Here is a 72,089-nt window from a genome sequence, read left to right on the forward strand (position 1 = left end):
CAGTGGCTGCACTAATCACATTCTCACCAACAGTGTAAAAAATTCCCCTCTGTCTAAGCTACAATTAAGTTTTCTGATTGAGAGGCATATAGAACCTGACAGAAGGGGCCTGGTAATAATCTGGTGGGCTTTAGGCCTTGTAAGTCTTTTATGACCTTTTCTAAATATGATCAGAGTCTGCGAACTTGGAAGGCTTCCATAACCTTGGCAACTCATGATGAGAGCCTAGGGTGGTTACTGGCGCCATAAACTAGAGTGTCAATTTGTTGGGTCAACAACAGGAGTCACTGTGCACTTGCTCCTCATGTGGGATCTCTGTCCTTAATGTGCTGTCCATTGTGATTTAATGCTATAACTAGTACTCAAACAGTATGTTTCATTTGGTGTTTCTATGTGGGTGCAAACTGTTGAAATCTTTACTTAATATATACTCAATTTATCTTCTGTATATAAAGAGAATTGAAAATGAATCTTGATGTGAATGGAAGGGGAGAGGGAAGGGGAGAGGGGAGGGTTGCGGGTGGGAGGGAAGTTATGGGGGGAAGCCATTGTAATCCAAAAGCTGTATATTGGAAATTTATATTCATTAAATAAAAGTTAAAAAAATTCCCCTCTGTCAACATCACCAACATTGTTGTTTTCTTTCTTTTGGATAACAACCATTATGAAAGAGCTGAGGTGATGTCTCCTTGTGGTGCTGAGCATTTCCCTAATGGTTAGTAATGTTGAGCATTTTTTCATTTATTTGTTGGCCATTTGTACTTTTTTGAAAACTGTTTATTCAAATCCTCTGCCCATTTCTTCAATGAATTGATTGTTTTCTTATTGTTGAGTTTTTAGAGTTGCTGATCTATTTTAGATACTAGCCTTGTTGGATAAGTAGCTTAGAAATATTTCCTCCCAGTCTTTTGGATGTCTCTTCATTCTGTTGTTTCCTTTGCTGGGCAGAAGCTTCTGAGTTTGATATAAGCCCATTTTGTTTACTTTTGATTTTGTTGCCTGCATTTCAGGTCTTACTCAAGAAGTTGTCACCTACTCCATTACCTTGAAGTGTTTCCCTTGTTTTCTTGTAACAATTTCATAGTCTTAGGTCTTAAATTTAAGTCTTCAATCCAACTGAGTTGAGTTCTGTATCTGGCAATAGACAAGAACCTAACTTCATTCTATATCCAATTTTGCCATTACCATTTATTGAAAAGACTATCCTTTCTCTAATGTTATGTTCTGGTGTGGGCATTTTTGTCAAAAATCAGCTGGCTGTATTCATGGGGATTAAATTCTGGTCTCTCTATTATGTTTCAGTGATCTATGTGCCTGTTTTTATGCCAATAGCATGCTGCTTTTATTACTGTAGCTTTGTAGTATGCTTTGAAGTGAGACACTGTGATGCCTGCAACTTAATTTTTTCCCCACAATTGATTTGTCTATTCTGGGACTTTTGTAAAATTCCAAGTGAATTTTTAAGATTTTTTCTTTAAATGATGTCATTGGTATTTTGATAGGAATTGTGTTCAATCTGTAGATTGCTTTGAGTAGTACAGATATCTTAATAAGATTCTTTCTATCCATGAGCAAGGAACTTTTGTGTGTGTGTGTGTGTGTTCATGATTTCTTTCATTTTATAATGTTCATGGTAGAGATTTTTCACTTCTTCGGTAAATTTACACCTAAATATTTGATTTTTTGATGTGTATTGTGAATGGGACTTTTTCTTGATTCCTCTTGCCCAGTTCATTACTGATGTACAAAAGTTTACTTTTTTTATATTGGTTTTCTAATCTTAGACTGTATTCATTTATCAGTTCAAATGCTTTTTGCTAGAGTGTTTAGGCTCTCCAGTACAACAACATGTCATCCATGTCAACATGGTTGTTTTGACTTCCTCCTTTGCAATTTCAAAGTTCAATTTATCTTCCCAAATTATGCCTCAAACTTCCAACACTATATTAAATAAGAGTGATGAAGGTGGGCATCAAAGCAACTTAAGTATGCCACACTAGTTTTCTTGGTGGAAATACACTACTATTTTCAGGAAGGGCCATGGGTGCTGAAATTGCAGTAATGCAAGAACTTTAAAAAAAATGTGGGGAAGGAAAATCCAACTTTTAGGAATTTTTTCAAAAGACTTATTTATTTATTTTTGACAGCAGAGTTAGACAGTGAGAAAGAGAGATACAGAGAGAAAGGTCTTCCTTTTTCCATTGGTTCATCCCCCAAGTGGCTGCTATGGCTGGTGTGTTGCAGCTGGCACACTGCGCCTATCCAAAGCCAGGAGCCAGGTGCTTCCTCCTGGTCTCCCATGCAGGTGCAGGGCCCAAGGACCTGGGCCATCCTCCACTGCACTCCCGGGCCACAGCAGAGAGCTGGACTGGAAGAGGAGCAACTCGGACAGAATCTGGCACCTAAACAGGGACTAGAACCCCAAGGTGCCAGCGCCGCAGGCACAGGATTAGCCTAGTGAGCCATCGCCCCAGCAAAGACTTTTATTTATTTGAGAGGCAGTTACAGACAGAGGGAGAGACAGACAAAGAGAGCTCCAATCCTCTGGTTCACCCCCCAAATGGCCGCAATAGCCAGAGCTGAACAGGTCTAAAGCCAGGAGTGAGGAGCTTCTTTGAGGTCTCCCATGTGGGTGCAGGGCTCTAAGCACTTGGGCCATCTTCTACTGGTTTCCCAGGGAGCTGGATTGAAAGTGGGGCAGCCAGGAATTGAACTGGTACCCATATGGGATACCAGCACTGCAGGCTGAGGCTTAACCTTCTATGCCACCATGCCAGCCCCAAGAATTATGATTTTGAAATAGATTATAGCTGTGGTTTCTCTTCCCCAACCCTCTGAGATTCATAAAAATTCTGACAGTTATGAGTTGCCACACTAGTCTGGGTTTGCTCATGTAGAGCACACCTGTTTAGATCTCTCGGGATACTGTGTTCACATGGCCCAAAGTGAACAATTCTTTGAGCAACATGAGAAACTTCTGTGATACTAGTTTTCTTAAACAGAATCTATTAATTTGGAATAGGATTATCCAAAAGTTAATAGCAAGCAATTTAACCATTTTAGAGACATGGAGAGAGAGATGTGGAGAGTAATTCTACTGGGGCAAGATTCTTAACTGCAGTGTACACACAGACACATGTGTTTGTCACCTATGGTGAGATTACTTTACATGAAGAATTCTTGCATTAAGTGAAATGCTTCTTGCAATAAAACTACCACCCAGAAACATTACTGTACATCACTCTTGACTATTCCTGACTGTTGGTTCTCAGTATGGATACAAAGCACACATAAACAAACATCACCTTAGACTCAAGTAGAAGGTAAATAATTTAAGGATGGAACACTCAAAATTTTTAAAAACACATTTCTTTAAACACAATATTTTTCTTTGGAGTACAGATCTAAAATGGTATAAATTGAACCATGAATTTAAAAATAGAATGAAAAAAATCCTCCTGACTGAGATCTCCAGGCCTTCCTCCCACTGCCTCAGACTGTTTCTGTTGAGGATATTTAGGTAAGCCTTGAATAGATAGACAATTTGCAAAGACCCCAAACCTAAAGGGCTGCTCTGCTGAGCTCCTGGGATGGAAGATGCTACAACAATTCACTTCCTGCAGGAAAGCAGCCCCTTCTGCTGTTTTGTTTCTATCCAGGCCCATTCATGGGAAGAACTACTAGGTAGCTACTGATCAGTAAAGTATGGAGAGAAAAGTCAAGTCAAAAATTTGTTTTCTCTTAAAAACAAAACAGAAAGCAACTTCCAGGCCCAAGCCTGGCCCAAGTGTCAGCCCCTTCTTGCTTTAGTACCAGGGCTAAGAGTTGCCACTGAGGCCTCAGGGAGAGCAAAAAGCTTAGGGAAACCAGAGGTTTCACATAATGTTTCCATTCTGCCAGGAATAGGAGAAACAGGCAAGGACTGTTACTTCTATGTTGTCCTCTGGCTCCCAGCTTCCCAGGATGCCTAACAATACTTTTTATTGAGAGAGCCTGCTGCTCTTGGAGCAGCAGAGGATGCTGAAGCACACTCCAGTGGTGACAAGAATGATCTCCTACTCCACATGGCCAAAGAGCAGCTGCCCATCAGCAAGCCTGTGGCGATCAGACTAACGGGCTTGAGTGGTGGTTTTGGTTGATATAACCATATATTTGGCAGGTTCAATAAGGTGCTTCTATGTCCTATTGCTTTATAAAGTCACACCCCACATATAGTCATCATTAAATGAGGACTCTTACCAAAAGTAGGCAGCTCTTCACTGGGGACATGTGCCAGGGAGTTTCGGACCCAGAGCTAAGTTGCAGGTGGGTCTGCCTATGGTGCAGAAGCCTGTGGTTCTTTCTAGTTTTGACAAGGGAGGAGATCATCCTCCAGTTCTGCCCCTCAGTCACCACCCAGTAAACAAAGACTTCTCTTGGTTTTGGCACTCTTTTCCCTGGAAGGGTTTCCCATCAGTGGAGACAGAGAGGACAGTGGGTGTTTCAGAGTGGATCAACCATCCCAGACAGGACAATAGGACAGCATGGACGCTACCCAAACCAGGCCCCAGAGGCAGTAGCTAATAGCTATGCCAGCCGCATGGGTCTTCTCCAAAGCACAGCAGGTCACTCCTACCCCAGCCCACTACCACTCCAACCTCCAGCTGGGGGAAGCTCTTTGGGAGAAGGGAATTTGATGAAGGCCACACTGCTTCCCAAAGGCCCTATCTTCCAGGCCACCTGCTGCAATACAGTCAGAGTATGGGCTGTGGTCCCATATAGAAAATACATGGCACTATGGTAGAAGGAGAGCATCTTGGAAAATCCAGGATGACTACTCGGAAACTTTAGCAAGAATGTGGAAACCACACCAGGGTACAGGTTATGCTCTTAGTAATCTACATGGATGTTTTAGTTGTTAACATACCATATGAAAACTTTTGAATAACTTTAACCACTTAGTATAGTATGCAGGTTAGGCAGGCTTTAAAAAGAGACTCTGTATCTAAAATAGGTTGAGCAATTATTTATAATCATGTTTATGAAAAATAGTCACTTCTGGGTTTTTCTGTTGATAATTGAGATTTAACATTAAACCACACTGTTTCCATTCACTCAATCCCACCCAAACTGCATGTAATGCATCCAGGCTAATGCAACTTCCCTGACAGAACTACATTCAACCTTTGAGGTTGGGAGCAAAGAGCCACTTGTACTCATACATGCTACCAAGGGCAAGAGCACCAGCTTTTCAATTTCAATACAAATTCTAGATAGAAATTATAGGATGTAAAAATAGAGGTTCTTCCATAAAGTTTCAGACTTAGGGCAGAAGAAAGGAAGACAAAAACAGAATTCCCAAGAAATCAGACTCATTCCACATCAATCTCATCCTCTGTGAAACCCTGAGATGAACTGCAATCCTCAATTTCCTGTGTTTGGATCCAGACCCACCAAGACACTTCAGTATGCTTCGAACTGGCTCATCAACTTCCTGCTGTACTCGTAGGCCAAAAATAGTGCCCCATTGTCAGGAAATGCTTGAATCATAGTAGGTTTCAGTTCAGAATATAAGGCTGCTATTCCTAGAAGACAAAATGGCAGTCAAAGACGCTGACAATTCCCTCTGTGGGGATACCCCACACAGTTCAACAGCCAGGGAGCTTTATACTTAGCAATATAGAAAACAGCACTGAAAACCAACACGTGATGGAAGATTTTCCTAAACAGACTAACAGAAACAAGCAAGTATTGGGTCATGTGGCACAGCTGAGTGATAACGTTTGTGTTACATGAGCCAGGAGGTGCTGACTTCAAAGCATCATCCCATTTTGACAAAATCCACACCTAAAAACTGTATCCAGGTTACTTAGGCCAAAGAATTGTGTCAGGTCCCTGACCCAGGCACATTATTCTCAAGAACAATGAAAATAAGCTAAAAAAAATGGGGAGGGGGCGGTTTGGAAACAAAGACATAAACCCATAAACATGGATGCACACACAGGGCCAGAGAGGGGATGAGGCATGGAGAAAAGAACACATGTGAGCCAACCTCAGCAGGACTAGCAGAGGTGTGGCTGTCACCCTACACACTGCTCTATTTCTGCCATTAGCAGACCCACCTTTATTCCTCACAACACTTAGCAAAGTCCCTGTAAATCCCGCTTGTTTGCCAGATATGGACAGAACTTGAATTCTGGATTTAATGCAATCCACTGGGTATACAGTAAGCCAGAGGCAAATCCCACCAACTCCACCACTTAATATCAAAGGGACAGAACCTAGAGAAGAAACACAGCAAATGGTATTTTGTCTCAAGAACAGATGATGGGACATTTCCAGAGGTCAATGGCATAGTGGCTACAGACAGGTGAAGCTAAAATTCCTACCACTGCAAGCACAATATGAGGACACTGTGGGAGCTGGGTAGTAGGATTTACACAGGGGCTGCCTGGGTCAGGAAGCCCTTGTGAGGGTTGTATTTCAGGTGCTCACTTAGGTGCTGTGGCCCCTAAACCATCCTTGGGAGCCGGGCTAGAAGCAACCACAAGCCCCAGCGGCATGGCAGTGCTTTCTCATGGTAGGTGAGAACTGAGGTCACCAAAACACACACTTTCTCAACTGAAGAGTTTTAATAGTTCAACACCCAAGAGCCCTGATTCTTCCTTTACAGAAGAACAAAAAAAAAAAAAAAAAAAAAAAAACCCAAAAAACAAAAAAACAAAAAAACCAAGTCTGAAAACTTACCTAACCCCAGACAGACCCAACACACTGAAAGGAGACACTGAAGACAAACTCACTCACATGTGCCTCACACAGTGGTGCCAAGTGGCTGAACAGAAGCTAAAAAAGAACCATGCAGTTCAGTACTCGGCAACACAATCAAGATGTATGACCCAGTCTTTTAAGCTTATTATAAGATTCCTTCTAGGGGATCTCCCCATGGGGAGAGGAATCTCTGCTATTTCTTCTCCCCCTAAAATGGATCCAGAGCAATTAACCAATGTTACCACAGTGAAGTTTGGACCCTGCTGCTTCAGCCCCTGTCCTGAGGAGGGTGCTAGTGAGCACCTGCCACAGGGCTGCCTTTCTCCATCCAGAAACTTCCCAGGGCCACATGGACCCCTCTCACAAGAGGACACAGGGAGCAGAGACTCCACCAGGAAGTAGACACCATCCTATCCCACTGCTGTTGATGTAATCACATTTATCTAGTTTATTCTTTGATCTCCCTGATACAAAGAATGATCGGCTCAGTTCATAGCCACCGAAGAAGAAGAAATAGCCTGGTACTTCTTGAAGTAAAGTGCTTGAGAATCTGTGGTAGAAGCCCAAGGGGCCATCCTTCCTAAGGACTTGATTCACGGCATACCAAACCATGCTGGGAGGAGACAGAGTGAGAGACACAGTTACAGGGGGTGGGGAAGCCAGCAATGCACCCAAATCCAACCAGCAGCCCTGGGTACAGGCTGGAGGGAAGTAGCTGATTTTGCAAAGGGCAGACCAGGAATTCTGAGAACAAAGGCATCCACCTCGGAAGGAGCTATCTTGGAGAGGCACAGATAGTTATTATACATGAGTTCTATCACCTAAACTGTTCTTGGTAAAGAACTTTTATCAAAATGGATGCAGGTGCTGGTGCTGTGGCATAGTGGGTAAAGCCACTGCCTTCAGTGCCAACATCCCATATGGGCACTGGTTCGAGTCCCAGCTGCTCCACTTCTGATCAAGCTCTCTGCTATGGCCTGAGAAAGCAGTAGAAGATGGCCCAAGTCCTTGGGCCCCTGCACCCATGTGGGAAACCCAGAAGAACTGGACAGTGCCCTGTGACCAGAGCAGATCAGAGGCCTGCTTCTACTGCAGTCAGAACACAGGACACCTCATGCTCTCATTCTTCCCCCTCCTGCAGCAGGCACTGTGGCAGGTTTCATCCTGACTAGGAACAGGGTGAGGAATTGCACATTCCAGGTGACTCTGTTCTCAGCAGAGCCTCTGCTTGGGGACACACAGAAACAAGCAGCACAAGCGTTTGAAGATCTTTCTCCTTCTGAGTGCTCCAGTGGGCCCCATCAGGCCTCCCCCACTGGTCGGGCCTTTTCTGCGCCTCTTCCCCCTACTCTAAACCCAAACGTGACTGAGTCACCCAGTGCAACACAGGGAAATGGCCTTCCCATCCAAGTTGTAGCCTGAACCACAAGTGCTCTTCAGGGTCTCTGTTGTGCCAGCCAATGCTCTCTTTTCCTTGAAGGGTGGCTGTGTCCTTCTGGTATACCTCTCAGTCAGCTCCCATACCTGTGTGTGTTCAACCACTCAGGACAGAAAATATTCTGAAAAAGCATTCTCTGTCCTGAACACATACAGACTCTTGGTCTCATCATTCCTCCCTAAACAAGATCGTGAAATGGCAAGGTATGGAGCATTGCCATAGTGTTAGGTATTGTGCCACCCAGAGGTGATTTAGAGCAACCGAGAGGGTACGTGTAGGCACTATGCAAACACTCTGCCATGTATAAAAGGGCTCGGGAGCACCCACGAATTTTGGTGTCATGAGGTGGTCCTGGATCCACTTCCCCACAGATACCTAGGGCTGACTGCACCATCTGCAAATAACTGCCATGGAACCTGAGAGCAGGACCCGCGTGCTGTTAATGTGCTCTCTCTTATTCTGTGCACCAGTTACAAGTCACATTGCTAGCACTGCACCCTGCGACGGCTGTCCATGACACTGTGCGCATGTTGTACTGCACTGTTTAAAAGACTTCCACTCTTGAGCTTCCAAGCAATGATAGGCAGATTCAAACAGGATGTAATGAATGTCAAGGGTGCAGAAAACAGGGCACCGCAACAAACCCCATTCTCGCTGGGCAAAGACTGTTGGCTGTCAGTCTGTCATTCTGTCTACTGCTTTTCCCCAGTAGGCTTCGAGTTAACCACAGCAATGTCCTCGACCAGAACTTTGGCTAGCCGGATGTCAAGATTCTGATTAGGAATGATAATAACAACTTTCCAGTTCAGATGTCCCGCAGAATGTGGTTGCACGCACCCTCGCAGGTGTTGAGGGCCTACTCTCAATACTTGAGTTGGGCAGCAATCTGAACACTGGTGAGCTGCTAGACTTTCAAGGTTTTGCTGTTTTCAGAGCTCGGACCCTTTGCAGGTAGGCCGCATCTAGAGACAGAGCAGATCAATCTGCTTCCGCATGTGTGATTTCATTTCAGCACAATACAGTGAAAACCACACTGGCTACCCCAAGGCAACAGAGCCGGAGCTGGTTCCTGGGAGCAGCACTTACTTCTGGCTGTTGACAATCTTCCCCGAAGTCTCCATCTCCTGCGTGGCCTGGAGGCGGCACTTCTCCAGCTCTGTAGGGCAGAGCAGCAGCGCGGCAAAGGCAGAGGCGAAAGATTCAGCGGCCGCGTTCTGCAGGTCGCTGCAAGCGCAAGCGCAGGAGGCCTGTTACCCATTACCCACCCCTGAAGCAGGAATGCACGCCCGGGACCGCTGGCGTGCTTCCCGATCCCCACCTGGGGACATGGTGAATGATAGGTGCAGCATTTAAAGTTCCACAGCTACCACGAGGTGGCGCTTGCATCCCAACAGGAGTCCGCCCAACACCAAGTTCAGACTTGGAGTTCAACACAGTATAATGGACCTTACCTCCTTGTTCCCCCAGCACACGAAGTGCTGCGAGAAGATTCCAGCTTCAGGCCAAAGCTGGGCGCCCTTAGCCCGAAGCTGCGATGCAAACCAGTTTGGCCGCTACGGAGCCCAGCGAGGCGCGTGTCCTATGAGGACTGGCGAGGAATAGGTCGAGGAGGCGGCTTCCAGGTCGTACTGCCCGGCAGCCCACTCCGCAGGCGAGACTCTCCATTCAGAAGCGCCGCGGGGCACCCCAGCTGCACCTCCTGGGGACAGAGGAGGACGCTCCCCAGCCAGTTGGCCGCTGAGGGAAGAGCGCCAGGAGCCCGGCGCCTCCGCCGAGTCCGACCGCCAGCGCACGGGTCCCGCGGCACGTGTGCAGAGGGCTGGCCGCCTCCCTGCCGCCCAGGAAGGTCACGGCGCCCCGCACCCTCCTCATAGCGGACTCCCCGCAGCCGCGCCTTCTTGGCCCATCCTGTTCGGGCTCCAGCGCCAGCGCTAGGCTTCCCCTCCGCAGTCGGGACGGTCGCTTACACTCGCGTTCTTTGCTGCCGGCCCTCCCTCACGCCCTGCCGCACAGTCCGCGCCAGGGCCAGGGCCCCTGCAGCCACCGCCGCAGCCGCCTGGGCCGCCAGCCCGCGCGCGCCCCGCCATGCCCGCGCGCGCCAGGAAAGTGGATGTCGGCGCGGGGCCACTGTGCGCTCTATGGACCCTGGGCTCTGCTCCCTGGGAGCTGGGCAGTTAGAAGGCCTGGCAGTGGCCTGGGACTGGTTGCCCTTCCTCTGGGTTCCCTGAGGGCCCCTCTGAGGGCAGGCTTTGGGTAACCTCCAGGGCTTGTGGCAGGGCTGGAAGTGTCACTCAAGACTTTGATCTGATTATTCTTGCTGGTCCGCTAAGGCTTTAATTTTAAATTATGGGTATAATTGAATACCAAAGCACTGCAGTGATAGTGATGAAAACAAATAAAATCCAAGGGCCAGCGTTGTGGCGTAGAGGGTAAAGCCGCCGCCTGCAGTGCCCGCATCCCATATGGATGCCAGTTCAAGTCCTGGTTGCTCCACTTGCAATCCAACTCTCTACTATGGCCTGGGAAAGTTGTAGAAGATGGCCCAAGTCCTTGGTCCCCTGCACCCACCTGGGAGACCCAGAGGAAGCTCCTGGCTTCTGGATTCGGGTCGTTGCAGCTCCAGCCATTGCAGCCATCTGTGGTGTGAACAAGCAGGTGGAAGGTCAGCTCTCTGCCTCTGCCTCTGTAATTCTGCCTTTCAAATAAATAAATCTTAAAAAAAAAAAAGAAATCCACTTATTGCAGCAATTAATAGTAGCTCCCAATTTCCCTCCCCAAAGGAAATCTTGACACACCATTGACATTCCAGAAAGTATTCTGTTGAAAACTTTTAACTGCAAGTCAGCTTTAGTTACTGATTTTTAAAAAGATTTATTTATTTATTTAAAAGGCAGAGTGAAAGAGAGATATTCAATCTACTGGTTCACTCCCCAAATGGTTAGGAAGCCAGGAGCCTCTTCTGGATCCCCTGCATGGCTACAGGGACCCAAGCACTTGGGCCATTCTCCAGTGCTTTCCCAGGCACATTATCAGGGTGCTGGATCAGAACTGGAGCATCTGGGACTCAAACCCATGTCCATATGGGATGCCTGTGTCACAGGCAGGGGCTTGACTCACTGTGTCATAACGCTGGCCCCTCACCATGAATTCTACAGGTGGTAGCTACAATTCTTTGCTATTTTATTAAATAACTGAAAATATTCAAGTACGCTATTATACACCAGGAATAAACTAATTTTCTTCAGTGCCCTAAGACAAAGTTAAGATTGGCTAGTCTACTTGAGAGGGCTGCTCAATGCACATTCATACTCAGGCTTCCGATTGCTTTGCTTAGGCCTTTGTGTTTTAAATTATTATTTTTTTTAATTTTTGTAAGATTTATTTATTTTACTTGAAAGGCAGAGTTACAGAGAGGGAGAGGGAGAGAGAGAAATCATTCATCCTCTGGTTCACTACCCCAGTGGCTGTGACAGCTGAAGCTGGCCAGTCTGAAGCCAGGAGCCAGGTGCATCCTCTGGGTCTCTCACATGGGTTCAGGAGCCCAAAGACTTGGGCCATCCCCTGCTTTCCCAGGCACATTAGCAGGGAGCCAGATCAGAAGTGTGGCAGCCAGGACTCAAACCTGAGCCCATATGGCAGCAGCTTAACCCACTACACTGTAGTGCCAGCCCTGTTTATATCTTATTCTACAAACTGTTTTCTTTCTTAAAACCTGGTGTCATTTTCTTATACAACTTTCGGCCTTGTTTGCATATAGTGTTGTGTTGATGCCAATGTAATTTAAGTGATATGGACCCAGATTGATGACTTAAATATTAGACTTGTGTTATTGCACAACTGAAAAGACCTAGTCCAAAGTGATACTATGGCTCTGGCCTCAGAACCAACTCTTAAGGCATTTGGATCTGGCTGAAGAGCCCATGAGAGTATTTTAGGCATGGAAAGCCAAGACACTCTGGAAACAAACAAACAAACAAACAAACAAAAATACAAAACAAACTTAAATGAAAGATCTCTGCAAGTGAGATCCCAGTGGAAGGAACGGGCCATCAGAAAAAAAAGGTACCTTTCTCTGAAGGGAGGAGAGAACTTCCACTTTGACTATGACCTTGTCCAAATAAGAACAGAGTTGGCGAACTCAAAAGGCTTCCATAGCCTTGGCAATTCATGACAAGAGCCTAGGGTGATTACTGATGCCATAAACAAGAGTGTCAATTTGTTAAGTCAACAACAGGAGTCACTGTGCACTTACTCCCCATGTAGGATCTCTGTCCTTAATGTGTTGTACAATGTGAATTAATGCTATAACTAGTACTCAAACAGTACTTTACACTTTGTGTTTCTGTGTGGGTGCAAAGTGTTGAAATCTTTACTTAATATATACTAAATTGAACTTCTGTATATAAAGATAATTGAAAATGAATCTTGATGTGAATGGAATGGGAGAGGAAGTGGGAGATGGGAGGGTTGCGGGTGGGAGGGGAGCTATGGGGGGGAAGCCACTGTAATCCAAAAGCTGTACTTTGGAAATTTATATTTATTAAATAAAAGTTAAAAATAGAAAAAAAAAAACCCAAGTGATGCTATGAAGGTGTCAGGGCCTGATAATGAGGCCCTTATCAGAACCAGTGCTTCAGAACACAAGCTTCTAGACAGTGGTTGAATTACAGAAATAAGCCAGGGATTTTAGATGCCTTGCCCAGAGTGACATGTGACAAACTTAAGAGACAGGGAAGAGGTCTTGCAGCAGAACCTGCAGTTAATAGCAACCTGGAGGGCTGAGGGCCTGACCCTGTGCCCTGGGGCTGTGGCTTTTGCAGGCTAGGAAAAATAAGACTCAAAATATAACTGAGGATGGCCCCAGTTCTCCTGCTATAGATTAGAACACAAGCCCAGATGCTTGTGTAAAAGTCCCTGTGACCTTTAGTGAATCCCTTAACCTTTTGTACATCCCCATCATAGAATAACAACATCAGGGACTCCTCTGAATGACTTCACTCTGCAAGGCTGCTGGAGCAGCATCTACAACACCAGCATTCCATAGTGGAGCCTCAGTTTGAGGGTTGGCTGCTCTGCTTATGAGCCAGCTCCTTGCTAATGCACCTAGGAAGGCAGCTGGAGATGGTCCAAGTACTTGAACGCTTTCTCCCATGTGAGAAACTCAGATGGAGTTCTGAGCTCCTGGCTTCAGCCAGGAGTTTGAGGCCTTTTAATGGCTGATTCAGCAGATGAAAGATCTCTTTCTCTGTGTCTCTTACTTTCTGTCTGTAAAATTAACCAATAAAAAATAAAACAAAGGAGACAGGAGGCTGATGTTGTGGCATAGTAAGTAAAATATACAGCACCAGCATCCCATGGGGATGCCAGTTTGAGTCCTGGCTGTTCCACTTCTGATTCAGCTCCCTGCTAACTGCTAACATGCCTCAGAAAGCAGCGGAGAATAACCCAGGTACTTGGATCCCTGCACCAATATGGGGGACCTGGAGGAATCTCCTAGTTCCTGGCTTCCATTTGGCTTATCCTCAGCCACAGTGTGGCTATTTGGGGAGTGAAACAGTGGATGGAAGATCTCTCTGTCTCTGTCTCTGTCTCTGTCTCTCTCTCTGTAATTATGCCTTTAAAATAAATAAATAAATCTTTAAAAATAAAAAAGAGGGGCCAGCTCTGTGGCACAGCAGGTAAAGCCACCACTGCAGTGCTATAATTCCATATGGGCACCAGTTCTACTCCAGGCTGCTCCACTTCCAATCCAGCTCCCTGATAATGTGCCTGGTAAAGCAGAGGAAGATGGACCAGCTCCTTGGACCCCTGCACCGATGTGAGAGACCTGGAAGAAGCTCCAGGCTCCTGGGTTTGGATCAGCTCTGCTGTGGTCATTGTGGCCATTTGAGGAGTGAACAGCAGATGGAAGACCTCTCTGTATCTCTGCCTCTCTGTATCTCTGCTATTCAAATAAATCTTTAAAAACAATAAAAATAAAGAATAAAGGGGTTGGTGCTGTGGCGCAGTGGGTTAATGCTCTGGCCTGAAGCAACCCATATGGGAACCAGTTCAAGACCCAGCTGCTCCACTTCCAATCCAGCTCTCTGCTATGGCCAGGGAAAGCAGTAGAAGAGGGCCCAAGTCCTTGGCCCCCTGCACCCATGTGGGAGACCCAGAAGAAGCTCCTGGCTCCTGGCTTCAGATCAGTGCAGCTCTGGCTGTTGTGGCCAGTTGGGGAATGAACCATCAGATGGAATACCTTTCTCTCTCTCTCTCTCTCTCTCTCTCTCTCTCTCTCCCTCTCCCTCTCCCTCTCCCTCTCCCTCTCTGTGTAACTCTGCCTTTCAAATAAATAAATCTTTAAAAAAATAAAGAATAAAGAAAGAAAGTGTCCACACAACCTTTGTCCTGGAGAAATTATCTAGGAATCTTTGGCCTCTTGAGAACAGCATTTTAGAGACAAATCACTGCTGTTTGTAGAGGTAGGTCAGACCAATAGTATTTCAGTCTTGGGTTGAAAGCAGCAAACAATGCAAGACACTGGCATCTCTGCTCCAGGTAGCTGCTTGCTGCACTTGGATTGCACAAGCTAGGGACATCTATGCAACTGGCTCTGTAGTGAGTGGTGACAGAGGTCAGAGGTGAGGGAACAGACAGATTTACATGGAAAAGTGAGGCTTTGTTTGTTATCACAACAGAATTTCACAATGCTGGTTACTGACATTGAAAGGAGAAATAATTTCACAACCATTCCCTGATTCTAATATCATGTAGGTATGCTTCAACAAAGCATATTTATTGGAATTAAAATTAAGGCAAAACCATAGAACATCTCTGATTCAAATGTACTTTTAGTTAAGGAAAAAGAAGAAAAAATGGCTGTTGGCTAAAAACTTTGACTTCTATTAGTGATCTTGGCTGATAACATCTGTTTTGTTGAAAATTTGCAAAACTCCTTTTTGGAATCAGGTAGAATTTGTATTTGAAATAAATATAGGTTCTGATTTCTGCCTGTGTGGAATAAAATAGGTGATATACAACTGATGAAAGAGTGATTCAAATGACATTTTATTTTATTTTTTAAAGATTTATTTTATTTATTTGGAAGAGTTACAGAGAGAGAGAGAGAGAGAGAGAGAGAGAGAGAGAGAGAGAGAGAGAGAGAGAGGTCTTCCATCCACTGGTTCACTCCCCAGATGGCTGCAATGGCCAGAGCTGCACCAATCCAAAACCAGGAGCCAGGAGCTTCATCTGGGTCCCCCATGTGGGTGCAGGGGCCCATGGACTTGGGCCATCTACTACTGCTTTCCCAGGCCATAGCTGTGAGCTGGATCAGAAGAGGAGCAGCCAGGACTAGAACCAGCGCCCACATGGGATGCCGGCACCTCAGGCCAGGGCTTTAACCCACTGTGCCACAGCACTGGCCCCTCAAACAGCATTTTAAAAAGAGGTAACTTTCCTTGGTAGTTTTTGAACAGTATGAGGAGAGAAAGAAAACGCTTGCTGTGGGGATAGAGAGCCCTTGCCGCCCTTGGAGAAATCCCCAACAAGGCTTAGTTCAAGTTCTTGTTTTCCTGAATATAGGAATACAACCAGGAGATGTAGGTAGAGCTTAGCAGAAAAGCAGGATTTATTGAAAGCAAAGGGATAGTACACACTCAGACAGGAGTGCAGGGAACTGCAAGAGAGAGAATTTCCCCCAATATAAATATAGTCCAAACTATAAATCCCAAAGGAAGGGCCCAGGGGTTGAAGTTGACATAACGTCTCCCTAAGGGGGTGGTAAGTGGAGGCTGCAGGCAGCTTTAGAGGGGTAGTAAATGATTTTTAGAGAAACAAATCAGCCAGAAGAACCCACATGACCTGGAATAAAGTTCACTTGGGCACTGGGTGTGGTGTTTGCTGTTTGGTGTCTTTTCGGTGATATGTGCTTAATCATGCTTGGTTAAGGACATCTGCATAAGAAGATTGGCAGGTGATTTCCCGCCTGTTCAGCAGAACTGGTCTTTAGAAACATGTCCAGAACTTGTTGCTCCCTGGGTGCTCTTGGTGTGAAGTCTTGATGTAATATTTTCTTTTTCTTCTTGAATTGGAGGGCAAGTGAGTGTACTTGCAAAATTTTTCTTAGATTTTTTAAAGTGCTGATTAACCTGTAATACTTGCACATTTTTAAGGAGTATGATGCTCCATTTCAACACCTATACACAGCTTAAACCAGCTACATCAGGCAAACAATCTTTGCATTTCCTTATCTTTTCTTTGTGTTCGGAGCCTGAAGTATCAATTTATGAGCCCAATATCATATTGGGCAGGATGATCACTATCATTTCTGCCTGATAAAATCCCTGCCATCCACCAAGACATAGCCACCTCATAACAGCCTTTCCCATCCCCACTCCTCCATACAAGTCATTATTCTATAATAACAAAGTTTCCTTTAGTGCCTACCATGTGGGAGACACTGTGTCAACCTAAACTAAGTCCTTGACATTTACAAGTGAGAGAAACCACCACCAACCACAGGGAAATCTCAGTCCAAGCAGAGGAGGAAGAAACCTTTTCTCTTGTTCCTTGATGTCTGTGGGGGTTTGGCTCCAAAACCTACCCCTGGCAGATGCTCCAATTCCTTCTACATAATACCGTATTACTTGCACACCCTCCTGTATGATTTAGTTCACCTCTAGATGATTTATAGTACCTAATACAATACAAATGCTATCTAAGTCCACAGCTGAGGAACCTGCTGAAATGGTGGGCAGACTGTGATGATAATTCAGGGGATTCGGCATGGAACAAGAAGGGTATGGGAAGGGCAGCCATCTAGAAGGATATGAACGATGGTTTCAGAGGAGGCCCGCTGAGGACATCTCTCAATCAGGTGTCAAACACTATTGCCTTCATAGCCCCCACCCCCAGGGCCACCTGAAAGACCAGTTCCAGGAATTCACCTCTGCTGCCCCCTATCCCCACCCTCATCCCAAGCCCTCCTAAAATATAAAAGGCCCAGCCCTTGGGAGTCAGAACCTTCTGACATGTGTTCCATCAATGTGCACACAGGCAGTTGGCCACCCACCTCTGCAAATTTATTAAAGATGTATTTATTTAATATTTCTGGAAGTCCAATATGGTGGAATAGAGAAGGAACTTACTGATCTAGTCCAGGAGAAGATAGTATAATAAATGTGGAGATAGTGTAGTCTAAGGGAAGAATTAGGGAAAAAGACTGCAGAGGAAACTCTTCCATAATTAGAGGGACACGGTGGACCTGCGTGGAGGGCATGGACGCTCACAGCTTGGGACTCCAGCAGCTGAGAGCCCTGCACCAGTGCTGGAAAGTGAGGTGAGATGAGACCTCAGTAGCCCAAGACACTGGCAGAAAAATAGCAAAAAAAGCCTAGATGGAATGAGGCTTGAAGCCCAATGGGGAAAAGTACACTAGCCTAACTAGAGGAGAGTATGGATACAATCCTCTCTCTCCAATTACCTTACAAAGGCATACGAGCCAATAGAGCCGGAGCCATTTTGGACACACATAACAGCTGTGCCGGCTTGCGTCTGCCTGGCAATCAGCAGAGCACAGCAACCTGAGTCTTGTGGGGAATAATAACAGGAGACTAAAATGTAGTGACTATGTGGAACTTCTGAACCAAGACTGTTAAAAAAAGAGGGGGTGTGGGAGAACTCATGGTGTGCCTGAGACTTTGAGTAGTCTTGGTGGAAGACAGCACAAGCTCAAGTGGTCCTGGCTACCTGGTGGGAGACATTGCAGGGGAATCTGAACTTACACTAAAAACTGCACAGATCCTCTATGTGGTCTTTGGGACAGAGTAGACAAATATTATACCCACTGGGGCTAGTGCTCAGGCACTGATTGCCATTGAGGAGAAAAGCTCAAATGAGTGGAATAACTTCCCTTCTGATTAAAAAAGAGAAAGAGAGAGAGAGAGAGAGAGAGAGATTGATTTACCATGCCAAACCTGGGTGTGTCACCTTAGGCATGCCCTTAACCCTGAAGAACTGAACAATCTCTAGGCACACCCACCATAGGCCTCTAGAGATTCACTGAAAGCAGACAGTCCACTTCTCTACAGAGTCATAGTACAATGAAAAAAGCCATCGAAGTGGAAAAAAAAAAAGAATCCACAAATGCTGAACAACAAATGGAATAATCAAAGAAACAAGAATAAGGAAGACACCCTGATGCTCCCAAAAGTACATGACACTTAAATACTAGATTATGAAGATGATGAGACAGAAGAAATGCAAAAAAGTAACTTAAAAATTGATCATAAGATTCATCCTACAGTTGAAGAATACACATGCTTTTTAAAAAAGATTTATTTATTTGAAAGAATTACACAGAGAGAGGAGAGGCATAGAGAGAGAGAGGTCTTCCATCTGAAGGTTCACTCCCTCATTGGCTGCAATGGCCAGAGCTGTGCCAATCTAAGCCAGGAGCCAGGAGCTTCTTCCAGGTTTCCCACGCAGGTGCAGGGACCCAAGAACTTGGGCCATCTTCTACTGCTTTCCTAGGACATAGCTGAGAGTTGGATCAGAAGAGGAGCAGCCAAGACTAGAACCACTGCCCATGTGGGATGCTGGCATTTCAGACAAGGGTATTAACTCACTGCGCCACAGCACAGACCCCAAGAATACACATTCTTCTCAGCAGTGCATGGAACTTTCTCAAGGGCTGACCACATACTAGGCCACAAAGTAAGTCTCAGCAAATTCAAAAGAATCAAAATCATACCATGCATCTTATCAGACCACTATAGAATGAAGCTGGAAATTACCAACCCAGGAATCCCTAGAGCATATGCAACTACATGCAGACTAAGCAACATGCTCTTGAATGAACAGTGGTTCATAGAAGAAATTGAAAGAGAAATCAAATCTTTCTGGAACAAATGAAGATAACAATACAACATATCAAAACATGGGATACAGCAAAACAGTGTGAACATGAAAGTTTATATCAATGGGTGCCTACATCAAGAAATTGGAAAGGCACCAAATAAGTGAGTTATAAATGCATCTCAAGGAGCTAGAAAAACTACAGGAAACCAAACCCAAAACTAGTATTAGAAGAGAAATAATTAAAATTAGGGAAGAAATCAACAGAATTGAATAAAAAAAATTACAAAAGATCAGGAAAACGAAGAACTGGATTTTGGTAAAAAAATAAATAAAATTGATACACCATTGGCCCAGCTAACCAAAAAAAGAGAGAAGACCAAAATCAGTATAATTGGAGATGAAAAAGGGAATGTAACAATGGACACCACAGTAATAAAAACAGTCATCAGAAATTACTGTGAAGAGATGCATGCCAACAAACTAAGAAATCTATCAGAAATGGATAGATTCCTGGACACATAAAACCTACCTAAATTGAACTATGAAGAGAAAACCTAAACAGACCCAAACTGAGTCAGAAATTGAATCAGTAATAAAGGCCCTCCCAACAAAGAAAAACCCAGGGCCAGATGGATTCACTGCTGAATTCTACCAGACATTTAAAGAAGAAATAACTCCAATTCTTCTCAAACTATTCAAAAAAATTGAAAGAGAGGGAATCCTCTCAAATTCTTTATACAAAGCCAGCATCACTTTAATCCCTAAACCTGAAAAAGATGCATTATTGAAAGAGAATTACAGACTAATTTCCCTGATGAACATAGATGCAAAAATCCTCAATAAAATTCTGGCCAATAAAATTCAACAGCACATCAAAATGATCATCCACCCAGACCACGTGGGATTATTCCCTGGTATGCAGGGATGGTTCACAAATCAATCAGTGTGATACACCACATTAAGAAACTGTGAAGAAAACCCATATGATTATCTCAATAGATGCAGAGAAAGCACTTGATAAAATACAACACCCTTTCATGATGAAAACTTGAAGCAAATTGGGTATAGAAGTAACATTCCTCAACACAGTCAAGGCAATTTATGAAAAACCCATTTCCAGCATCCTGTTGAGTGGGGGAATGTTGGAAGCATTCCCTCTGGGATCTGGAACCAAACAAGGACCAAACACTCACAGAATTGCTTTTCAATAGAGTCTTGGAAGTTTTAGAGCCATTAGAAAAGAAAAAGAAATAAAAGGGATACCAATCAGGAAGGAGTAAGTCAAATTATCCCTATTTGCAGATGACATGACCCTATATCTAAGCAATCTAAGACTCCACTAAGAGACTATTAGAACTGATAGAATGGTTTGGAAAAGTAGCAAGGTATAAAATCAACACACAAATATCAACAGCCTTTGTACACACAGCCTTTGCCACAGCTGAGAAAAAGCTTCTAAGATCAATCCCATTCACAATAGCTAACAAGCAAATCAAAACCTTGGAATAAATTTAACCACTGATGTCAAACTACTGTACCATGAGAATTGCAACACATTATAGGAAAAATAGAAGAAGAAACAAAAAAATGGAAAAAGCTTATATGTTCACGGAGTGGACAAATCAGTATCATCAAAATGTTCATCATACTTAAATCAATTTACAGATTCCATGTGATACCATCAAAATAGCAGACATTCTTCTTAGATCTGGAAAAATTATGTTGAAATTCATATGGAAACAAAGGAAATACCAAATAGCTAAAGCAATCATATATAACAAAAGCATTCCCGGAGGCTTCATGATGCCAGATTTCTTTTTTTAATTTTTATTTTTAAATTTTTTTTAATTTTTGACAGGCAGAGTGGACAGTGAGAGAGAGAGAAATAGAGAGAAAGGTCTTCCTTTGCCGTTGGTTTACTCTCCAATGGTCGCCGCGGCCAGCACGCTGCGGCCGGTGCACCGTGCTGATCCGAAGGCAGGAGCCAGGTGCTTATCCTGGTCTCCCATGGGGTGCAGGGCCCAAGCACTTGGGCCATCCTCCACTGCATTCCTGGGCCATAGCAGAGAGCTGGCCTGGAAGAGGGGCAACCGGGATAGAATCTGGTGCCCCGATGTGCCGGCGCCACAGGCAGAGGATTAGCCTGTTGAGCCACGGTGCCGGCCCCATGATACCAGATTTCAAGACATACTACTGGGAGGTTATAATCATAATGGTCTGGTACTGGTACAAAAACAGATGGATAGAACAATGGAATAGAATAGAAACTCCAGAAATCAATCTAAGCATCTACAGCCATTTATCTTTGACAAAGCACCTAAAATCAATCCTGTAGCAAGGACAGACTCTTCAACAAATGGTTCTGGGGAAACTGGATTGCCACATGCAGATGCGTGATGTGAGACATCTACCTTACACCTTAAACAAAAATTGACTCAAATGGATTAAAGAATTAAATCCATGACCAGACACCATTAAATTATTTGATACATTGGGAAACCTTACCAGAAATCAGCATAGACAAAGAGTTGTTGGAAAGACCCCAGAGGCAAAGGCAATCAAAGTCAAAATTGCCAAATGGGATTAATCAAATTGAAAAGCTCTGGGCCAGTGCTGTGGCACAGTGGGTTAAAGCCCTGGCCTGAAGCACCAGCATCCCAAATGGGCACCGGTTCTAGTCCCGGATGCTTCTCTTCTGATCCAGCTCTCTGTTGTGGCCTGAGATAGCAGTGGAGGATGGCCCAAGTCTTTTGGCCCCTGCACCCATGTGGGAGACCCGGAAAAAGCTCCTGGCTCCTGGCTTTGGATTGGCGCAGTTCCAGCCATTGCGGTCATCTGGGAACTGAACCAGCAGATGGAAGACCCCTCTCTCTGTCTCTACTTCTCTCTGTAACTCTTTCAAATAAAAAAAGCTTTAAAAAAAGAAAAGCTTTTATACTGCACAAAAAACAATTAGCAAAGTGAAGAAGCAACTGACAGAATGGGAAAAACATATTTGCAAGCTATACAACTGATAAAGGATTAATAACCAGAATATATAAAGAGATCAAGAAATATAACACCAAGAAAACAAGCCAGTGAAGAAATGGGCAATGGACTTAGACATTTTTCATGAAAGGAAATTCAAATGACCAACAGACACATGAAAATATGCTCAGGATTGCTAACTGTCAAAGAAATGCAAATCAAAACTACAATTAAGTTTCACCTCACCCCAGTTAGAATTGCTTTCATACAGAATTGAACAACCAACAAATACTGGTGAGGATATGGGAGAAAGGGTATCCTAATCCACTGTTGGTGGGAATGTAAATTGATAAAGCCACTAGGAAATCAGTATGGAGATACCTCAGAAATCTGAATATAGATATACTATATGACTCAGTCATTCCACTCCTGGAATTCTACCCAAGGGAGATGAAAACAGCATATGAAAGAGCAATCTGCACCTCCATGTTTATCACTTCTCAATTCCCAATAGAAAAGACATGGAATCAATACAAATGCCTGTCAACTGAAGACTTGATAAAGAAATTATGGGATATGTACATCACAGAATACTACACAGGAATAAAAAACATAAATCAGGTCTTTTGAAACAAAATGAATGAATTTGAAAACATCATACTTAGAGAAATAAGCCAATCTCATAGGCACAAAATGTTTATGTTCACCCTGACCTGCAATAATTAATAGAGAACATAAAATGCAATCTGTAGAAATGAAATTCATACTTTAAAAGCAATTACATTGAACAGCCTTTCTCTTTTAATTTTTTGTTTTTGTTTTTATTTTCTTTTATCCTATTGTCATCACAATTTTTTATTTCATACTAATCATTGAGCACTTTACTAAACATAGAATTAATCATATGTGTATAAAGTCAATTGAAAATAGATCTTAGTAAAAACAAGAGTGAGACTAAGAAAGGGAGAGGAAGAAAGGGTGGGAGTGTGGGTGGGAGTGCAGGCACAATGCGAAGAATTACCAAGATACTGAAGTTGTAAATGTGAAATATATGAAGTTTGTAATTGCAAAGAGTATAGTTCTCCATACATTCCTATGGACTTACTTCTAAGGGTAAAGTTTAAAACTTGGCACAGAGCCCCAAATACCCTTAAGCTCACTGTTAAAATTGCAGCTTAAGTGTTACAGAGATCAAATGAATAAGTTTAAGCTGCAAAGTGACCATATAGATACGAAAAAGCATTGAAGTGATCATATAAATAGGACTACGTGTCTGGAAATAATAGAATTAAAAAGGAATGAAGGATGCAACATGGGAAGCAGTCCATACAGCAGACTCATAGAATGACAATTGATTTAAGTAGTACTCTGACCTCAGAATCAGCCCTTAAGGCAATCTGACCTGGACAAAAAGCCCAGGTCAGCATTACAGGCATGGAAAGCCAAGACACTGTGGCAAAAATGTTCTACATAAAAGGCCTATGTGGGTGAGACCCCAGTGGAAAGAAGCAGCCACAAAAGAAGGATGTATTTTTCTCTGAAAGGAGGAGAGAACTTCCACATTGCTTATGGCCTTGTCAAGTTAGTGATCTAAAAGTCTTCCATAGCCCAGGCAGCTCATCTCAAGAGACTCAGGTGATCACTGATAGGAAGGAAGGAAGAGAAAAAAGGAAGAAAAGAAAAGCAAAATCACCTTGGAGATGCAATAATTTTGAACAGCACTTGTCTGGACTGTAAAGGAACAGAGTTTTTTTTCATCTTCCTTTTTCTTTTTCTTTATCATACTAAGCACTGAAGTCTTTACTAAGCATAGTGTTAGCCCTCTGTATATAGAGTTATATAAAAATAGATCTAAGGGCAGGGAACAGGAGAGGGAAAAGCAAGAGGAGTGAGAGAGTGGGTGGGAAGGTGAGTACGCTGGGAAGAATAATTATGTTCCTATTGTAGATATAAGATGCAAGTGAATTAATTAATAATAATACAGATATTCTAAGACAAAAAGAAGAAATTTGTCTATATCAGATCAGCTTTATAAAGTGCTTAGAGTTCTATAGACAGAAACAAAAATAACTATCATCATGGAAATATATGAAATTATTGAATTTCTCAAATTGAATGAGACAAATCTGTAAAAAGAGACAAAGAAGGATACTATATAATGATAAAGATACCAATTCAATAAGATGTGATGTTAGTAAATGCATATGTTACCCACTGTCAAAGCATAACTACTCACTATGAACTTCCCATATCACTCAATCCCCTCTTGCTCTGCTCTCTTGTGTATATGTGTGGGCACAAGTGTTCATGTATGCTCATTGTATACAAATGCATATATAATTAGTGTGAATATAAATATCCATCCATGTAACTTTATCTGTATATCTTTATTTTTTAAGATTTATCTATTTGAAAAGCAGTGTTGAGGAAAGAGAGAGAGAGAGATCTTCCATCTGCTGGTTTCTTCCCCAAATGGATGCAATAGTTGGAGCTGGACCAAGATGAACCCAGAAGTCAGTAAGTCCATCTTGGTCTCCCACAAGGGTGACAAGACTCTAGCACTTGAGCTGTCATCTGTTGGTTACCAGGAGTATTAGAGGGAGCTAGATTGAAAGCAGAGTAGCCATGACTTGAACTAGCACCTCAATATGGGTTGTGGGTGTCCCAAGCAGTAGCCTAGTCTGCTGTACAACATTTGCCCCCATCTATGGGTATATTTATATCTGACCCGTCAATGGTAGTTTCTTCCTAGGCTGTTGATGTGAATTCGTATGGGACATTGATAAAAAGTTAAAAATGACAATACTCAGATACCAATGTGATTTCCTAGACTTCATTCTTAGTTAAAATTCCTCTACAGTTAGTTGTATACTGGTTGACATCTATTCCCATGTAAGGCAGTGAGGTGAAAACTTACATATCACTTTTGCATGGAAATGAGCTTTGTATATTTATAATGAATGTCTTTGGCCTGTGAAAAAATTATTTAAGATCCATATTCAGTTTTTGTACAAAGAGACAGTTTATTCTGCCAGTGCCTGCCACAGTCAGAACTGGCCTGTGCCAAGGCTTGGAATCTGGAATTCAATCTGGGTCTTCCACATGGTTGGAAGGATCCAACTACCTGTCACCTGACACCTTCTAGCACTAGAGGAAGCAGAATCAGAGATGAGGCCAGCAGTCAAATGCAGGCACTTTCACATGGGAAGTTGGGTCTCAAGTGATGTGTCAAGTGATATGTTATCCACTGGGTCAAAAGCTGAACCATTCAAGCTCATTTTTTTTCCATTTTATTTGAATGAAGAAAGAGAGACAAACAGAAAGGCATCTTCTCTTGGCTGGTTCACTCTCCAAATGCCTACAACAGACACAACTGGGCCAAGCTGAAGCCAGGAACCTGAATTCAACCCAGGTCTCCACTTGGGAGCAGTACCCAAGCACTTGAGCCATTCCTTGCTACCTCCAAGGGTATGTATTAGCAGGAAGCTGAACTGAAAGTGAGGAGCCAGGATACAAACTAGGCACTCTGTTAAGCAATTTCAGCATTCCCAGTGGTGACAATTACGGTACCAAAAATTTGACCCTTTCCTATGAACTGTGTTTGTAGTCTTTGTGTGTGTGTGTATGTGTGTGTGTGGCATATCTTATTAATATGTTCCACATAGGTTAATGATGTCAGTTCATTTGGGTGTATTCTAAAGGATTATAAAAGTGTATAGTCAGGGTGGGGTGGGGGTAATGGCATATTATGGAATGGAATGCTTCACAGGGCTAGTAAGTAACAGTACAGAGAACAGGGTAGAAGGGACATGCTCAGAGGAGATTTGGAGAGAAACAAGCCAGGAAGCCCCAGAAAGGGAGGGGAAACAGCTTGACCCTGTTTGGTTGGTGATAACACACACTCAGAGACCTGCTGCTGTGCAGACCTGGAGCAAGTGGAATTTTTGAGATAGCATGGGGAGGTCAGTCTGCACCAATATGTGGGCATAGAGACAGAGAGAGCACCGCACAGGTTCATACTTCAGTCTAGGGAGCTGGCAGTTGCTGGCAGCCATTTCTGCTCCTAGTGGAAGTGGAGAAGGAGGATGGCTGATTCAAACAATATCTCCAAAATAGAACCCATGACTTAGCCAAGTCAGGGTGATGCCATTTTAAATCAGAAGCCTGCAGGGCACAAAACAATTCACTGACACAGACCACCATAACACATCACTGGCAGCAGTGACTGCCATGTGGGTGTGTAATCCAGATACCAGCAGAGGGAAAAATCTACCACCCTCATTGCCTCAGAGCTTGGCTGGAAGGTGGCTGGATAGCTATAAGAGACAGAGGGTTTCCCATACTGGAAGTGCTCTCTGGTCTCTGTGTCCGTGGGAGCCCTAGGATCTAAGACCTTGGGGCCTGGGTTTCTACACAAAAAGGTGTAGTGCATAGCTGGCTTTGGAATTCTACCTTGCCCAACTTGGGTGTTACCCATTCTAGAGCACTGGCCATACCTCCCAGGCCAAACCTACCACAGGCTTCCAGGTATTCATTAAAAGGGCAGGCATTCCACGAAGCCACAGTAGCATAATCCCAATGATAAAAACCAACAGAAGAAAAAATTAAAAATCAACTCCACAAATGCCAAAAAATCTGAGTAAAAATTAAGGATGTCACCATCACTGCCCCAGAGGAACACAACAATATTTCATCATTAGAATTCAAAGATGAAGAGACCCAGGAAATACCAGAAATGGAGTTTAGCAAATTAATTATAGGATTCCACAAAAAAAATTCAGAACAAAAGAAAATCATGCATGACATGAATGGAAAGTTTTCCCAGAAAATTGAGAATACAAAGAGAAATCAAAGTAAAATATTAGAAATGAGGAATTCAATGGGTGAAATAAAAAATGTGGTGGAAAGTCTGAATAGCAGACTTGAATAGCAGAGGAAAGATCACCTGAAGTAGAAGACAAATCTTTGAAATTTTTAGTCAGACTAAAAAAAGAAAATAATAGAAAACTTAAAAACAGTGTTGCAGATCCATGGAATACAATCAAATCATTAAACATACAGGTCTTAGGAGTTCCAGAAGGAGTGGAATGATAGGAGATATAGAAAGTTAATTTAGGCCAGCGCCACAGCTCAATAGACTAATCCTCTGCCTGCAGCACTGGCACACTGGGTTCTAGTCCCAGTCGGGGCACTGGATTCTGTCCCGGTTGCCCCTCTTCCAGGCCAGCTCTCTGCTGTGGCCAGGGAGTGCAGTGGAGGATGGCCCAAGTGCTTGGGACCTGCACCCCATGGGAGACCAGGATAAGCACCTGGCTCCTGCCTTCGGATCAGCGCGGTGTGCCAGCCGTGGCGTGCCGGCCGCGGCGGCCATTGGAGGGTGAACCAACGGCAAAGGAAGGAAGACCTTTCTCTCTGTCTCTCTCTCTCACTGTCCACTCTGCCTGTCAAAAAAAAAAAGAAAGCCAATTTAGTGAAATATTTATAGAAAACTTTCCAAATTTGGAGAAAGAAAGGGATGTTCAAATAAAGGAAGCACACAAACTCCTAACAGACATAACAACAACAACAACAACAACAAAAAAGCCCTCACCACTACACATTGAGTCAAACTTTCCACAATAAAATATAATGAAAATATTCAAAAATAGGCATGAGAGAAATGCCAGATTACTTTCAGAGCCTTGCCAATTAAACTCAAACTGACTTCTCTTCAGAAACCCTGCTGGCCACAAAGGAATGGCGAGATCTAGTCCAAGTCTTAAGAGAAAAAACTGTCAACCCAGAATACTGTACCCTGCAAAGCATGCATTTCTGAATGAAAGAGAAATAAAGATTTCCATAACAAACAGAAATTGAAAGAATTTGTCAGTACTAATCCAGACTTATGAAAATGTTTAAGAATGTGTTACACACAGAAAGATAGACATCATTATAAAAGAATGAAAAGGTAGAAAAACCATTAGCAGAAATACAAAAAAATATCCAAAGTAAACAATTGGAAGATTTATGGAATAATGATAGAGCCAAGTCATTACTTATCAATAGTCACCTTGAATGTAAATGGCCTCAATTCTCCATTAAAAGATACAGACTGGCTGGATGGATTAAAAAACAAGGCCTATCTATTTGCTGCCTACAAGAAACACAGCTCACCAGCAACAGTATACACTTACTGAAAGTGAAAGGATGCAAAAAGATAGTCAATGATAATATAAACAATAATAGAGGTAGTGTTGCCAATCAAATATTAGACAAAATAGACTTTAACAAAACCACTGTTATCAGAGACACAGACGGGCATAATGTAATGATAAAGGGATCAATCCAACAGAAATATGTGACTATAATAAATGTATATACATGCAACTACAGGCTACCAGGATACTTAAAAAAAGTTAGTAGACCTAAAGGGGCACACAAACTCAAATATAATAATAATAGTGGATTACAATACCCCCCTTTCAGCAATGGACAGATCAATGAGACAGATAAAAAAAAACAACTGAGTTAATCAACACTATAGACCAAATGGATATCTACAGAACCTTTCACCCCCACAGTGGCAAATACACATTCTTTTTTTTAAATTAAACTTTTATTTAATGAATATAAATTTCCAAAGTACAGCTTATGGCTTACAATGGCTTCCCCCCTCCCATAACTTCCCTCCCACCTGCAACCCTCCCCTTTCCCTCTCCCTCTCCCCTTCCATTCACATCAAGATTCATTTTCAATTCTCTTTATATACAGAAGATCAGTTTAGTATATATTAAGTAGAGATTTCAACAGTTTGCCCCCATATAGCAACACAAAGTGAAAAAATAAATACTGTTGGAGTACTAGTTATAGCCTTAAATAACAGTGTACAGCACATTAAAGACAGAGATCCTACATAATATTTTTTTAAATTAATTAATTTTCTATGACATTTCCAATTTAACACCAGGGGTTTTTTTTTTTCATTTCCAATTATCTTTATATACAGAAGATCGATTTAGTATATAATTAGTAAAGATCTCATCAGTTTGTACCCACGCAGAAACACAAAGTGTAAAAATACTGTTTCAGTATTAGTTATAACATCACTGCACATTAGACAACACATTAAGGACAGATCCCACATGAGATGTAAGTACACAGTGACTCCTGTTGCTGACTTAACAATTTGACACTCTTGTTTATGGCGTCAGTAATCTCCCTAGGCTCTAGTCATGAGTTGCCAAGGCTATGGAAGCCTTTTGAGTTCACCGACTTCAATCTTATTTAGACAAAGTCATAGTCAAAGTGGAAGTTCTCTCCTCCCTTCAGAGAAAGGTACCTCCTTCTTTGATGGCCCCGTTCTTTCTACTGGGATCTCACTCACAGAGATCTTTCATTTAGATCTTCTTCTTTTTTTTTTCTTTTCCATGGTGTCTTGGCTTTCCATGCCTAAAATACTCTCATGGGCTCTTCAGCCATATCCAAATGCCTTAAGGACTGATTCTGAGGCCAGAGTGTTGTTTAGGACATCTGCCATTCTATGAGCCTACTGTGTATCCCACTTCCCATGTTGGACCCTTCTCTCCCTTTTTTATTCTATCAGCTAGTATTAGCAAACACTTGTCTTGTTTGTGTGATCCCTTTGACTCTTAGACCTATCAGTGTGATCAATTGTGAACTGAAATTGATCACTTGGACTAGTGAGATGGCATTGGTACATGCCACCTTGATGGGATTGTATTGGAATCCCCTGGCACATTTTTAACTCCACCATTTGGGGCAAGTCCGATTGAGCATGTCCCAAATTGTACATCTCCTTCCTCTCTTATTCCCACTCTTATATTTAACAGGGATCACTTTTCAGTTAAAATTTAAACACCGAAGAATAATTGTGAGTTAATTACAGGGTTCAACCACTAGTACTAGAACAACAACAACAACAACAACAACAAATACTAAAAAGGATAAAGTATTACATTGTACATCTAGAGTCAGGACAAGAGCTGATGAGGTCACTGTTTCTTTTTTTTTATTAAACTTTTATTTAATGAATATAAATTTCCAAAGCACAGCCCATGGGTTACAATGGCTTCCCCCTCCCAAAACTTCCCTCCCACCCACAACCCTCCCCCCCCCGCTCCCTCTCCCCTTCCAATCACATCATGATTCATTTTTAATTCTCTTTATATACAGAAGATCAGTTTAGTATATATTAAGTAGAGATTTCAACAGTTTGCTCCCATACAGTAACACAAAGTGAAAAAAAATACTGTTGGAGTACTAGTTATAGCATTAAATAAGAGTGTACAGAACATTAAAGGCAGAGATCCTACATAATATTTTTTTAAAATTAATTAATTTTCTATGCCATTTCCAATTTAACACCAGGTTTTTTTTTCATTTCCAACTATCTTTATATACAGAAGATCGATTCAGCACATAATTAGTAAAGATCTCATCAGTTTGCACCCATGCAGAAACACAAAGTGCAAAAATACTGTTTCAGTACCAGTCATAGATAGCATCACTGCACATTAGACAACACATTAAGGACAGATCCCACATGGGATGTAAGGTCATTGTTTCTTATAGTGTCCATTTCACTCCACCAGGTTTCCCCTTTGGTGCTCAGTTGTCACCGATCAGGGAAAACAAATGATATTTGTCTCTTTGGGACTGGCTTAATTCACTCAGCATGATGTATTCCAGATTCCTCCATCTTGTTGCAAATGACCGGGTTTCATTGTTTCTTACTGTTGTATAGTATTCTATGGAGTACATGTCCCATAATTGCTTTATCCAGTCTACTGTTGATGGGCATTTGGGTTGGTTCCAGGTCTTAGCTATTGTGAATTGAGCTGCAATAAACATTGATGTGCAGATGGCTTTTTTATTTGCCAAATTAATTTCCTTTGGGTAAATTCCAAGGAGTGGGATGGCTGGGTTGTATGGTAGGGTTATGTTCAGGTTTCTGAGGAATCTCCAGACTGACTTCCATAGTGGCTTAACCAGTTTGCATTCCCACCAACAGTGGGTTAGTGTCCCTTTTTCCCCACATCCTCTCCAGCATCTATTGTTGGCAAATTTCTGAATGTGAGCCATTCTAACCAGGGTGAGGTGAAACCTCATTGTGGTTTTGATTTGCATTTCTCTGATTGCTAGTGATCTTGAACATTTTTTCATGTGTCTGTTGGCCATTTGGATTTCCTCTTTTGAAAAATGTCTCTTGAGGTCCTTGGCCCATCTCTTAAGTGGGTTGTTGGTTTTGTTGTTGTGGATTTTCTTGATTTCTTTGTGGATTCTGGTTATCAAACCTTTATTTGTAGTATAGTTTGCAAATATTTTTTCCCATTCTGTCGGTTGCCTCTTCACTTTCCTGACTGTTTCTTTTGAAGTACAGAAACTTCTCAATTTGATGCAATCCCAAATGTTAATTTTGGTTTTGACTGCCTGTGCTTCTATGGTCTTTTCCAAGATGTCTTTGCCTGTACCTATATCTTGCAGGGTTTCTCCAATACTCTCTAATAATTTGATGGTTTTGGGTTGTAGATTTAAGTCTTTAATCAATCTTGAGTGAATTTTTGTGTAAGGTGAAAGGTAGGGGTCTTGCTTCAAGCTTCTGCACGTGGAAATCCAATCTTCCCAGCACCATTTATTGAATAGACTGTCCTTATTCCAGGGATTAGTTTTGGATCTTTGATCAAATATAAGTTGGCTGTAGATGTTTGGATTGATTTCTGGTGTTTCTAAAATACACATTCTTATCATCAGGGCATGGAACATTCTCTTGGATAGACCATAAGCTAAGCCACAAAGCAAGTCTTTGCAAATTCAAAAAAAAAATCAAAATAATGCCATGTATCTTCTCTGACCACAACGGAATGAAGCTGGAAACCATCAACTTGGGAATCTTCAGAACATATGCAAACATATGGAGACTGAACAACACACTCATGGATGAACAGTGGGTCATGGAAGAAATCAAAAGAGAAATCACAAAACTTCTGGAAACAAATGAATTTGACAATACATCATATAAAAACTTATAGGATACAGTGAAGGCAATGTTAAGATTGAAGTCCACTGCTGAATTCTACCAGACATTTGAAGAACTAATTCCATTTCTCCTCAAGCTATTCAAAACCATTTAAAAGAGGGAGTCTTCCCAAACTCCTTCTATGAAGCCTGCATGACCTTAATACCCAATCCTGGAAAATGTTGCAACAGAGAAAGAGAACTATAGACCAATATCCCTGATGAACATATATGGAAAAATCCTCAACAAAAATATTAGCTAATCGAATCTGACAACACATCAGAAAGATCACCAACCCTGACCAAGTGGGATTTATCCCAGAATGCAGGAATGGCTCATCATTCACAAATCACTCATAAATCATCATCATTCACAAATCACCACATAAACTAACTGAAGAAGAAAAATTATATGATTATCTATTTGCTGCAGAGAAAGCATTTGATAAAATACAACATTTTTTCATGATGAACATCTTAATAAAAATGGATATAGATGGAACATTCCTCGACACAATCTAGGCAATACATGACAAACCATAGCATACATCTTGTTGAATGGAGAAAAGCTGATAGCATTCCCCCTAACAACCAGAACCACAGCAAGATTTCAACTCTTACCATTGCTATTTAACATAATCCTAGAAGCTTTAGCTACAGCCATTAGGCAAGAAAAAAGAAATCAAAGTGTTATACATTAAAAAATAGGAACTCAAACTATCTCTTTTTCAGATGACATGATTCTATACATGGGAGATCCAAAAAAACTCCACTGAGAGAATCTTGGAAATCAAAAAAGAGTATGGTAAAGTGCAGGGTATAAAATCAACACAGAAAAATCAATAGACTTTGTGGCAGTGCCACGGCTCAATAGGCTAATCCTCCACCTGCGGCATTGGTACACCAAGTTCTAGTCCTGATCGGGGCACTGGATTCTGTCCCAGTTGCCCTTCTTCCAGGCCAGCTCTCTGCTGTGGCCTGGGAGTGCAGTGGAGGATGGCCCAAGTGCTTGGGCCCTCCATGGGAGACCAGGATAAGAACCTGGTTCCTGCCTTCGGATCAGCACGGTGCACCGGCCACAGCGTGCCAGCCGCGGCGGCCATTGGAGGGTGAACCAACAGCAAAAGGAAGACATTTATCTCTGTCTCTCTCTCTCACTGTCCACTCTGCCTGTCAAAAAAATAAAGAAAAAAATCAATAGACTTTGTATACACAGACGATGCCATGTCTGAGAAAGAACTTGTAGATCAGTTCCATTCAAAATAACTCTAAAAAGAATCAAATACCTTAGAGTAAATTTAACCAAGGATGTCAAAGATCTCTACAATGAAAACTACAAAACACTAAAGAAATGATAGAAGAAAAAAATGGAAACATCTTCCATGTTCATAGTTTGGAAGAATCAATATCATCAAAATGTCCATACTACCAGGAGCAAATTTACAGATTCAATGAGATTCCAATCAAAATACCAAGGAAATTGTTCACATTTCTAGAGAACACAATGCTGAAGTTCATATGGAAACATATGGTTTACCAAATAGGTAAAGCAATCTTATACACACACATACACACACACAAAACAAACACAAACTGAAGGCATCACAATACCTGATTTCAAGACATACTACTGGGCAGTTCTAATCAAAACAGCCTGATACTGGTACAAAAACAGACTTACAGAACAATGGAACAGAATAGCAACTCTGGAAATCAGTCTACGCATCTACAACCAACATATATTTGATAAAGGAGCTAAAACCAATCCACAGAGCTGAGAACTCTCTTTAACAAACAGTGCTAGAAAAACTGAATTTCCACATAGAGAAGTATGAAATTAGATCTCTACCTTACACCCTGCACAGAAATCCCCTCAAAGTGGATCAAGGACCTAAATCTATGACCCGATACCATCAAATTATTGGAGAACATGGGGGATACTCTACAAGACATTGGCATAGACAAAGTATTCTTGGAATAGATGCCAGAGGCACATGTAATTGAATACAAAATTGATAAATGAGTTTACATAAGCTGAGAAGCTTTGGCACTGTAAAAAAATATGCTCAGCAAACTGGAGTAGCAACCAAAAGAATGAGAGAAAATATTTGCAAACTGTGCAACTGATAAAGGGTGAACACTCAGGATATATAAAGAGCTCAAAAAATTCAACAACAACAAATCAAACAACCTAGTAAAGAAATGGGCAAAAGACTTAGGCATTTCTCAAGAGTGGAAATTCAAATGGCTAACTGACACTTGGGAAAATGCTCACATTCACAAGCCATCAGGGAAAAGCAAATCAAAACTGAAAGAGGTTCCACCTCACTCCAATTCGAATGACTTGCATACAGAAATCAACAAACAAAAAATGCTGTTGAGGATGTGGGGAAAAACGTACTGTGATCCACTGCTGGTAGAAATGTAAACTGGTACAACTACTGTGGAAGACAGTACGGAGATACATCTAAACCTGAATATAGACCTACCATATGACCCAGTAATCCAACTCCTGGGAATTTACCCAATCGAAAAGAGAATAGTACATGAAACAGATATTTATATCCCATGTTCATTGCAGCATAATTCACAGTAGGCAAGATATGGAATCAACACAGATTTCCACCAACTACTGACTAGATCAAGAAATACACACACATACACACATATACACACACAGAGGGAGAGATACACACACATAATGTAGTACTACTCAGCCCTTGTCCTGGCTGTTCATGTACAATTTAATACTTTATCCTTTTTAGTATTTTTTTTGTTTTAGTTAATGCTATTGGTTGAACTCTGTAATTAACACACAATTATTCTTAGGTGTTTAAATTTAAATGAAAAGTGATCCCTGTTAAATATAAGAGTGGGAATAAGAGAGGAAGGAGATGTACAATTTGGGACATGCTCAATCGGACTTGCCCCAAATGGTGGAGTTAAAAATGTGCCAGGGGATTCCAATACAATCCCATCAAGGTGGCATGTACCAATGCCATCTCACTAGTCCAAGTGATCAATTTCAGTTCACAATTGATCACACTGATAGGTCTAAGAATCAAAGGGATCACACAAACAAGACTAGTGTCTGCTAATACTAGCTGATAGAATAAAAAAGGGAGAGAAGGGTCCAACATGGGAAGTGGGATACACAGTAGGCTCATAGAATGGCAGATGTCCTAAACAACACTCTGGCCTCAGAATCAGTCCTTAAGGCATTTGGATATGGCTGAAGAGCCCATGAGAGTATTTTAGGCATGGAAAGCCAAGACACCATGGAAAAGAAAAAAAAAAGAAGAAGATCTAAATGAAAGATCTCTGTGAGTGAGATCCCAGTAGAAAGAACGGGGCCATCAAAGAAGGAGGTACCTTTCTCTGAAGGGAGGAGAGAACTTCCACTTTGACTATGACTTTGTCTAAATAAGATTGAAGTCGGTGAACTCAAAAGGCTTCCATAGCCTTGGCAACTCATGACTAGAGCCTAGGGAGATTACTGACGCCATAAACAAGAGTGTCAAATTGTTAAGTCAGCAACAGGAGTCACTGTGTACTTACATCTCATGTGGGATCTGTCCTTAATGTGTTGTCTAATGTGCAGTGATGTTATAACTAATACTGAAACAGTATTTTTACACTTTGTGTTTCTGCGTGGGTACAAACTGATGAAATCTTTAATTAATACATACTAAATTGATCTTCTGTATATAAAAAGAATTGAAAATTAATCTTGATGTGAATGGAATGGGAGAGGAGCGGGAGATGGAAGGGTTATGGGTGGGAGGGTAATTATGGGGGGGAAAGCCATTGTAATCCATACACTGTACTTTGGAAATTTATATTTACTAAATAAAAGTTAAAAAAAGGAATAAATACACTTCATCACTGAAAACAAAATCCTATCTTTTCCTACAAGAGGGTCATAGCTAGAAACCATTACACTTTGTGAAATAAACCAGTCCCACAAGACAAATATCATATGTTTTCCCTGATCGGGTGCAACTAATAAAATATCTGAAATATAATGTAGTTGAGAAAGATAGTCATTTGGACAATTGCTGATTATTTATAGCCCTTGTCTCTTCCACTGAGAAGCGACTTTTTAGTTTTCTTTTTATTTATTTATTTGCAAGTCAGAGTTACACAGAGAGAGAGAGAGAGAGAGAGAGAGAGAGAGAGAGAGGTCTTCCCTCTGATGGATCACTCTGCAATTGGCCGCAAAGCCAGAGGCAAACTGAACCAAAGCCAGGAGCCAGGAGCTTCTTCCAGGTTTCCCACGCAGGTGCAGGGGCTCAAGGACTTGGGCTATCTTCTACTGCTTTCCCAGAGGATAACAGAGAACTGGATCAGAAGTGGAGCCTTCAGGTCTTGAACCAGAACCCATATGGGATGCCAGCACTTCAGGCCAGGGTGTTAACCTGCCGCACCACTGCCTCAGCCCCAATTGTTTAGTTTTGTTTTATTTTGTTTTGTATTCTTTCTCTTCAGACTATTTGTTGACCTCCTCTAGGGTAGGGCTAACTATAAGATCACAAAGTAAACTGATAATAGATCATCATAAAAATTAGGAATGAGAATCCAAGGGGGAGGGGTGCAAATGCACTGCCTGGAAGAGGCATGCCTTTCATCACCGATGTCTCCTATGTATAACTTGAACTCAGAAAAAGGAAAGTTTGCTACAGATCACACTGTAAGAAGATGTAGAAAGTGTTAAAGGCATGCTGTGTTGCCAATGATACTGCCATGAACAAATTTTACAAATGTCAACATCTTTCATTCTGTGACGTTTTGGTGACTGTTGACAGACATATCTAGGTGCATGTATAATTGCCTATATAAACAAATGTTTACAGGTTCACATACATATCTTCTTAAGTTATTTGTACTCACATTTTGGTAACGTCTTCAACATAAATGACAGACTCCAGTTCATTTGGGTGTGGGCTAAGAGACAAAATTACATAGTCAGAAAGGCATGATGTTAAATTTTTTGCATATCTACAGTAGCTCTAGGTAAAAACTGGTGTTTACCCATGTGTTTTAGTCTCCGTTAAAAAATTGTGGAAATGAAATGAATATGTAAGCATATTTAGCAAAAAATAATTCTTAAATCCATACATTATAATATTCCTCATGCATTTACCTTAAACTTTTGAAGATCCCTTTTATACACAGATTTCAAAATCTTTAAATACATTTTTCATAAGTTTTGGAAGTTCCATTTTATGTAACTATTTTATGGCATGTGTTATTTCGCATTAGAAATGAGTTTCATATGCCAATAATGAATAAATAAAATAAAACTGTCAGGATGATGCATGAGGCTTTTTAAGTGACAAATCCTTTTTTTTAAAGATTTATTTTAGATATTTGAAAGACATGAGTTACTTTTTAAAGATTTATTTTAGTTATTTGTAAGACATGAGTTACACAGAGAGGTAGAGACAGAGAGAGAGGTCTTCCATCCACTGGTACTCTCCAAATGGATGCAATGGCTGGAGCTGAGCTGATCTGAAGCCAGGAGTCACGAGGTTCTTCTGGGGCCCCCAACGTGGGTGCAGGGGCCCAAGTCCTTGTGCCATTCTTCGCTGCTTTCCCAGGCATAATAGCACAGAGCTGCATCAGAAGTTCAAAAGCCAGGACTCAATTGCTGCCCATATGGGATGCCTGCACTGCAAGCCAGGGCTTAAATGCACTGTTCCACAGTGCTGGCCCCGGGATGCATGATTTTAACAAGTTTTTTTCAATCTAATTATTAGAGTTATTCTAGAAACAAAGAGTGTGTCTTACGCATACTTGCATCTTAGGAAAACAGCAAGTACTCCACAGATCCTACAGTAAGAAGATTTAGAGAGTGCCTAAGACACTAGTTTTACAGGGAGAATAAGATTTACAAATCTTAACCTTAATCTTTCTATCATTATTTTGTGTTTGTGCTTGAAGAGGACTGTGTACATTTTGATGAAATATTGATGTATGTATGTATGTATGTATATACACATATATGTTTGTATGTGTGTTTGTGCAAGTTCCAAAAATGTTTCCAAGAAACTACTTACATTTTAATTCCATTTATACACAATCTTTCTGAAATACACATACATGACAAGTGCATGCTCACTCACCTATTTATTCAAAATTTTTAAAAATCATGTAAATATTTATTTAGAAGGCAAAGACACACAAAAAGCTCAACAATAACAATGAGAGAGGATCTGAATAGTTTTCAAAAGAAACATAAATTGTCAAGAAATACATGAAAAAATGCTCAACATCACTAGACATTAGGGAAATGCAAATCAACGTCACAATAAGACATCAACTCACTCCTGTCAGAATGGCTGTTACCCAAAAGACAGAACAATAACACTGATGGTTATTATGAGAAAGGAGAACTCTTTCATGCTGTTGGTGGGAATGTATTTAGTGCAGCCACTGTGGAAAATGTATGGAAATTTTCTTAGATGCTAGAAATAGACTTGCCCTAGGAACCAGCAATCACACTCCTGGATATATACCTCAAAGACATTAACTCATTTTATCAGAAATATATGTTCCATCATGTTTACAGCAGCACTGTTCACAATAGCCAAAATATGCACTTAACCAAGGTGTTCATTATCAGCTGATTGGAAAAAAGGTGATATACACACATGCCCACACTGGAATATTATTCATCTATTAAAAAAAGAACGAAATTCTATCATTTACAACCAAATGGTTTGAACTAAATACATTATGTTAATTCAAATATGCTGACATAGTAAGATAAATACAACATGGTCTCCTTTTTATGTAGGAGCTAAAATTAAACAAAAAAGGAAGGAGGAGGATGGAAAAGAAAGGGAAATGGAAAATATAAAAGAAAATATACCTGTGTGAATCAGTTCTTCTGCAGTGTTTTGTCAAACTTTGCTTTAAACATTTGACCAAGAGATTGATAGAAATTATATGCTCTAATAGTATTGTTTTTTGTGACTTTTAAAATTTGCTTTATATGAGCAAATTTGGATTCTTTTCACTTGGTTATTGTTTAGAGATCTTGCCTATTAGTCCTGCTGGACTATATTCTTATATATTTTCTGAACTTTTAATTTAGTGGAATCATTAAGCCTTTGACTATAATGTAAATAAAAATATCATCCTAAATAAATTTAATGAAAATACAATACTAATGAAAGTATTTAAAGTGGCCGGCGCCATGGCTTAACAGGCTAATCCTCAGCCTTGTGTCACCGGGTTCTAGTCCCGGTTGGGTTGCCGGATCTATCCCAGTTGCCCCTCTTCCAGGCCAGCTCTCTGCTATGACCTGGGAAGGCAGTGGAGGATGGCCCAAGTCTTTGGGCCCTGCACCCGCATGGGAGACCAGGAGAAGCACCTGGCTCCTGGCTTCGGATCAGTGAGATGCGCCGGCCACAGCAGCCATTGGAGGGTGAACCAATGGCAAAAAGGAAGACCTTTCGCTCTTTCTCTCTCTCACTATCCACTCTGCCTGTCAAAAAAAAAATCCTAAATAAATTTAATTAAAATGCAATATTAATGAAAGTATTTAAAGTGGCCGGCGCTGTGGCTCAACAGGCTAATCCTCCGCCTTGTGGCGCTGGCACACCGGGTTCTAGTCCTGGTCGGGGTGCCGGATTCTGTCCCGGTTGCCCTTCTTCCAGGCCAGCTCTCTGCTATGGCCGGGGAGTGCAGTGGAGGAGGGCCCTAGTGCTTGGGCACTGCACCCCATGGGAGACCAGGATAAGCACCTGGCTGCTGCCTTCAGATCAGCGTGGTGCGCCGGCCACAGCGCACTGGCCTCGGCGGCCATTGGAGGGTGAACCAATGGTAAAGGAAGATCTTTCTATCTCTCTCTCTCACTGTCCACTCTGTCCAAAATAAATTAAATATATATATATATATATATATATATATATATATATATATAAAGGTATTTAAATTTATAGTAGTCAAGAAAATGTGATTCCCTTTGGTCACAGGGCCATCTTCCTTCCAGAGTTCCCCAAGCCTGCATGAAGCTGGTCTGAGCAGAGCTGATGAATTTTAAAACAATACAGATTATTCAGTATTTGTCTTTTGTACACAAAATCAGATTTACTGAAAATTGTTTATTATCTGTGTTTAGCCGGATTCTCTTACTCTCCTGCTGTGTGTGTGTGTGTGTGTAACTGAAGTTTGTCACATAAGCTACCTGTGCAGTGCTTGGAACAAGAGAACAGGGGGTCAGTTCTGGGGACTGGCGTGTGCAACACTTCTCTTCTCTGGGTTTAAATTTTAGACTTTGCTGCTGAGGTGATATTTGGTAACAGAGAGTTTGCAAATCAAGTAAAGGAAGAAAATAGAAATTAGCTTTCTGAAAATCTGAAGTTACAAATGTGAAACAAAGCAGGATTAAATATCCAAAACTGTGTAAGTAAATGGGTATTGATGAGACAAGTTTTTTTTTTTTAAGGTTTCCAAGTTAACAATTTAATGAATTCCAAAATGGATTTTCCCATAACTATTGGAGACCTATGAAAAATGGGACTCCAAAATCTAGAAGGATGGGGGATTTTTCAGGCTTTACCTCATTTTCTCCAGCAGGCTGTAAACTATAATTTGAAGGCAGTTTTCTGAGCCGGCCTTTCCTCCCGAGGATTTCTTGTGAGTTATGTGATTTTATGAAAACAGGAATACCTACTTGGCAAAGTTCTGAGGGTAGACTGTGAGCATTCACACACATTGTCCATAGATGTATCAGCAGCCAGCTGTTACTATTACAGTAGGCCTGTGGAGGCCACACATGGTCTTATGTCTTGAAATGATGCTTTCATTTGCTTCCAAGTTCCCAAGGTGCAATTACATATTGTGCCTTGTGAAATCTTTTCATTTCCACTCCCCAGCCACTATTTCCCTCCTTGAAGCCACCTGACATAGTGTATATCAGTTTCCTCTATCTTGTCATGTACTTTGTACACCAAACAGCGAGGATGCATATAAATTATTTCTCCCATTTTAAAATTTTGCACGAACAGACTTGTTTTGGATTTTTTAAATTTACAAATATATATATTTTTTAATATTTAATTATTTGAAAGGCAGAGTTGCAGAGAGGCAAAGGGAGAGAGAGAGAGAGAGAGAGAGAGAGAGAGAGAGAGAGAGAGAGACTTCCATCTGCTGGTTAACTGCTCAAATGGCCACAGAGTCAAGGCCAGGAGCCCAGTACTCCATCCAGGTCTCCTACGTGGATGGCAGGAATCCAGGTACTTGGGTCACCGTCACTCCCTTCCCAGGCACATTAGGAGGACGGTGGATCAGAAGTGGAGCAGCAGGGACTTCATCAGTGCTCCAACAAGGGAATCCAGTGCACTGCACTGGCACCTCAATGCTGACCTTCGTTTTTTTCCTTTTTGAAGGGATAAACGTGCAGGGCCCAAGACTTGGGCCATCTTCTACTGCTTTCCGAGGCATAAGGAGAGAGCTGGATCAAAAGTAGAGCAGCCAGGTCTTGAGCCGCTGCCCATGTGGGATGCCGGCACTGCTGGCGGACACTGTAACCAGCTGCGCCACAGCACCGGCCCCCTTACAAATATCTTGTAAAGTGCTCCTAACAGGTTTCCGTTAGTTTCCTCTGAAGTAAACGGACGCCTGGCTCCCTACATTCGGCTCTAACCGTCGGCTCTTCCCTCCCTCTAGGATTCCTTTACCGGGCGTCTCGGCGTCGGGCTGCTGTTCGGCCGTTTGCCGCCTTCCCCCGCCCCCCTCGCCGCACCGACGCCGGTGCCTCGCGCGGTGCCCTCAGGCGTGGGCGGGCTCCGGCTGACCGAGGGCCCATCCCGCTGAGGAGACGCTCAGGGAGCCGGCGAGGCGGTGCGGGACGCTGTGCGCAGCGCCGGGACTGGAGAGCGCTTCCTGCACTGGCCCGCAGGGGGCGCGGCGGGCGGCGAGGGCCGGAGACGCCCAGGCCCCAGCCCTTGAGACACTGGGCGCGCGGGACCCGCAGCCCAACCGCCTCAGGAGGCCGCGGCCGGCGGGGCGGAGCCGAGCGGGGCGCCAGCCGCGGGCAACGACGGCCCCGGTCTGCCCGCGCGGACGCTTTTCCAGTCAACCCCTCGCTCACCTTCCTTCCAGGGCCGCACCCCGGCAGCCTGCGAGGGGGCTGCAATGGCCGGGGGCCCCGATGGGGTGTCTGGGCGCAAGCGGACGCGGCCCGCTCCCCTGAGGTTTCCAACGCGTTTGGTCCTCGAGACGGGGAAAAATCCTCAGAGCGGCGGCCAATGGCGTGGCAGAAAGGACTCGCGCTCAGGCCCGGCCCCGCCCCGTCCGCCTGGAGACGAGCCCGGCCGGTGGCTGTGGAGATGTCACTGGCCGCTGTGGCCAACCGGCAAGGACCTCGCACTGACTGGCTCCGCGCAGGCGCGAATCGTAACCTGGGAGGTAATAGCGGGGATGGCGGCTACAGGTTGGGATTCTGGGGGGCTGAGCGCCCCGTGTGCTGTTTTGTGAGACTCAAAGGCCAGGCCGTGGGCTGCTCCTGCTTCTGCAGACCGCGCTGGGGCAGTCCAAAGAGCCAAGGGCAGGCTTGACCTGAGGCCCGGCCCTCCGGCTCCCGACCCGCCCCGACCCGCGCCGGGCCGCTCAACTCCTCTGGTGGTCGCTGTGCAGGATTCCGGGAAACCTCCGCCGGGCGGGAGCCGGCGACTCATTGGAGCGGCGCGGGCGGGCGGCGAGGACCCAGACCCAGGCTCCCGCCGGACAGCCTGGGGCCGCTGGAGCTGCGGATCGCGCGTTCGGGAGGTGATCCGGGGCCTGGAGGCGCTGATGCCAGACAACCGCCCCAGCCACCACCTGTCATCATCTTCCGGGACTCCCCGTAGCGGGTGCTGGACGGCCCCCATCAAGCCAGCGTGCGGCGGCTCAGGGGACCTGCCGCGGCCGCCGCCCCGCATCCCCACCAGCCCCGGCGTCAGCGACTTCAGGGTGCACCCGCGGCGCTGAGGCGAGTACGCGCACAAAGTATCGCTCAGCCCCAGCCCGCGCCCCTCAGACACCTGCCCGCTACCGCCTTCCCCCTGGGCTGCGGGGCCAGGGTGCGCCACCGCCCTCCGTCTTAGCTGCAGCCGCCTCCGGAGGTGAGGAGGAGGTGGAAGAGAGCACCCTGGACAGCGGCCACCTCAAGTTGAGAGGGCTTGGTCTCTGGATGCGGGGCAGCTGCGCCTGTTAACAGCGCGCCTGGAAAACTGGTGCAGCCCGCAGAGGCGCTGAGCGGGGCGAGAAAAGTCTTAAAATCAGTCATTTGATAGGAAAGTTTCATTATCTCAAGTTATTCAAAATGAAACACCAATGCGCCTTTACCCCCTGTTCCACATTTATCTCAATACAGGGTGGAAACAGCATGAAATATATTCCTTCAAAAAAGAAGGAAACTGAGCTCTGCGCTGTGGTGCAGTGGGTGCTTGCAACACTGGCATCCCATGTTGGAGCGCTGATTAAGTCCCGGCTGCTCCACATCTGATCCACCGTCCTCCTAATGTGCCTAGGAAGAGAGTGAAGATGACCCAAGTGCCTGGACCCCAGCCATCCACGTAGGAATCTGGATAGAGTACTGGGCTCCTGGCCTGGGCTCTCTGGCCATTTGAGCAGTGAACTAGTGGATGGAAGATATTCCCTCCTTCTCTTTCTCTTTCACTCATTCTTTCTGTGTTGCTCTGCATTTCAAATAAATAAGTTACAAAAGGAAAGAAAACACTATTGATACTTAATGAATGTCTTAAGAATTATGTACAACAATATACATAGACAAAAGTTGGTTTGCATGTACCTACAAAGACATGGCTTAGGAAAATATAAATGTGTGGCTTGGATTAGGAAGAATGATAGTATGCTACAAGACGAGGTACACTTGAATGGGTACCAGCTACAACATAACTAGTTCTTGTCTTATCAAAATGAATCTCCACTGCAAACCGTGGGCCGTAGATTTTCCATGTTCTTTGTTTATGAGGATTGTCCAGTTCATTTCTTCGTAGGTAAAGCCTAAGGGGGAAAAGCAAGCACACATTACATTCTATTTTAGAGCTAACAGTCAAGCCCTGCAGTAAACCCCCTTGGCCTTCATGAAAACGCTTGCCCACCACATGCAGAACCTCAGCCTTTTTTGTGTTTTAGTTGGCTTCCTCCATATCTCTGGCAGAACACTTTCTTTTTTTATGATTTATTTTTATTTATTTGAAAGACAGAGTTACAGAGAGAGAGGTATAGACGGATAGAGAGGTCTTCTGTCGCCTGGTTCACTCCTCAGATGGCTCAACGGCAGGAGCTGCACTGATCCAAAGCCAGGAGCCAGGAGCTTCTTCTGGGTCTCCCATGTGCGTGCAGGGGCTCAAGGACTTGGGCCATCTTCTACTGCTTTTCCCAGGCCATAGCAGAGAGCTAGATCGGAAGAGGAGCAGCCAGGGCTCAAACTGGCACCTATATGGGATGCCAGCACTTTAGGCCAAGGCTTTAACCCGCTGTGCCACATTGTGGGCCCCCAAGGCAGAATACTTTCATCTTCACTAACAAGTACCTCAGGGACAACATGCTACGGACTCTTTTTTTTTAAGATTTATTTATTTGAAAGTTAGAGTTACATATAGAAGGAGAGGCAGAGAGAAGACTTCCAACCCCTGGTTCAATCCCCAGATGCCCGTAATGACTGGAGCTATGCTGGTCCAAAGGCAGGAGCCAGGAGCTTCTTCTGGGTCTCCCAAATGGGTTCAGAGGCCCAAAGACTTAGGCCGTCTACCTCTTCTTTCCCAGGCCATAGCAGAAAGTTCAATCAGAAGTGGAACACCCGGGACTCGAACTGGCGCCCATATGGGATGCCTGCACTGCATGCGGCGGCTTTACCCACTATGCCACAGCACCAGCCCCTACCGAGTTTTTTTTTAACATCTCCTGTTATGGAGTTAATGACGTCCAAGATTGATAAAACATCTGTTTGCATAGATGACAAGTCCACCAGATGCTAGATGTGTAATAAGACCCAATAATGGTACCAGCAGTGTGGTGCAGCAGATTAAGTCGCCACTTGCAATGCTGGCATCCCATACTGGAGTGCTGGTTTGAGTCCTGGATGCTCCACTTTTGCTCCAACTCCCTGCTGATGGCTTGGGAAGGCAGCAGAAAATGGCCCAGTGGCTTGAGCATCTGCTGCCTACATGACCTGGATGGAGTTCCTGTTTCCTGCCTTCAGCCTGGACCAGCCCTGGCCATTGCAGCCATTTGGGAAGTGAACTAGGGATGGAAGATGCACCTCTCTCTTCCTTTCTCTCTCTCTATCTCCCTTTCCCTCTCCTCTGGCAGGGACTTTAACTCGCTGCACCATCGTGCTGTCTCAGAACTTTCAAATAAATGAATCTTTTATAAAACCTAATAATAAAATACTGTGTTTTTAAGGATGAATTTGATGTTTTTGGCTAAACAACTTCCCGAGAATTATAAAAACTGCTTTGCCAAGTAGTATGTAATGTAAAGGTTACAGAAATGTTTAGAAACCCACGCAAAATGATCTAACATGTCTTCTCCAGTACAAACACAGTGTTTGAAAGGTCAAAACTTTAGTAAGAGCCACTTTTCAGGACCAGTACAAAGTCCCTAATTTGAAGGACTTTGCTCATGTGATGAATCAAAGGTTATTGATTGTTTACATCCAGACACAAATGGATAAAAATTCTGCATGAAATCCAACATATGCCTTCAAAATCCATTAATTGTGCGTGTATGTCAGATGTTCCTTCGGCCGTCTTCTTATAGGACTTGGGATGCCACTCGAGCCAGTACAGATTTGCAGCAGAGTAGGGTTGGATGTGATGAATATCAATTCATGCCACATGCAGTTGTAACCACCTTAACTCTAGCCTGAATAATTTTCAAAATATTTTTTTCCTGTTGGGTTGTAGTGTATGGTGACATCATTTTTTCACCCTCACAGAACAAAACTCCAAAGTAGAACACGTCTATATTCAGAATGAGTTTCCGTATATGGGTAAAATGTTCTTTGGAATAATAACCTTCAAATCGAAGTAATAAATGCTTTTGCATAAAAGATTTCCTGAGTGAGTTAGAGACATGTAGATGGGAGACAACTTATTTCTTAGCTGTCTTAATTAACACTTACTGAATCTAATTGTTTCTCGGCCTTTTGGCTATGATCTAGTGCATTAACATTTACTGAATCTTACAACTTCTGTCCTACATATAGCTGTGTCAATCAACTTTAAAGTATCTGAGCCTCCAGAAATTGTGTCTTACATTTGCACAGGTTGATGATTGTTCCTAAGTAGATCAGCACTTATTAAGGACCTGTCATATCTTGATTCAAGGTACTAAGCATACTCATATTCAACTTCACAGGGAGTATATTATCATCACACTCCAGATCTATTTTTAATTCTTTGTAACTTAGAACACAGTCCTCTGGCATGGACCTTGAGGATCATGCAACAGTTGTCTCATGTAGTTTTAAAATAATCACATTGAGTAAGGGCAATTAAGAATGGTGACTTAGGATTTTCCGGTTTATTACTAATTGAGCTTATAACAATTGGCAAAAGAACTGCCATTATACATTACAGAGGATAACCCCTGTGGATTCCTCCCTTTATTCCTCAATATGTTGCTCTAACAACTGTACCCATTAATACACTTAGAGACATAAGGAGGAGACTTTAATAGAATGTTGTTTTTTTATCTTTTTTTTTCTATCAGAAATTTCAAGGGTGGCGTGGGCTTTGGGCATATCAGTTAAGATGCCACTTGGGACACCCACATCCTATAAGAGTGCCTGGATTCAAGTCCCAGCTCAGTTCCTGATTCCAGACTCCTCTTAGTGCACACCTGGGAGGCAGCAGGTGATGGGTCCCTGAAACCCACTTGTGAAACCAGATTTGAATTTCAGGCTCCCAGCTTCAGCTTTCCTCAGCCATGTCTGTGTTAAAGAGTAGAGGCATGAACTAGCAGATGGGCAATCTCTTGTCTCTCTGCCTTTAAATAAATAAATTTTTAAAATTTTAGGGCATGCTGTTGTGGTGCAGCACATTAAGCCACAACTTGAAGTGCCACCATCTCATATTGGAGTGCTGGTTCAAGTTCTTGCTATACCTCTTCCTATCCAGCTTCCTACTAACGTGCCTGGGAAGGCAGTAGAAGATGGTCCAAAGATCTGGGGCCCTGCCACCCATGTTGTTGATCCAGAGGGAATTCCTGGCTCTTATTTTTAGCCCTGCCCAGCCCTGGCTGTTAGAGCCACTTCTGCCTTTCTCTCTGATGCTCTGACAATAGCTGGTTGACTGCATATCTCCTGGATGCCCATCCCCTTTCCTGTTGACCCTGCAACGTGTACTGCTCTCATCTCAATGGATCTGTAAATAATCCAAACAACTTTTGGGGTGGGCATTTAGCTTAGTTGTGAAGATGGTTTCATCCCATACTGTACTGCCTTGGTTTGATACCCATCTCCAGCTTCTGACTACAGCTAGTGCAGACCCTGGGAGGTTCAAGTGATTCTGTTCCTGTCATGTAATAGGAGACCTGGACTGACTTCCTGGTTCTAGGCTTCCACTCAGGCTAGTCATAGCATATGGGCACTAGGAGAATGAACCAGAAAATGGGAGCTGTTTCTCTTTCATGTGTCTCTGCTTCTCAAATAGTTTTTTTTAAAACCTGGTTTTGTATATGTATGTTATGTGTGTGTGTATGTGTGTGTTTGTGTGCCTCCTCTGTTCAACACCTGACCAACAGCCCTGGACCTTACTTTCAGTTAGTGTTCTCCTTAAGGGGTTGCCATCTTGGTAGGACAAATTGGACAAAGTCCAACAAGAGCCACAAGGGCATTTGTCAGTGTACACCGTGGAATGCTAGTCAGGAGTTAAAAAAATGACATCTTGTTTGCAAAACTATGAATGAAACTGGAAAACATCATACTTAATGAAATAAGTCAGTCCCCAATATACAAATGCTTTATGTTCTCCCTGATCTGTGATAACTAACAGAGTGCCTCAAAGGTAATCTGTAATAGTGAAATTGACACTTTGAGATGCAATGACTTTGAATAGCCCTTGTCTTGACAGTTGAGTAACACATTTTTTTCATACTCTTTTTTTTAACTTTTATTTAATGAATATAAATTTCCAGTGTACAGCTTATGGATTACAATGGCTTCCCCCTCCCATAACTTCCCTCCCACCCACAACCCTCCCCTCTCCCGCTCCCTCTCCCCTTCCATTTGCATCAAGATTCATTTTCAATTCTCTTTATATACAGAAGATCAATTTAGTATAAAGATTTCAACAGTTTGCACCCACATAGAAACACAAAGTGAAACATACTGTTTGAGTACTAGTTATAGCATTAAATCAAAATGTACAGCACATTAAGGACAGAGATCCCACATGAGGAGCAAGTGCACAGTGGCTCCTGTTGTTGACCCAACAAATGGACACTCTAGTTTATGGCGTCAGTAACCACCCTAGGCTCTCGTCATGAGTTGCCAAGGCTATGGAAGCCTTCCAAGTTTGCCGACTCTGATCATATTTAGACAAGGTCATAAAAGACAGAGTGAGGATAGTAACCAATGATCCTAAGAGTGGCATTAACAAGGTCTGAACAATTATACAGCATTAAGTGGAGAAGAGGACCATCAGTACACACAGGTTGGAAGTAGAGCCATTGGTGGTAGAGTAGAGGTTATGATTACAAAGGAATGAGGCCCAGGTACGCTAGACAGGGTCTAGAACAAAGAACAGAGTCATTATTAGAGGAGCTAAGAAAGGTGCAGTCTAAGCTACAATTAAGTTTTCTGATTGAGAGGCAAATAGAACCTGACAGAAGGGGCTTGATAATAATCTGGTGGGCTTTAGGCCTTGTAAGTTAAGAGGCCCAGACCTATCTATCTCTTCACATGGGGTATATCCTAAGGGAGGTGTGAACCTCCTAGGGGAAGGCACTCTGTTGACTTTCATTACTTGGCTGGCCTGGGAGGAGAGCTGGCCAGGTAAAGGCAGGGGGCATCTCTAACAAGAAATTCACAGTTCTGCCTGCAATGTTGCTGACCCTACTTGACCATACCCTCAGCTGCAGTGGTCACTTTGGCAGTTGGGCTGAGTGAAGGGCTTTTCAGCTTAGAGCCAATAAGATCTGTGGCTCTGACCTGGGCATCCTTCGACTCCAGGGCAGGTCCATTTCCAGTGATCCAACTCTTGGCAGAGCTGCCAGGGCTCTTCACAAGCTGACTTCTGCTGAAGCCCAGGCTTACCACATTGAAAGCCACTGCAGTGGACTGGCCTGTTGGGTCTCCTTGAGGGCAGATCACTGTACAGATCAGCCATTAATAGGCCTGCCACCCATTGCTTCTGATGCCTAGCTTTCTTTTCCTCCTGGTTTGTGTTAAAGCAGACCAGAGGATGCAAGTCAAGGGAGTGCCCGTGTCCCATCTCTAATCTTCGGTGGCCTGAACTACAAGTCTATAGTCACAGGCACGTTCTGTAGTAGTTTTTCTAAGGTAGACAATGCCCATGAGGAAAATTATATTCTCACTTTAAAACTTTCTTTCCCTTTGGTCTGAAAGGGAGGTTTTTTCTACTTACTGTATACTTCGCTGATGGCAAAGTGAATCTAGCTATGAGATTATTATTTAAGTTCTTATTTTGGCTATGCTATTACAGAAAAATGTTAGCCATCTCTTTTATAAGGTCTAAAGATTAAATTGTGCATCCTACAGATTCCTTCATAATAGAATTAGTTTCCTACCTTGAAGAGAATAGAGAAATGAAAGAACAAGTTGGGCTTAGAATAGAGAAATGAGGGAGCAAGTCCTAGATCGCTTGCTGACAATAGCAATATCACATGAATACTTAGCAAACCGTTTCAACCATTAGATAACAACTTAAGAAAACATTTACCAGAAGATCCAATGCCTTTTATAAATTGTAAGAATCATGTATTTGAAAACCCCTCTTAAATATCTAACATGGTGTAGTTTGTTTAACTAGTAAACTTAAGCACAACCATATAAAATGTTTTTAGTTTCTTTCTACCAACAAGTTTAAAACATATGATACGCAGATTCAGGTCACACAAATTAAAATGTATCTTTGATTGATTTTAGCAGCTTAAATTTATGGACAATCTTATCTATAAGCCATTTAAAATAAAACTCTTAATAAAATTTTCCCATGTGGACATACAATATGTACACACATATAACATAGCATAATAGACCAATATAGCAATTTTAATAATAGCTTTTAAAATCTTTAACTCTTTTTGTAGATTGCCAATTGATTTGATTTGAATGGCTTTTTGTTTTTAGTAACCTCAGTTAACCATACTTTCAGTTGGTACTGTTAATACATTATTGGCTTCATCTGTTTACAGAGCCATCCCAAAGTACTGAATACAATAGAAGTGGCTGGAAAAAGTCCATAGGAACCTATAGGAGGACAGCTAAACACAGAACCAACAATGCTTTAGTTTTGTGAGCAGCAAATCATATATAACTGTGGATGACAAAAGACTTTAAGTCGCCATGTTTAAAATTATAAACTCATCAACCAACAAGAGGCACTTGCTTACTTCACAGTGTTTTTGAAAGCACTTGTAGGATTTTACAAGTATTTAACCCTTTAGGCCTCTGGGGCTTTCTCATTAAGATAACTATCATGTCTAGTAACACAAGATCATTAGACTTTTTAATTCTCAAACATTTGTATTAATAGCATTTTCCATTATAGAAACTTAAAGTTTGGTACCACATCACATCTTGACAGTCCTTCTAATATAATCCAAATAGCCTGATTAGTTGGTGTCTCTATAAGATGAGAGACATAGGTCCTTCGATTTTTTCAGTTGGACCCAAACTGGAAAAACCAAAGTGCAAAATTTACTGGAAATTTTAGAGTCCAGATTGTTTGAAACTTTGATTTTTTGAATGCCTGTCAAGAATGCCAAGAAGGCTCAAAATCCAAAATATCTGGTTGAAATAAGATTCCTTAAAATCATGACATAACATAGACCAAATTTGATCATTGTTACAAGGTGATTATTCAAATCTTTGAAAATAAGCACATATTTAAATAACCCATAGCTCTTAATAAAAATTCAGCTGTTTTTGAACAATTAGAATTTAACAGACATCAAGAGAACATAATAGATTACTTTAACACATTGCTTTAACAGAGCATCAGAGTTTAATTCTATGTCAAAGAGAAATTGAGCTTCCTGTGATCTTTTGCTGTGAGGTTTCCTTCCTTTACCTTCTTTCATATTGGTGACCATGTTTCTGTGTTTCTGTGTGTAAGACATCTTTAAGCATCTTTTGCAGGGCAGGATGAGTGGCAACAAATTCTTTCAGTTTCTGTTTGCTATGAAAAGTCTTAATTTCACCTTCATTCACAAATGAGAGCTTTGCAGGATATAATATTCTGGGCTGGCAGTTTTTCTCTCTTAGTACCTGGGCTATGTCTCACCATTCCCTTCTAGCTTGTAGGGTTTCTGATGAGAAGTCTGCTGTAAGTCTAATTCGAGATCCTCTGAGAGTAATCTGACGTTTCTCTCTTGCACATTTTAGGATCTTTTCTTTATGTTTCACTGTGGTGAGTTTGATTACAACATGTCGTGGTGAGGATCTCTTTTGGTCATGTTTATTAGGGGTTCTATAAGCTTCCTGTACTAAGATGTCTCTGTCCTTCTCCAAACCTGGGAAATTTTCTGCTAGTATCTCACTGAAAATGCCTTCTAATCCTTTCTCCCTCTCCATGCCTTCAGGAACTCCTAGAACCTGAATGTTGGGTTTTTTAATAGTATCCTGTAGATTCCCGACAATATTTTTTAGATTTCTGATTTCTTCTTCTTTTCTTTGGTTTGCCTGTTTCCTTTCCTGTTCTCTGTCTTCTAAGTCTGATATTCTCTCTTCTGCTTCGCCCATTCTGTTTTTAAGGCTCTCTAATGTGTTTGCCATTTGATCTATTGAATTCTTCATTTCATTATGATTTCTTGTCACTATCACGGTTTCTTGTTCCACTAGTTGTTTCATTTCATTTTGATTCCTCCTTAATATTTCACTTTCACGAGAGAGATTTTCTATCTTGTCCATTAAGGATTTCTGTAGTTCAAGAATTTGTTTTTGAGAACTTCTTAATGTTCTTATCAATTTTTTGAGGTCCGCTTCTTGCATTTCTTCGATCTCATCATCTTCATAATCTTGCATTGGGGTGTCTTTTTCATTTGGGGGTGTCATAGCGTCTTCCTTGCTCTTGTTACCTAGGTTTTTGCGTTTGTTGTTTGGCATGTTGGAGATATTTGGTTTCTTCACTGTGGTGTTTTTTCTTGTTACACTATGGCCCTATATTAAGTGGACTGTCTGCTTTCGGTGGAGCCTTAGAGGCTTGAGATGAGTGTGGCCTGAGAGCCGTGTTTGGTTCCTCAGGGTTGAGGGTGTGTCAAAGATGACACTCCCAAGGTTAGGTTTGGTAAATCTCTCTTTCTTTCTTTTTTTGATTCAAAAGGGAAGTAATTCCGCACAGCTGAACATAATTGGAGGTAGTTAGCAGGCAAATGATATACCCACAGGGGCCAGAGATTGGAAGCTCTTTCCCAAGGACCACACAGGGAATCTGTGCTGCCCTCAGTGTGGGCTCCAATTCTCCTGCAATCTCCCACTGGGTTGCCAAGTTAGATGCCAATCTCCTGTTATTTCACCCCTCCCCCCAGAGTCAGGTTTTTCTGCTAGGCTCAGGGCCGGTGCAGACCTTAGGTCGCCCTGCTTATGATGTATGTCAAAATGGCGCCTGCTCTTTGTCTTGCTCGCCTTTGAGAGGTGAGCGGAGAGAGAGAAACTTGTGTCCGTATCGGCCCCCCTTTTTTTTTCCTCTCTCTCTTCTAGTTAGCCTGGTGAACTTTTCCCCACGGAGTTTCAAGCCTCGTTCCTTCTAGTCTCCTCTTTCCGCTTGCCCACTGGTGTCTTGGGCTACTGATGTTTGGCTCACCTCCCGTTCCAGTGCTGGTGTGTTGATTCTGCCGCTGGTGTCCCGAACTTGGGCTCCCACGCTCTCCACGCAGGTCCACTGTGAATCACTAGTTCCGGAAGAGTTTCCTCTGCTGTTTCTTCCCCTACTCTTCCTTGACCCTGCAGTATCTCCACTTTTATTAAAGTGTCTCTCCCCCGGACTAATAGTGTGCTCCCTTCCTATTCCGCCATCTTGCCGCTCTCCGACTCCTTTTTCATACTCTTTTTGACTTTTTATATTGTATAGAGTTATTCATATGTGTATAAAGTTAATTGAAGATAAATCTTAGTAGAAAATAAGAATGGGAATAGGAGATGAAGGAGGAAGAGTAGTAGGAGTGTGTGTGGCAGGTCAGGTATGGTGGCAAGAATCACTGTGTTCATGAAGTTCCACTTAGGAAATGCATGGGGGCTGGTGTTGTGGCTTAGCGGGTAAAGCTGCTGCCTGCAGTACCGGCATCCCATACGGGCACTGGGTCAAGTCCCGGCTGCTCCACTTCTAACCAGCTCTCTGCTCTGGCCTGGGAAAGCATGAGAAGATGTCCCAAGTCCTTGGGCCCCTGTACCCGCGTGGGAGCCCTGGAAGAAGCTCATGGTTCCTGTTGCAGCCAACTGGGGAGTGAACCAGTGGGTGGAAGGCCTCTCTCTCTCTCTCTCTTTCTCTGCCTATCCTTCTTTGTGTAACTCTTTCAAAACATCTTAAAATAGCAAAAGAATTGCATGAATTTTGCATTCTTTAAATAAAAGATTCTGGGAAGAAAAACCAGTTTCCTGGGAGAGCCTCAGCTGCTGCTCACAGTCAGGCACTTAGGCATCAGGCCATCTGCCAGGATAATGAAGCACCCTGTGAAAAGCACAGTGTAAACCTCCACGACAACCTTACCTGCAGATATGTCAGGGTGGGCTACAGTTTACAGCCACCTACCAGAGAGCCCTCAAGAGCAAATTACTCGCATATATAATACATATCACCCAAGTTGATAAGGAACATCTACAGAAATAATTTATTTATTTCTTTTTTCTACTAGTTTTGGGTTTGGTTTACTGCAGTTTTTCTAGATCCTTTAGATGCATTAATAGCTCATTTATTTAGTGCCTCTCCAATTTCTTGATGTAGGTACCTATTGCTATAAACTTACCTCTCAACACTGCTTTTGCTGTATCCCACAGGTTTTAGTATGATGTTTTGTCATCTTCATTTGTTTCCAGAATTTTTTTTTATTTCTCTGTTGATTATTCTATGACCCATTATTCATTCAGAAGCATGTTGTTCAGTCTCTATCAGTTTGCATATGTTCTAGAGGCACCTGGGTTGCTGATTTCCAGTTTCATTGCATTATTGTTTGAGAAGATGCATTCATTGATTTCGATTGATTTATTTATCAATTTGCTGAGACTTGATTTATAGTTGTATATGGTGAATCCCAGAGAAAGGTCCATGCACTGCTGAGAAGAATGTGTATTTTGCAACTGTAGCATGAAAAAGTCTGTTGATATCTGTTAGGTTCAGTTGGTCTATAGTGTCCAATAAATCTGCTCTTTCCTTGCTGAGTTTCTGTCCTGTTTATCTTTCCATTGCTGAAAGTGGAGTATTGAAGTCCCTCAATACTACTGTATTAGAGTCTTAGTCTCTCTTTAAATCTCATAACATTTCTTTTCCATAGCCAGGTGTCCTGTAATTAGGTGCGTATGTGCATATACATTTATAATAATCACAGTTTTCTGTTAAATTGATCCCTTAATCATTACATGGTTACCTTCTTTGTCCTTTTTAAAAGTTCTTGTGTTAAATTTTTTTCATGTGATATTGGGATAGCTTACACCAGCTGTTTTTTGGTTTCTTTTGGGATAAAATATCTTTTTCCATCCTTTCAATTTCAGTCTGCGTGCATCTTGTTTGGTGAGATGTGTTTCTCATATGCAGTGAATAGATAGGTTTTGTTTTTAAATGGTTCAGCCAGTCAGTGTTTCTTATCTGGATAGTTGAGAGCATTTACATTCAAGGGGACTATTGATAAGTAATGACTTTGCCCTGCCATTTTTCCAAAAATATTCCTATTTTTTCCTTTTAATTTCCCATGAACTTTTACTGAGAGATTTTCTTTCTTTACCTTCTTTCGTAGTGATGAGCATGTTTCTGTATGCAGCACATTCTTAAGCATCTTTGGTAGGTTATTAAACTGTGTTTCTTTTTGTGGACACTGAAAATATATTTACATAATAGCCTTTATCATTACAATTACAAGAAAAAAGACAAGGCATTATCTTCAAGTTAAAAGAAGATGAGATTTTTGACATGTTTCAGTTTTTTCAAAAAATTACTTTAATTTGAAAGCTAGTGTCAGTGCAGCATTTCAGTTTGGATAAAGCCAGATCTAAATTTCTTTTGATTAAACTTAGTTCTCTACAGGGGTTGTAGGAATTAAGCAAGATTTCATTATTTCCATTACTTACTTAAAATTTAAAATTATGCATGTAATTATATATCTATTTTATAACTTGTATAAAATTTTAAATTATATTCAACAAAGTGCACAATAATAAATGTGTAAAAGGCTTAATTTCATGAAATTCTTAAAATATTTTTAATATTATAAAATTATAATGCTACAAATTATGAGAGATTTAATGTGTTAACAAAAATTGTTATTTCCTTATCCTTAACTATTTTTAAGACCTAAGACAATGAATAATTAATAAATAATCTTCGTATGCCTAAATTTGTTCTACATATGAAACAGACATAAATACAGTTATTAGATATAGTTTTTAACTTAATTTCTTAAAATGACAATAGATTAACAAAATATCAAATGTTTTTGAATGATATATTTATGTCAAAATTGTTTAAATTGTATGAAATAAATGCTAACAGATAGAAGAATATTTCAAAAATTTGGATTTTCTCTCCTATTTCTTTTGTGCTAAAGAATAGTAATGTCAATTACTTTGGTTAGAAAAGATAATACAAACAATTAATACAAGGTAATACAAATATTTGTATAGCTTGGGTATGATTTTCTGTTTGTTTAGTAACTTTTGAAATGTTGGAATAGTTTGTTCAAAGGCTAAATATGGTTGATATACCTATTATTTCATTGAATTGATTTAACTTTAGGGCTATAGTTAAGTTTTTTTTTTTCAGATGGTACTGCTATCTTTTCTTTTTCTGAACAGGCAGAGTTAGATATTCAGAGAGAGAAAGAGACAGAGTGAAAGTTCTTCTTTTTTCCATTGGTTCACCCCCCAAATGCCCACTGCAGCTGGTGCACTGCGCCAATCTGAAGCCAGGAGCCAGGTGCTTCCCCCTGGTCTCCCATGCGGGTGCACCTAGGCCATCCTCCACTGCTTTCCTGGGCCACAGCAGAGAGCTGGACTGGAAGAGGAGCAACCAGGACAGAATCTGGCACTGCAACTGGAACTAGAATACGGGGTGCCAGTGCCACAGGTGGATTAGGCTAGTGAGACATGGCGCCGGCCTATAGTTAAGTTCTTTAAATTTATAACCTGTTGCTATATTTACACTTCTATATAAGCCTAAATATAGAAATATAAAGACATATCAATAAATACTGAGGATTGTTACATGAATAATGTACAAAAAGTAAAATTAGAATTTGAGTCTTTTAAATATAAAACAATTAAGCTATTTTTAATGCCTGTATTAGTACAGATTTATGTTTCTAAATAAAGTATTCTGTTACCTTTCAGTGCTTTTGACATACTTCTAAATTTTATTCTGTAATTCATTGCATTATAAAAAAGATTAAATTCCTAATAACTTGTGTTGATTACTGTGTTTTTACAATGTGGCCTATATTTATTTTTTGAATCTAGATACTTGTGACTTATAACTTGTCTCCTTGAACAACTAACTATTCTTGTTTCTTCCAATTCAGAATAATCATGCTATCACCATGTCTTTTGAGCTTAAACTTAAATCTTTGTATTTCCTACAGTGGTCATTAGGTAACATAAGAGCTGTTCTGGTGCCGGTGCTCTTTCTGTGGTGCCGGCACCCCATCTGTCACCGGTTCAAATCCTGGCTCCACGTCCCATCCAGCTCTCTGCTATGGCCTGGGAAAGCAGTGGAAGATGGCCCAAGTACTTGGGCTCCTATACCCACATGGGAGACCTGGAAAAAGCTCCTGGCTCCTGGCTTTGGATCAGTCCAGCTTCAGGCTTTGTGACCATTTGGAGAGTGAACCAGAGGATGGAAGGCACCTCCCCTCCCACCACCGATGCCTCTTTCTGCCTCTGTAATTCTGCCTTTCAAATAAATGAAATAAATAAATCTTTTTAAAAAAGAGTTGTTCCTTCATATTACAAAAGGAAAGACAATGGTAATTACAATTCTAAATAACTTTAGTAGTTTTAGTTAATTTAAAATTATTATGAGAGCTCTTTTGGTTACTAAAATTAGTAATAAAAACTTGGTAAATTAAAAAGAAAGGGTTTTTTTCTCAGTTAATTATATTGAAGTAAATTATACTACTATAAAAACTTGGAAGGATTACATGCTTTTTTGTTTGTTTCATCTCCTTGAAAGGCAGAGGAACAGAGAGACAGAGACAGAAAGAGAGGTCTTCCATCTGCTGGTTTACTCCCCAAACACCCACAACATCTAAGGCTGCATCAGGAGCCAGGAACTCCACCTGGATCTCCCATGTGGGTGGCAGGGGCCTGAGCACTTGGACCATCATCTGCTCCTTCCCAGGACAATTAGAGGAAAGCTGAACCAGAAGTGGAGGAACCAGAATTGAAGCCTGGCACCTTGATAGTCCCAAGCAACAGCTTTACCTGCTGCTCCCCAATGCATGCCCCGTTTTTAAGTTGACAGAAGCATGCTCTTGTTGAAACACAAAGATAATAACTATGTATCAAAGAATGTTTCCCAGGACTCTAGATTGACAAGCCCATTTTCTTTTGTGCCATGGGAAGTCTGAACAAGCACACTTAGTGTTTAGTTAACTTAGTTCTAGAGTCTCCACTAAACTTAATGACTTTCCAATGTTCTCATTGATAGAAATATTTCAGGACTTTTCAGCTAGTCCTCTAATCTCTTTTGCAGTTGTGCTAGCTTCCCTCCAAACATCACGATCCATTGCTGTAACATCCTCACCCTAACCACCTCCTGCCCTCATCTGCAGAGGAAGCCCAGGACTGAATGCACCTGTTAGGGAACTATCCATGCCTTGTAAGGAACTCCTGGAGTCTTCTTGGACTACCCCTGATTTCATTTTGTTGGTTGTGGCTTCATACTAAAGAAGAAAAGCTAAAAATTGCCAAAACAGGTTATGTTACCACTGACTTGAATAGATCCTTGAAACACCAGCTCTTCCTAGGGATAAAGTAAGTTCAGATGCCTAAATAAATTGCCTCATTCAGATGTGCCAACTCACAAAAGATAAAAGAACAGATGCATATACTGATACATGGTATATGGTTTTTGATTAGTTCATAGCTTCAAAATGCATCAGAAATGGAGATCTCTTGACACTGTCAAATCTATAATGTAGACTATAAATTAAAGATGCTTTGTTATGCCTAAGATGAAATTTATAATAAAAGTAGAATTTAGTGGCAGGTATTGGGCTCAGCACTTAAACTGCCACTTGGAACACACACATCCCATATCAGAATTCCTGGTTCAAGTCGCAGCTCCTCTGCTTCCAATCCAATCCAACATCCTGAGAGGCAGCAGGTGATGATTCAAATACTTGGGTCCCTGCTATCCACATGTGAGACTCTGATTTTGTTCTGGACTCCTGGCTTTGACATAGTCCAGTCCTGGGTGTTGTGGGCGTTGGGGAGTAAATCAGTGAAGGTAAAATCTTTCTTCCTCTCTTTCTCTCTCCTCTCTCTCATTATGCCTTTCAAACAAAAAAAATCAAAATAAATTTTAAAAAATTTAAAGTACAGTTTAGCAAAAACTGCCTCATGATAGTCCTACAACAGAGACACACTGGTGATGAGGCTGAGCCTGTGGAGGTGGGCTTGCCTCATCTCTTGCACGCCCTACCTGCATTACCACAGTCCTTGGCAGCCTGGGACAGGGGGATGACCAGTTCCTCCAGCTCCTCTGAACACTGCCAGACAGTCTCTGAGTGTGAGTGTGTTCCAGCTGCTGATGCTCATTCCCAGAGTGTGAGAAGAGTTTTCTTTGCTGGAGAGTTTTGTCTGTAACAGTAGGGGAAACAGTGCTTAAATTCACAGTCCCAATTTGGGAAATCCCAACTTGTTCCTCCCATAATAAACTCACACATTTCACTGGTACAACAATCCTTCAGGCACAACCTAAGCCTTTATGATTGGGAGTGAAGATTGGACTTCTTCTGGTTTAAAAGAAGAGGCACTTCTTTTCCTCTGCATGTTTGTCTGCACTGGAGGCATCTGCCTGGCTCTGGAGACAGCTCCCACCAAGTACAGAGAAAACCTCCTCCCTGTAGTGATCAATGATCCTTAAATTCCCAATATTAATACAGTCTCCCCCAGGGTGGGTGCTGGGCCTACTGATTAAGACACTGGTTCAGACACCTGGGTCCCTATATCTGAGTGTCTGGGTGTGAGTCCTGCCTCTGGCTCTGGAATTCAGTCTCTTGGTAATGCAGATGCTGGGAGTCAATGGTAAGGGATCAAGTACTTGAGTCCCAGTCTGTCACCCTGGGAGATGGTATTGAATTCCTGGTTCTGGTTCCAGCTCTGGTATAGCATTGTAGACACTTAGGGAGTGAACCAGCATATGAGAGTGTGCTCTGTCTCCCTCCCTACCAAATAATTTATTCAAAAATACAGTCTACCCACTAGGACAGTCTCAACATGTACACTGGACTTACACATATCTATCCCCCACTATCTTACCCGGTGTACTCAGGACAAATGTTAGGCAATTTCAGATGTTCAAAGCTATTACTCCTCCAATGAAATATGTTTCCCTAAAAACTAGACAGAGGGGCCAGTGCTGCGGTACATTAGGTTAACTCTCTGCCTGTGGCACTGACATCCCATATGGACACGGGGCTGGTGCTCCCCTGATCCAGCTCTCTGCTATGGCCTGGGAAAGCAGTGGAAGATGGCCCAAACACTTGAGCCCCTGCACCCACATGGGAGACCTGGAAGAAATTCCTGGCTCCTTGCTTCAAATCAGCACAGCTCTGGCCATTGCGGCCATTTGGGGAGTGAGCCAGTGGATGGAAGACCTTTCTCTCTGTCTCACTCTCTCACTGTCTGTAACTCTGTAAAATAAATAGATAAAATCTTAAGAAGAAGAAGAAGCCTCAAAAAGAAGCCTTGTGATGCAGCACCCCATATCAAAGCACTGGTTTGAGGCTCAGCTGCTTTTGGTCCAGCTCCCTGCTAATGTACTTGGGAAGGCAGTGGAAGATGGCCCAAGAGCTTGGGCCCCTGTCACCAGCCTGGGAGACCCAGATGGAGTCCCTAGCTCCTGACTTCTTCCTGCCTTTGCTGTTGTGGCCATTTGGGGAATGAACAAGCAAGTGAAAGATCTCTCTCTCTCTGTGTATCTCTCTGTGTGCCCTTCAAATAAGTAAATAAGTAAATAAAAAAATAATAATAAAAAGTGCAGCCAGTCTGCTTCAGAGAATGCCCAGGGGAGAACTGCCTCCCTGTGCTGGATGCTGTGCAAGCAATGACTGGCACAGCTGGGATAATGCAACCAGAAAGGCTCATCCTAACCCTGTCCCTGGCTCTAGTAAAAGTCATAAATTACTTAACTTCTGCTCTGGAAGCCTAGGCTTAAATTTGAATTCTTTGGGCAGAATCATCATGGACAATCATATTGTCCTAACTTCTTCTTTAGCCAAAAAGAGGTTGACACTGGAGTAAACTCTTCTTGCTGTACTGTATAAATAGTATCGATAGTTCACGACCATGATGGGGCGCCTCCTGGATGTCAGGAAAAGAACAGCAGGATTTGGGGGGAGATATTTTCATGGCCTGGCTGTGATCATCTGAGTCCCTGTTTGCAGAGGTTATTTGTGTTTGTTTCTGTAAAGTTCTGCTTCCTTGAATCCTACTCCCAAATTACCTAACACAGGCACAAATCCTATAGTAATTCCTTTATCATCCTCTTCCTGAGACAGCCCGGTTTTCAGTTATTTTAATTTATAGTCTTTAAGATAAAGGTGGCATCTCTTCACTAAGAAAGACACAAGGGGCCGATGCTGTGGTTTAGTTGGTTAAGCTGCTATCTGCACCACTGGTACCCCATCCGAAAAGCAGTTTGAATTCCGCCTGCTCCACTTTCAGTTCCATACTAATGCACCTGCAAAAGCAGTGGAAGATGGCTCACGTGCTTTGCCCCTGCACCTGTGTGGGAGACCAGCTGAAGCTTTTGGCTCCTGGCTTCAGATCAGCCCAGTTCCAGCTGTTACAGCCTTTTGGGGAGTGAACCTGTGGATGGAAGATCTGTCTCTGTGTGTGTATGTGTGTGTGTGTGTGTCTGTCTGTCTCCCTCTCTAATTGTAACTCTGACTTTCAAATAAATAAGTGAATCTTTAAGAAAAGACACAATTGGGGCAGGCACTGTGGTGCAGTGGGTTAAATCCCTGGCTTGAAGCGCCAGCATCCCATATGGGCTCCAGTTCTACTCCTGGCTGCTCCTTTTCTGATCCAGCTCTCTACAATGGCCTGGGAAAGCCGTGGAGGATGGCCCAAGTGCTTGGGCCCTAGCACCCATGTGGGAGACCAGGAAGAAGCTCCTGGCTCCTGGCTTCAGATTGGCTCAGCTCTGGCCATTGCAGCCATCTAGGAAATGAACCAGTGGATGGACGACCTCTCTCTCTGTCTCTGCCTCTCTCTGTAACTCTGTCTTTCAAATAAATAAACATTTTTTTAAAAAAGGAAAAAAGACACAAGATAGAAATAATATTTACTTACAGGTTTTTGGGGGTTCACAGAGCACTCCGAGAGAAAAAGAAACCAACATGCCAATGCTTCTATTGGGTCCAGGGTTTCCCCTGGGGAATTCTAGTTGGTAGGTTTAAAACAAACAGGCACAAGTTCCAGGTCATGATGTGACTTCAATATAGCTACTGTGACACATCTGCACAGCGCATGTGGGTGCAGGAGCCAGTGGGGCTAGTCATGTAGGTGGTATATAAATGTATCAGAGGATGGTGGTCACCAGGAGGAAAGTGAATACTGCAGCTATCCAGCTCACTACACTGAGAACTTGGTAGTGGGATGAAGATGGGGTACAGCACTGGAAACTGTGTCAAGGGTGACGAAGCCTAACTTTCTGTTAAGAAAAAGTTGTATTTGAAATGGATACAGAAACCACATAGAATTACAAGGATTTACCATACCAATGGCATGCATTCACGCATTCTCCCTGAACTCAGGAAGCCCATACAACTCAACTTTCTTCAACCACAGCAGAATCCTTACAACCTTTGACTGGAAGACCTTGAACTTGCGAATTTACATAATGACCTAAACTATAAAAGAAGTAAAGTGAAACATTAGTTACTATAACTTACCCAAAGCACTGGTGTGTAAACATATTTCTGATATAGCAAAGATGTTTTCCAATTCTCCTTTGGAGATCTATGTGAAATCATGTAAATGATGCCATAAAAAGAAAAGCTTCTATTTTTTTTTAAATTCAGTGTTTCCCAAATATCTTCAACAGAACACAAATCCCATTCGGTGCTCTGTGAAAAAAAGGCGTCCGGGATCAAATCAGCTGAGAATCGCAGCAGACTCCAGCATCTAGCTCTGGGAGACTCACAATGCTTTTTATAGCTCAGCTGGTTCCTGCAGGGAGAAGAGAAATCTGATTTCTCCAGAATTTCCATCATTGTTTTTCTAAATCCTGAAAACTTATTTCTGCATTCACATGTTCTTACACATCATAGAACTAATGTTCTACACAATCTTACCTGTGAGATGCTGATGACATTATGTAATTCCTCTAAGAGGTAACTTTGGTAGAAGAAAAAGGGGGGCTCCACCCAATGTGTCAGGTGTTGAGAGTCAGGAGCTCTTAAGTACTTGCTGTGGGGTAAGTTAGTCTTTCTGGGAATCCTGTACTCTGTTTATAAAATGAAGATTGTACTAGTTTTTTTTTAAAACTTTTATTTAATGAATATAAATTTCCAAAGTACAGCTTATGGGTTACAATGGCTTCTCCCTCCCAAAACTTCCCTCCCACCCACAACCCTCCCCTTTCCCGCTCCCTCTCCCCTTCCAATCACATCATGATTCATTTTCAATTCTCTTTATATACAGAAGATCAGTTTAGTATATATTAGGTAACGATTTCAACAGTTTGCCCCCATATAGCAACACAAAGTGAAAAAAAATGCTGTTGGAGTACTAGTTATAGCATTAAATAAGAGTGTACAGCACATTAAAGGCAGAGATCCTACATAATATTTTTTTAAAAATTAATTAATTTTCTATGCCATTTCCAATTTAACACCAGGTGTTTTTTTTTTCATTTCCAATTCTCTTTATATACAGAAGATCAATTCAGCACATAATTAGTAAAGATCTCATCAGTTTGTACACACGCAGAAACACAAAGTGTAAAAATACTGTTTCAGTACTAGTTATAGCATCACTGCACATTAGACAACACATTAAGGACAGATCCCACATGGGATGTAAGTACACAGTGACTTCTGTTGCTGACTTAACGATTTGACACTCCTGTTCATGGCATCAGTAATCTCCCTAGGCTCTAGTCATGAGTTACCAGGGCTATGGAAGCCTTTAGAGCTCGCTGACTTTGATCTTATTGCAATAGGGTCATAGTCAAAGTGGAAGTTGTCTCCTCCATTCAGAGAAGGTACCTCCTTCTTTGATGACCCCGTTCTTTCCACTCACAGAGATCTCACTCACAGAGATCTTTCATTTAGGTCTTCTTTTTTTTTCTTTTCCATGATATCTTGGCTTTCCATGCCTACAATACTCTCATGGGCTCTTCAGCCAGATCCAAATGCCTTCAGGGCTGATTCTGAGGCCAGAGTGTTGTTTAGGGCGTCTGCCATTCTATGAGTCTGCTGTTTATCCCACTTCCCATGTTGGAACTTTCTCTCCATTTTTGAATCTATCAGTTAGTATTAGCAGACACTTGTCTTGTTTGTGTGATCCCTTTGACTCTTAGACCTATCAGAGCCATCAATTGTGAACTGAAATTGACCACTTGGACTAGTGAGATGGCATTGGTAGATGCCACCTTGATGGGATTGTATTGGAATCCCCTGGCACATTTCTAACTCCATCATTTGGGGCAAGCCCGATTGAGCATGTCCCAAATTGTACATCTCCTCCCTCTCTTTTTCCACTCTTAAATTTAATTGGGATCACATTTCAATTAAAATTTAAACACCTAAGAATAATTGTGTGTTAATTACAGAGTTCAACCACTAGTACTAGAACAACAACAACAACAACAACAAATACTAAAAAGGATAAAGTATTACATCGTACATCTAGAGTCAGGACAAGAGCTGATCAGGTCACGGTTTCTTATAGTGTCCATTTCACTTCACCAGGTTTCCACTTTGGTGCTCAGTTGTCGCCAATCAGGGAAAACAAATGATATTTGTCTCTTTGGACTGGCTTAATTCACTCAGCATGATGTTTTCCAGATTCCTCCATCTTGTTGCAAATGACTTGGTTTCATTGTTTCTTACTGCTGTATAGTATTCTATGGAGTACATGTCCCATAATTTCTTTATCCAGTCTACTGTTGATGGGCATTTGGGTTGGTTCCAGGTCTTAGCTATTGTGAATTGAGCTGCAATAAACATTAATGTGCAGATGGCTTTTTTACTAGCCAAATTAATTTCCTTTGGGTTAATTCCAAGGAGTGGGATGGCTGGGTTGTATGGTAGGGTTATGTTCAGGTTTCTGAGGAATCTCCAGACAGACTTCCATAGTGGCCTAACCAGTTCGCATTCCCACCAACAGTGGGTTAGTGTTCCTTTTTCCCCACATCCTCTCCAGCATCTATTGTTGGTAGATTTCTGAATGTGAGCCATTCTCACCGGGGTGAGGTGGAACCTCATTGTGGTTTTGATTTGCATTTCTCTGATTGCTAGTGATCTTGAACATTTTTTCATGTGTCTGTTGGCCATTTGGATTTCCTCTTTTGAAAAATGTCTCTTGAGGTCCTTGGCCCATCTCTTAAGTGGGTTGTTTGCTCTGTTGTTGTGGATTTTCTTGATTTCTTTGTGGATTCTGGTTATTAACCCTTTATCTGTAGTATAGTTTGCAAATATTTTTTCCCATTCTGTTGGTTGCCTCTTCACTTTCCTTACTGTTTCTTTTGAAGTACAGAAACTTCTCAATTTGATGCAATCCCAAATGTTAATTTTGGTTTTGACTGCCTGTGCTCCTGGGTCTTTTCCAAGAAGTCTTTGCCTGTACCTATATCTTGCAGGGTTTCTCCAATGATCTCTAATAATTTGATGGTTTTGGGTCATAGATTTAAGTCTTTAATCCATGTTGAGTGAATTTTTGTGTAAGGTGAAAGGTAGGGGTCTTGCTTCAAGCTTCTGCATGTGGAAATCCAATTTTTCCAGCACCATTTATTGCATAGACTGTCCTTATTCCAGGGATTAGTTTTGGATCTTTGATCAAATATAAGTTGACTGTAGATGTTTGGATTGATTTCTGGTGTTTCTATTCTGTTCCATTGGTCTATCCATCTGTTTCTGTACCAGTACCATGCTGTTTTGATAAGAACTGCCAGGTAGTATGTCCTGAAATCTGGTATTGTGATGCCTCCAGCTTTGTTTTTATTGTACAAGATTGCTTTGGCTATTCGAGGTCTTCTCTGTCTCCATATGAATTTCAGCATCATTTTTTCCAGATCTGAGAAGAAGGTCTTTGGTATCTTGATTGGTATTGCATTGAATGTATAAATTCCTTTGGGAGAATAGACATTTTGATGATATTGATTCTTCCAAACCATGAGCATGGAAGATTTCTCCATTTTTTGGTATCCTCTTCTATTTCTTTCTTTAAGGTTTTGTAGTTTTCATCGTAGAGATCTTTAACGTCCTTGGTTAAGTTTATTCCAAGGTATTTGATTGTTTTTGTAGCTATTGTGAATGGGATTGATCTTAGAATGTCTTCCTCAGCCATGCATTGCCTGTGTATACAAAGGCTGTTGATTTTTGTGGATTGATTTTATATCCTGCTACTTTGCCAAACTCTTCGATGAGTTCCAGTAGTCTCTTAGTAGAGTTCTTTGGGTCCCCTAAATAAAGAATCATATCATCTGCAAAGAGGGATAGTTTGAGTTCTTCCTTCCCTATTGGTATCCCTTTAATTTCTTTTTCTTGCCTAATGGCTCTGGCTAAGACTTCCAGAACTATATTGAATAGCAGTGGTGAGAGTGGGCATCCCTGTCTTGTACCAGATCTTAGTGGAAATGCTTCCAACTTTTCCCCATTCAATAGGATGTTGGCTGTAGGTTTTTCATAAATTGCTTTGATTATATTGAGGAATGTTCCTTCCATACCCAGTTTGCTTAGAGTTTTCATCATGAAAGGGTGTTGTATTTTATCAAATGCTTGCTCTGTGTCTATTGAGATAATCATATGGTTTTTCTTCTGCAGCCTGTTAATGTAGTGTATTACGTTGATTGTTTTGCGAACGTTGAACCATCCCTGCATACCAGGGATAAATCCCACTTGGTCTGGGTGGATGATCTTTCTGATGTATTGTTGCATTCTATTGGCCAGAATTTTATTGAGTATTTTTGCATCTATGTTCATCAGGGATATTGGTCTGTAATTCTCTTTCAATGCTGCATCTTTTTCTGGCTTAGGAATTAAGGTGATGCTGGCTTCATCAAAAAAATTTGGGAGGATTCCCTCTTTTTCGATTGCCCTGAATAGTTTGAGGAAAATTGGGGTTAATTCTTCTTTAAATGTCTGGTAGAACTCAGCAGTGAATCCATCTGGTCCTGAGCTTTTCTTTGTTGGGAGGGCCTTTATTACTGTTTCAATTTCTGTCTCAGTTATTGGTCTGTTTAGGTTTTCTATGTCTTCCTGGCTCAATTTAGGTAGGTTGTATGTGTCCAGGAATCTATCCATTTCCGATAGATTTCTCTGTTTGCTGGCATACAAGTCCTTGTAGTAATTTCAGATGATTCTTTTTATTTCTGTGGCATCTGTTGTTATGTTTCCCTTTTCATCTCTGATCCTATTGATTTGGGTCTTTTCTTTTTTTAGTTAGTTGGGCCAATGGGGTGTCAATATTGTTTTTTTTTTTTTTTTTCAAAAAACCAGCTCCTTGTTTGGCTGATGTTTTGTAATTTTTTTTGGATTCAATCCTGTTGATTTCTTCTTTGATTTTAATTATTTCTCTTCTCCTACTGCGTTTGGGTTTGGTTTGCTGCAGATTTTCTAGATCCTTGAGATGACTTGAAAGCTCATCTATTTGGTGCTTTTCCAATTTCTTGATGTAGGCACCTATTGATATAAACTTTCCTCTTAACACTGCTTTTGTTGTATCCCATAGGTTTTGGTATCATGTGTTTTTATCCTAATTTACTTCCAGACAATTTTTGATTTCTCTTTTTAATTTCTTCTATGACCCATTGTTCATTCAGGAGCATGTTGTTCAATCTCCATGTGTTTGCACGTGCTCTAGGGATTCCTGAGTTGCTAATTTCCAATTTCATTCCTTTGTGGTCTGAGAAGCTGCATGGTATGATTCTAATTCTTTTGAATTTGCTGAGACTTGCTTTATGGCCTAGCATGTGGTCAATCCTAGAGCATGTTCCATGTACAGCTGAGAAGAATGTAAAGTCCTTAGATATAGGATGAAATGTTCTGTAGATATCTGTTAGATCCATTTGGGCTATAGTGTCATTTAAATCTACTGTGTCCTTGTTGATCTTCTGTCATGTTGATCTGTCTATCTCTGAGAGTGGAGTATTGAAGTCCCCCAGTACTATTGTATTGGGGTCTAAGTCTCCCTTTAAGTCCCTTAACAAGTCTTTTAAATAAGCTGGTGCCCTGTAATTAGGTGCATATACATTGATAATCGTTATATCTTCCTGTTGAATGGATCCCTTAATCATTAAATAGTGCCCCTCTTTGTCTCTCCTAATAGATTTTGTGGTAAAGTTTATGTTGTCCGATATTAAGATGGCTACGCCCGCTCTTTTTTCATTTCTGTTGGCATGGTATATCCTTTTCCAGCCTTTCACTTTCAGTCTGTATGCATCATTGTTGGAAAGATGAGTTTCTTGTAAGCAGCAAAAAGATGGGTTTTGTTCCTTAACCCAATCAGCCAATCGGTGTCTTTTAACTGGACAGTTCAAGCCATTAACATTCAATGTGACTATTGAGAAGGAGTAACTTTGCACTGTCATTTGCCAAAGATTTTTTCTAATATATGGTTTGAGATTCCTGTGATCTTTTGCTGTGAGGTTTCCTTCCTTTACCTTCTTTCATATTGGTGACCGTGTTTCTGTGTTTCTGTATGTAACACATCTTTAAGCATCTTTTGCAGGGCTGGACGAGTGGCGACAAATTCTTTCAATTTCTGTTTGCTGTGAAAGGTCTTTCTTTCACCTTCATTCACAAATGAGAGCTTTGCAGGATATAATATTCTGGGTTGGCAGTTTTTCTCTCTTAGTACCTGGGCTATATCTTGCCATTCCCTCCTAGCTTGTAGAGTTTCTGATGAGAAGTCAGCTGTGAGTCTAATAGGAGATCCTCTGAGAGTAATCTGGCGTTTCTCTCTTGCACATTTTAGGATCTTTTCTTTACGTTTCACTGTGGTGAGTTTGATTACGACGTGTCGTGGTAAGGATCTCTTTTGATCATGTTTATTAGGGGTTCTATGAGCTTCCTGTACTAGGATGTCTCTGTCCTTCTCCAAACCTGGGAAATTTTCTGCTAGTATCTCACTAAAAAGGCCTTGTAATCCCTTCTCCTTCTCCATGCCTTCAGGAACTCCTAGAACCCGAATGTTGGGTTTTTTAATAGTATCCTGTAGATTCTTGACAGTATTTTTTAGATTTCTGATTTCTTCTTCTTTGATTTGACTGTTTCCTTTCCTGTTCTCTGTCTTCTAATTCCAATATTCTCTCTTCTGCTTCGCCCATTCTGTTTTTAAGGCTCTCTAATGTGTTTGTCATTTGATCTATTGAATTCTTCATTTCATTATGATTTCTCGTCATTATCACCATTTCTTGTTCCACTAGTTGTTTCATTTCATTTTGATTCCTCCTTAATATTTCATTTTCACGAGAGAGATTTTCTATCTTGTCCATTAAGGATTTCTGTAGTTCAAGAATTTGTTTTTGAGATTTTCTTAATGTTCTTATCAATTTTTTGAGATCTGCTTCTTGCATTTCCTCTATCTCTTCATCTTCATAATCTTGGATTGGGGTGTCTTGTTCATTTGGGGGCATCATAGTGTCTTCCTTGCTCTTTTTACCTCGGCCTCTACATTTGTTGTTTGGCATGTTGGAGATAATTTATGGTTGTTTCTTTTTTTTTTTTGGCTGTGGTGTTTTTTTCTTGTTATACTATGCCTCTAAGTGGGCTGTCTGGTTTGATGGATCCTTAGAGGCTGAGATGGGTGTGGCCAGAGAGCTCTGCTTGATTCTTCAGGTTTAAGGCTGTGCAAAAAGCGACTCACCCAGATTGTTCTGTCCCTTGCTTCTTGCTGGATCGCTCTTGCTCTCTCTCTCTTTTTTTTTTTTTTGACTCAGTTGGGAAGTAATTCGGCACAGGAGGGTGGAATTAAGGGTAGTTGAAATCTGGCCTCTGTGAGTATTTTTTTGATCTACCCCTGGGACCACACAAAGAGTTATGCAGCCCTCAATGTGTTCTCAAGTTTCACCATAGACCCAAAGTTACTGAGTTTGTGTACTCATTGCCGCTTTACATATGTAAAATGGTGCCTGCTCTTTGTTTTGCTCAGTGAGTGAAGAGAGAGGTTTCTGCCTTTCCCCCCCAATGTCTCGGGTTTCTGATGTCTTTGTCTTATCTCCCGTTCGTTCCCACGCTGGAGAGATTCTGCGGCTCGGTTCCCGCAGTTTGGTTTCCACACGGTGGGCTCCCTGTAGGTCCTCTGTGTCACATCCACTAGATCCGGAAGCGTTTCCTCTGCAGTTTTTTTCTTGAGTCTTTTCCTGAGGCTACAGTAATTCCACTTTTATGAAACTTTATTTTCCCAAACTAAGGCGCACGTCCTCACTATCTGCCATCTTGGCTCCGCCCCCTCTGTACTAGTTTTTATGTGAATACCTTAACAAAGTACCACAAACCAGATGGTTTGAAACAACAAAAACTTATTTTCTCACATTTCTAAAATTAAGTGGTCAGCAAGGTCATGGTTCCTTTAAAGGATTAGCAAGAACTATTCTTGACTCTGCTAGTTTGTGGTGGTCGCCAGCAATCCTTGCTTTTTAAAAAATATTTATTTATTTGAAAGGCAGAGTTACAGAGAAGCAGAGGCAGAGAGAAAGAGGTCTTCTACCTGCTGGTTCATTCCCCAGATGGCCACAATGGCCGGAGCTGCACCGATCCAAAGCAAGGAGCCAGGAGCCTCCTCCAGGTCTCCCAGATGGGAACAGGGGCCCAAGGACCCAGACCATCCTCCACCGCTTTCCCATGCCACAGCAGAGAGCTGGATCAGAAGTGGAGCAGCTGAGACTCCAATCAGCACCCACATGAAATGCCAGCACTGTAGATGGCAGCCCCACACACTATGACACAGTGCAGGCCCCTGCCTCCCTTGGATTGTAGTCACATCATTTCATTCTATTCACAACAAATTTTTTTGTCTCTATGTCTCCTGCTCTCAAAAGGACACTGGTCTTTATTGGGCTTAGAATATACTTTATCTAGTGTGACTTCATCTTAACATTACATCTGTAAAATCTCTATTTCCAACAGATTGTGTTCACAGGTTTGGCCATACTGTTTTGGAGGACATAATTCAACCCACAGAAGGAACATAGACCACTGATTTGATAGAGTTGTTGTAAGGCTTACATGGCAGACAGAGAGTGTATGCTCCACAGAGCATCCAGTCCTGGGCACATGCTCCTCAGCCATCCCACCTTTGAGAAAAATTGAAGGATGCTCTAACTTCCACAGCTGTCATCCCACAGACACCAGAATGAGTTGATGATAGCAACTCACACATCCATGTGAGCTATAAAAAGTCAAATCCTCTTGGGGTTTGCTGGAAAGGAATACTCTACAGAAACTGATTACTCTCAGATTATTCTGATTCTTGATAATGGAAATATCTCAAGACTACTCCACTCCTTTGTTCTGATTCTATTTCTTCCATGGAAACCTTTGATAACCCATCTACAAAGGCAATTCCATCTGCAAAATGGGACTGTGAGTTGTCTACTGGAAAACGCCAACCTTTCATTATAATCCCTGTTGCAGACTTTAAATCTTGGTTAGAAATTAGTCTCCAGGTCACCATCATGGTGCACCAAATTAGGCTGCCACTTTCAGTGCTGGCATCCCATATCAGAGTGCCAGTTCAGGTCCCAGTTGTTCCACTTTCCATCTAGCTTCCTGATATTGTTCCCAGGGAAGGCAGCAGATGATGGCCCAAATGCTTGAGTCCCTGCCATCCATGTGGGAGACCTGAATGAATTTCCTGGCTCCTGGCTTCAACCTGGACCAGCCCTGTCCATTACAGCTATTTGGGGAAGTGAACCAGCAGATAAGTGTGTGCTCTCTTGCTTTCTCTCTCCTCCCACAACCACCTCCCAGTGAGTCTGCCTTTCAAAAATAAATCTTTAAGAGAGAAAGCGAGAGAGAGAGAGAGATGAAAGGAAAGTAGTGCCCTGTGTGTTTTATGAGTGGAAGTTGATTTCTGGAGAAGTAGTAAGATGACACTTTCCAAATGCAGAGCTTAGGGCTCAGGCCTGTTTCTGAGATGACCCTTGGGGCCTTAGCTCTGATTATGTGGATAATGGCTCTCTCCATTTGATCTATCTCAAAAGTAAATCTGGTTTGTAATGAACACTGTAAGGGGAATGGTGAGGCTGTTGGCTGGGATGGGAGCACACACTCTAGGGCT

General features: G+C 42.0%; 1 protein-coding gene across 1 annotated transcript; it reads right to left on the reverse strand.

The window, feature by feature from the left end:
• Window positions 1-4,984: 4,984 nt before the first annotated feature.
• Window positions 4,985-42,237, reverse strand: LOC133762338 (mitochondrial ornithine transporter 1-like). The gene is made up of 7 exons (XM_062195338.1): window positions 42,111-42,237; window positions 36,899-36,952; window positions 10,754-10,821; window positions 9,272-9,409; window positions 7,185-7,360; window positions 6,102-6,260; window positions 4,985-5,564 (listed from the first exon to the last, which is right to left on the reverse strand). The coding sequence occupies exons 3-7, from the start codon at window positions 10,819-10,821 to the stop codon at window positions 5,443-5,445; spliced, it is 663 nt and encodes a 220-aa protein (XP_062051322.1). The 5' UTR covers window positions 36,899-36,952; window positions 42,111-42,237; the 3' UTR covers window positions 4,985-5,442.
• Between the last annotated feature and the right edge of the window lie 29,852 nt (window positions 42,238-72,089).

Source organism: Lepus europaeus, chromosome 6 (assembly GCF_033115175.1).
Source record: "Lepus europaeus isolate LE1 chromosome 6, mLepTim1.pri, whole genome shotgun sequence".
NCBI lineage: Eukaryota > Metazoa > Chordata > Mammalia > Lagomorpha > Leporidae > Lepus > Lepus europaeus.

What these genes read in the sequence shown, in the direction of transcription:
- LOC133762338 (XM_062195338.1), bottom strand. Translation starts at nt 10,821, where the DNA reads ATGGCTGCAATGGCTGGAGCTGCAACGACCCGAATCCAGAAGCCAGGA. An exon ending in AAGATTGTCAACAGCCAGAA is followed by an intron (nt 7,361 to 9,271) that starts GTAAGTGCTGCT and finishes GTCTCCTCCCAG; the next exon opens with CATGGTTTGGTATGCCGTGA. An exon ending in AAGTGTTGTGAGGAATAAAG is followed by an intron (nt 5,565 to 6,101) that starts GTGGGTCTGCTA and finishes TTTGTCTTCTAG; the next exon opens with GAATAGCAGCCTTATATTCT.